The 72,089-nt window shown below is 39.2% G+C and overlaps 2 protein-coding genes across 2 annotated transcripts; both read left to right on the forward strand.

Annotated features, from left to right (window-relative positions):
- The first annotated feature begins 7,260 nt into the window (after window positions 1-7,260).
- Window positions 7,261-8,091, forward strand: LOC107799316 (uncharacterized). Its single transcript, XM_075220262.1, has one exon. It carries the CDS (start codon window positions 7,261-7,263, stop codon window positions 8,089-8,091), a length of 831 nt encoding a protein of 276 aa, XP_075076363.1.
- Window positions 8,092-11,981: 3,890 nt separating this feature from the next.
- LOC107830693 (uncharacterized) lies at window positions 11,982-15,426 on the forward strand. Its single transcript, XM_075220271.1, has 5 exons — window positions 11,982-12,028; window positions 12,119-12,432; window positions 12,491-12,599; window positions 13,689-13,964; window positions 15,106-15,426. The coding sequence occupies exons 1-5, from the start codon at window positions 11,982-11,984 to the stop codon at window positions 15,323-15,325; spliced, it is 966 nt and encodes a 321-aa protein (XP_075076372.1). The 3' UTR covers window positions 15,326-15,426.
- The last annotated feature ends 56,663 nt before the right edge of the window (window positions 15,427-72,089 follow it).

Raw genomic sequence — 72,089 nt, forward strand, 5'->3', positions numbered from 1 at the left:
CGGTTGCCTTGGTTCCCGCTATTGTTCCACCCTCCTTGATTGTTGTTGTTGGACCAATTATTGTTATTACCATTCCAATTCCCTTGGTTGCTTTGATTACCCCAATTGTTGTTTTGGTTGTTATTATTCCAATTGCCACCACCTTGTTGTTGATTGTTGTTATTCCAATTACCTCCGCCTTGTTGTTGATTACCCCAATTTCCTTGAGGACGCCGTTGTTGATTCGAAGAGTTGCCTCTATTCCCTTGGTAGTTATTGACATATTGGACCTCTTCGCTTTTATCATCATAGCACTCATTTGAATAACCACCACCATCATTGTTGTTGTCATATTGTTCACAATTACCTTGAGGATGTTTCCCTCTTTGCCTCCTTTTCAACATAGAAACACCTTCCATTGCATTGACTTGGCACGGGTTTTGGACTTGTTGCAATTGCGCCTTTGCCAATTGGTTCATAGTTGTTGTAAGCTCGGCAATAGCTTGGCCATGATCGTGCAATTCCTTGTGCAAATGGATGACCATGGGGTCACCTTGGGGCACATTTGCTCGACTTTTCCATGCCGAAGAGGTGTCGGCCATTTCATCAAGTACATCACATGCCTCTTGGTAAGAAAGTTTCATAAAGTTCCCTCCGGCCAATTGGTTCACAATACATTGATTCGTAGTGTTGATGCCCCGATAAAAGGTTTGTTGAATCATAACTTCGGTCATGTCGTTATTAGGGCACTCTTTCACCATTGTTCTATATCTTTCCCATAGCTCGTGCAAAGGTTCCATTGGCCCTTGCTTGAAGGCTAGAATTTCATCCCGAAGAGCCGTCATATGACTTGGAGAAAAGCACTTGGCAATAAATTTGTCCGCCAATTCATCCCATGTTGTAATAGAATGATTGGGGAGCCTTTCTAACCAATCCAATGCTTTACCCCGAAGATATAACGGGAAAAGCCTCAATCTCAACGCATCCTCGGACACGTTTGTCTGCTTACTACCCCTGCATGTATCCATGAACCCCTTCAAGTGCTTGTAGGCATTTTGATCGGAGGCGCCTATGAAATACCCTCTTTGCTCGAGCAAGGTCAACATAACATTGGTGATTTGAAAGTTCCCCGCCCAGATTCGGGGAGGAACAATAGCACTGGCGTATCCTTGATTTGGTAAAACTCTGGGAGCCACTCTCGGCGGTGCCGGAGGAGGGTCTAGAATATTGTTGTTCTCATTTACATTTACATTAGCATTTCGGCCTCTCCGTGGAACTTGAGGTAAGACCTCAGATTGTTCTAGATCCTCTATCTCCTCCCCTACTATCACATTGCCGAGAGGGTCATTTGCATTAAGAGCCATTTGTACATGATTGATCGACACAAACAAAATTAGTAAACAAGAAGGAAAGAGAAGCAAAACACAAAACTAAATAAACAGATAGTCAACGCCGTAAGCTCCCCGGCTACGGCGCCAAAAAGTGATCATGGCCAACTCGACTAAGGTAGGAAGAGCGGGTCGCAATAGCTTTTACCCGATATGAGGGTCAGGATCGATTTCCTCTGGGAGCTATTAGTGGAGTTGGATTGTCTATCTATCCTAGAGATGTATTTGTACTCCTAATGTCACTTCAAACATTTTTGGGTTTTCAAATTATTACTATTTTTGTAAAACTATTGATTAACACTGAATTATGCTACGAGAATATTGCTAAGTTGTATCTAATAGGAAGACGAGCACTAGGGTCGTGACACTACCTAGGTGGCTAATTGACGGGTAGATGTTACTAAGGTTCGATTGACATAATTGGGGCTTATGTTGTAACTGTTGCACAATTTTACCCACTCTCACACCTCTCGGTGAGTGATTTTGCCCAATTGACTCTTTCGAGACCAAATGGGTAGGCAAATTAGACCAAGCAACTAGGGTTCAAGTAAGGTAATTACTCTCTCGAGGTTTAACCCGTTAATTGGGACTATCATTTCTCATGAGTTCATCCCAATTCCTTGTTGGGTCAATTTTTGGGGTCATAGGCTCTCTTTCTCAAGAAGAATTAAACCCACAAAGCTTGAATCAGTGTTTGCAACCACCAATCCTAGATTAAAACATAAAATCAACCCAAATAGCAAATACCCATAGTTAATCTAACACTAGATGGCAACACCCATAAATTACCCACACTAGGGTTGAGCCACAACCCTAGCTAATGGGTTTAGCTACTCATGCTAGATAAAGAAATTGAAGAAATAGATGAAGAACTAAGCATATTAATTAATTGCTAAAATTAAATTACAAGAATCTATCGTAAATGTAAAGCAAAAGTGCCAAAAATGGCTACAAAATATGTTCTCACGAGCGCAGCTCTCCACTGATGTATCTGATGACCTAAAAATGGTAAAATGTTCTATTTATACTAGGCAGGAAAAAACTGGACAAAAATACCCCTGCGAGGTCAGTGCGGGCCGCATTAAATGGACCGCGGTCGCATTGGGCTTACTTCTGCTTCTCTAAACTTGGACTCCGCGGACCGCGTAGAACGAACTGCGGTCGCGGAGGGAGATGGCACGGTCCGCGCAACCACGATCGCAGACCGTATGGCACTGGCTTTGCAAACTTCATCTCTCTGAATCTCATGATCGCGGACCGCACAAAAGAGTAGTGCGGCTGCGGAGCCTTCACCGCAGACCGCGAGATGTGTACCGAGGCCGCGCTTCTTCTAGCCTGATTCACCAACTCTCTGAACCACCTAGTGCGGCCGCATTCCACTTTATGCGGTCCGCACTAGGCCTTCTTTTCTTAAATTTCTTGGTCTTTGATACTTGAGCAGATTTCACTCCTTTTTGAGCCGATCTTTGACATTTCGTCACTTTGTCGATCAAACCTGCGATCAAGCACAACTTGTGAGCCTTTTAGGACTATTTTGTAATAATATATGATCAAAGCATAGGCAAGTAGGGGCATAAAACATGTTAAAATCCTAACTTATCATGTACCGACATCTGGAGTAGTCGTGTCCTTCTCTCTGCTGTTTTCATGGTTCTGGTTCCCATTTTGTTCACCAAGCTAGGCGCTCTGTCCTGAAATCGAAGATCTCGGACAAGAAAAAGCATGAAAGATAACTCGCGTAGTGTAACGAAACCAGCAAGAAAATAATCACTATTATTTTTAGCCCCACGGTGGGCGCCAAACTGTTTACCGTAAAAATGGTAATAACAATTAAATTTGTTAATGGGACTCTAAAAATACATGATCTATTTTTATGCAAGTTGTTAGAGCAATTGATGCTAGGCATGTGAAATTTAACGACGAAATACAAGCTAAAACGGGGCAGTAATCAAACCGAGGGGCTTGCTACCCGGGCCTCGGACTGATCGATGAAAAGCCTCGAGGTCGATGCCTAGGCTCGAGCTCGAGCTCGAGCTATCGGGAGTAGACGAGAAGGGAATAATAGTTAGGATATAATTAAAGAAGGCACTTTATGGCCAATATCAAGCAATAAATGAAGAACAAGTATGAAGGCAATAAATGAAGAACAAGTATGAAGGCAATAAATGAAAGGTAGTCTCGAGCGTGTGAGTTAAAGAGAAAAGAGAGAGAGAAATATTATTGATCTTGTGTAGAATAGTTGAAGTAACAGCCGGCCTTACAAAGGATGGAGATACCCTTTATATAGGAGAGGGATCCCGTTATAGTACAAAATGCATTAACTATAAAGGCATGGAGACGGGACGGCTGGATGTGACAACTTGAGACAGGCCCCGGATAGGTCAGCTTTGTCAGATTTAGCCGTGTGCCATGGGAATTCCCCTCTCGCATGCTATAGCCGTTAGTACGCAATGCCCTCCGGGTCTGGTACCTGACGACCCCCGAGGGTGGGTCTTGATCTTGGCTTCGAGCCTCGAGGAACATGACCGCGAGACGACCCAATGAAGGGGAAATCGGGCCCCCGGATTTACCGCATACATTTAGCTATGTTGCTTCAACTTTTTCTCCAATTCAAATTCATATTCCTTTCACAATTTTACTTCATAGTCCAAATCTAATATTTTAATTTTGTTCTAAATGAAGTTCTTATTTAAAGGAATAACGCAAAGTTTATCTGATATGAAGACATAGATACAAAGTCTCAATTGAGATGTGCCGGTGATTAGCACTCCACGAATTATACCGATATCAATTTTGTAGGGTCACATCCGAAAGGAATTCTATCCTCGGATAATATTACATTCTTAAATTATATAAATATATATATATATATATATATATATATATATATATATATAAATATTTAAGGGTATTAAAGTCTATCAATGTTACGGAAATATTTTAGTCGTTCAATATTTAACATTAAATATTCGTGTTTTTATAATAATATAGATATAGATAGAGATAAATTAAAAATAAAATTAAATTTAAGAAAGTTTTTCTCCATTACGGTTAAGTAGTTAAACCAAAATTCACCATAAATATCACAGTGAGAAAAGAAAAAGGAACCTCCTAGTGATTCCCCTTTGGTTTCCTCAAATTTGTAGGGAAAAATATGGAGAAGACCATGAATAGTGATTCGATCACTATTCATCAGCCATAACTCTTTCATCCGGCGAGGGATCACTACAAAATTGGTCTTAAAAGAACACCATTCTCATCACAAACAACCTCTCCCTGTTTTTTCACTAATTTCTTTATCAAGAAGTTACAGATCTTAAGTCTAGTTTTATTACTGTAGCAACACATCTCTCTTGGTAAATTATCTTGCAGATATTCGATCTTGATTTTGGCTACTATTAATGTAGCAGCAAGTCTCTTCAGTGTTTTAAAACTTTCTCGCAAAGTATCCAGATTTTGAAGAAATCCTTGTAGTATTAGAATCGTCCTTAGTGTTCTGGGTTGTTTTAGGGTAGACTATCACACAGTGCTGCCATGGCCAGTGGCCAGCCACCCTCTCACGTTGGGCCACCTCCACAACCACCCCCCAACATTACCCAACTTTCTAATGGCACAAAACCTATGGACTATGCAAATGTTGTAAAAGCTACGAACAACACTTCGACAATGCAAGAACGTGCAGCAGTAGTTGAGCCAATTCCTCCAAGACAAGCCCATATATTTCAAGGACAACAACTGTACGATTTTCTGAAGCAGAAGTTGAACGCATCAATTTAATGGAAGGTTTGCAACTGGCTGTTGTTTGCAAATTTTCATACGGATGGCCGGATATCAATGAAATACGTCGCATTGTTCCTTTACAGTGTGGTATCAAAGCTGAATGCAACATTGGATATCTACGTGATAGGCACATTTTGATTCGTTTTTCATTATGGAAAGATTATGTAGACTTCTCATCAAAAGGTGTGTATTATGTAAAGGATAAGCTTGGAAATGAATATCAATTAAGAACCTTGATTTATGATGCTAAATTCAAAGTTGACGAAGAGACTCCTAAGGTAATGGCGTGGATCTCTTTCCCTAATCTGCTGCCTACTTATTTTGTAAGAGAATGCTTGTTCGCACTAGCTTCTGCAGTCGGGATACCCCTCCAGTTGGACTTGGCTACTGTAAAGAAAATAAGACCTAGTTGTGCTCGAGTGAAAGTTTTGGTGGACCTGCTAACAGACATGCCTAAGAAGGTTCGATTAGACATTATTAACGAGCCTACTGGAGATATTAGAACTGAGTGGGTGACTATCAAATATGACTATCTACCCAAGTATTGTAAGGAATGTAAGCTTCAGGGCCATGATGTTTTTGAATGCTGGAAAATTAATCCTGAACTAATGCCTAGCAGATATGATGAGAAGAAGGCTTCAACTCATGCTGTAGTGCAGCCCAACAAGGACAACAAAACAAACAATGCTCCAATAATGGCACTTAAAAATGGGAAAGTTGTTGGAAATCAAGTTGCTCAATGGAAGGAGGTCAAAGATAGGAGAGTGCAAGCAAAAGAGAAACAGGCATCAGCTTTAGCAAATACTGGTCAAGAAATCGTGCCTATAAACAATCAAAAAGGAATTACACAGCAAGTTCAGACAACAAACAGTTTTGCATGTTTAGAAGTGGAAAACAGTGAAGAACTTTGTACAAATCAGTTCATTGACAGTGTTCTCCGAAAAAATCATACAGTTGCGGAGAATGAGTCAAAAGAGATGCATTTTGATTTTTCCACTAGACAAATGGTACAAAAGGTAAATTCACCTAGTTCATCTAGGAGACCAATAGCTATGTCAGAACCAAAGAAACTGAACCATGCAGCACCTACTTTCAATCCTACAACAATAAGAAATCATGCAGCAAACAGGGAATCAACAGCAGATTGTGTACAACAAGATTTGGGGAATGAGCAGCATTTTGACAATTACTCAACTGCCCAATGGGTGCAAGAAGCATTCAAAAATAATGTAGTTCAGGCCATCACCTCATGTCAAGACCTTCCTTCACAGGACACCAAAGTTGAACAACTTTTAGCAAACATTATAGAGAATGAATTAATTAAAGATACAGATTTTGAGAAATTCAGGACCAATGAAAAAGATAAATGGGTAGGAGGGAGATTATGGATCAACCAAACAGAGGAAATCTTAACAGATGGGCAGATTCCAGATACAATGCATAGTGAAAAAGAATTTGGAGGAAATGAAGTGGAAGATGAGAATCAAAGTTTTAATTGTAATGCCAATGCAATCAATATTCAAACCATAAGTGAATGCACAAATGCATCAGAAGAAAAGACAAAAGAGGGGAACATCAATATTATAGATCCAGGAGGGACTTCACATAATAATTTTCGTAATGTCTTGAAGGAAGCTGAAAATAAAGACAACAACCAACAGAAAAAGTCAGACAAGAACCAAGAGAAGACAGTGCAAGTCTATGCAAGAAGTGTTATACAATTGAGCACAGGGAAGGATGTAGCAGGAAGTGCTGTTCCATCGAACAATACACAACTGTTGAAAAATGAACTTGAAGAAAAAGATGTTGAACTTATCAATCAGGAAAATGATGCTGAATTTACCAATCAGGCATACGATGTTGTGACATCAAAAGAAGCAATAGAAGCACATGACCAAGTTGGTCACGCAGAACTTAAAGGTAGAGACATGGATGAGGAATCCACTTCACAAAATTTCCTTAATGTTGCCAAGCAGGGTGATCTGTCGCCAAGGCTTATTGATATAGTAAAATCTGCAACAAAAGGAAAAAAGAAACAGTCAAAATAGACTTCTACTGTCCCAGCCAGTGGATTACAAATAAGGAGAACACTGTCCAAACCCCAAATCATTTAATGGATGCAATTATATGGAATGTCAGGTCAGTAAATACAATGGAAGCATTTGAAAGACTGATTACAATGCACAGAAAACATCACTTTGAGTTCATAGGAATCCTTGAGCCTATGCAACAGTCACACAAAATGGAGAGGTATAGAGCAAGAATTGGGTTGGCACAGGCTGTGGTGAATGTATCAAACAAGATTTGGGCTTTTATTGATGAAATATTTGAGGTTACTATTCTGTATAACATGACTCAACAGCTGACTTTGAGATTAACGCACACTGAAACACATGTTGAGCTCATCCTTACTCTAGCTTATGCCAAATGTGATCGCATTGAAAGAATTGAACTATGGGATTCTTTGTATGTGATGACATCAGATATGACAGTACCATGGCTAGTTGGAGGCGACTTTAATGTGATATGGGATGAGGAAGAAAAATTTGGAGGCTTACCAGTTTCTCTCATTGAAGTAGATGACTTTAGGCACTGCATCAATACCTGCAACTTGACAGACTTGGGATTTAAAGGAAGCATATTTACATGGTGGAATGGAAGATCAGAGAAAGACTATATTTTTAAAAGATTGGACAGATGTTTGGGCAATCATGAATTGCAACAGACTTTTCCTGGATTGGAGGTAACTCACCTATCCAAAATTGGGTCTGATCATTGCCCAATGCTGCTGAAATGTGATATAGAAACTCCTCCAATTAAAGAGTCATTCAGATTTCTTAACTTCTGGACTAAGCATGAAACCTTCAAAGATTTAGTAAAGGAGAATTGGAATGCTGATTTTAGTGCTAACCCTTTCTGCATTTTTAACTACAAGTTAAAGTAGCTTAAGAAAGCACTATCTACCTGGAGCAGAGCTACATATGAGGATATATTCCAGAAGATTGCAAGCCTTGAGGAGGTAGTCCTGGTTCATGAAAGACATTTTGAAGTCAATCCTACACAGATGAATAGACAAAGATTACAACAGGTACAAGTTGAAATGATTAAATATCTTGCGTTAGAGGAAGAATTTTGGAGACAAAAAGCTGGCATGTTATGGTTCAAAGATGGCGATAGAAATACTAAATTCTTCCATGCTCAAGTTAATGGGAGAAGGAAGAGACTGAAATTATCAAGGATCCAGAATAGCCTTGGTAACTGGATTGAAGAAGATCACTTAATAGCAGAAGAAGCAATAAGTTTCTAGAAGGATCAATTTGCTGAGAGTGCAGTCCCAAATGATTTCAATATTCTAAATCATGTACCTTCAATGGTAGATAATGATCAGCATGAAAGATTGATGGCATTGCCTTCCAATGAAGAATTGAAGAGAGCAGTTATGGGGTTGAATGAGGACTCAGCTGGTGGACCGGATGGTTTCATTGGAGCATTTTACCAAACATGCTGGGAAATTATTGAAGAAGATGTTGTCCAAATGGTCAAGGCTTTCTTTTGCGGTCAGCGACTGCCAAAGAGTGTTACGCACACAAACCTGATTTTATTATCAAAGAAAAAAGAAGTTATGACCTTTGTAGATATGAGACCAATCAGTCTTAGTAACTTTGTTAACAAGATTTTCTCTAGGGTTATTCATGAGAGATTGGTTGAATTACTACCAAACATAATCTCAGAGGAACAGGCAGGTTTTGTGAAGGGCAGGAGCATAGTTGAGAACGTACTGTTAACTCAAGAAATCATTACGGATATCAGGTTGAGAACAAAAGCAGGTCCTAACGTTGCGATTAAGCTTGATATGGAAAAAGCTTACGACAGGCTATCATGGCTATTCCTGACCAAAATACTAAGGAAAATGGGATTTCCTGAAGCTTTTATTGGCTTGATCTTTGATTTGATTGGGAGCAATTGGTACTCTGTGCTTATAAATGGTCAGCCTAATGGTTTCTTCAAATCATCGAGGGGAGTTAAACAGGGTGACCCTTTGTCACCAACTCTATTTATTCTAGCAGCAGAAGCACTTTCTCGGGGTTTGAATTCACTACACACTAATCTGTATTTCTGTGGATTTGGAATGCCAAAATGGAGCCCAAAAATAAATCATCTATCATACGCTGATGATACAATCATTTTTTTCTCATCTGATGAAACTTCGTTGAGACTTGTCATGGAGGTTCTGCAAGCTTATGAATCATCATCTGGTCAACTGGTGAACAAAACCAAGTCAGCCACATACCTGCATCATTTAACGGATAATGAGGTGATTAACAAGGTGGAAAGGATTACAGGTATACAAAGACAAGGTTTCCCTATGACCTATCTTGGTTGTCCTATTATTTATGCAAGAAGAAGGGGAGACTATTACAAGGGATTAATCACCAAGGTTATGGACAAACTTCAGTCATGGAAAGGCAAACTTCTGTCTGTAGGAGGCAGAGCTGTTTTAATCGCAAATGTCCTGCAGAGTATCCCAATTCATATGTTGTCAGCAGTCAATCCTCCAAATTATGTGATCAACAAATTACATAGCATTTTTGCCAAGTTTTTCTGGAGCAGCAATGTCGGAGGCAGCACTAGACACTGGGCGTCTTGGACTAACCTGTGTATGACTTTTGACGAGGGAGGCATAGGCTTCAGGTCCCTGCATGACGTATCGAAGGCACTTTTCTGCAAATTGTGGTGGAATTTCAGGACTAAGCCCACTTTATGGAGTGCATTTATTTGTCAAAAGTACTGCAAGAAACTAAATGCAGTAATTGTACCTTGGAAACGTGGATCACGAGTGTGGAGAAAAATGCTAGAATGTAGGGATTTGATTGAGCATCAAATCTACTGGAAACTGAGAATGGGATCAGCTCAATTCTGGTTCGATAATTGGACTGAGATGGGAGCCTTATATTTTCAGGTGCCTGCAGAGTTTGGTACCGATGAGGATATTCATAATGTCAACAATCTGGTTGAAAATGGTATGTGGAATGTGGATAAAATTTTTGAGAGCCTACCTGAAGATTTGGCAAACCACTTTGTGCAGAATATTAGACCACCAACTGAAAGTTCACAGTTAGATACTCCTTTCTGGATACTTGAAACAAGGGGACATTTTACAGTAAAATCTGCATGGGATTACCTGAGAAGAAGAGCCAACCCAAAATTAGCTTACAAGATGATATGGGTAAAAGGTTTACCTTTCAAGATATCATTTTTCCTGTGGAAGGTGTAGAAAGCAAAACTGCCACTTGATGATTTCTTGCGTAAAATAGGATACTCCATGCCATCTAAATGTTGGTGCAGCACTGATCCTAAGGAGGAGTCTTTAGTATATTTGTTTTTCACATCCAATGCATCTAGAAGTGTTTGGAGTTACTTCCTGAGGAGAGCAGGAATTGCATTAGATGGGTTGTCATTACATCAAGCAATTACAAAGTGTTGGACAGCACCAGTAGTACCTAGATTGAAGCCAGTTTTACAAGCTTTACCTGCATGCATTTTATGAGAACTTTGGAAGAGAAGAAACAGTTTGAAATATGGAGAAGCAGTGTCAGTGAGCATAGTTATTTACCAGGTGTCATCTACTTTGCAAGCGCTGGTCCAACTGAAAAAGCCAGGACTACATGTGCCTCACAAGTGGCTGGACTTACTGACAATGATGGAGCAATACACACCTCGACTGAAATATGATAAAGTGTTATAGGAATTTCCTTCAAGAGGATGGATCAAAGTGAATACGGATGGAGCATGTAGAGGGAACCCAGGGAGGAGTTCAATTGGTTTCTGCATAAGGAATGAGGCAGGTGATTTGATATATGCAGAAGGAAGAGAGATTTCTGAAGGAACCATTAATGAATCAGAAGCGGTAGCTATTGTGGAGGCTTTGAAGATGTGCAAATTTTTTAATTATGGCTGGATATGGCTGCAGACAGATTCTTTGCTATTAAAGAACATTATAGAGGAATCATGGAAGCCTCCATGGTATATTACTGAACATGTAGAGGAGATTTTAAGATTGAAGGAACAAAGTAACATCAAGGTCACACACATTTTCAGAGAAGGGAATACATTAGCAGACCATCTTGCCAATTACGCCCTCGATGAAGGAAATACTGAGTGCCATGGTTTCTGGGATCTGGACTCAAAAGGAAGGAGGATTATTAACGAAGATAAGATGCAATGTCCTTACATAAGAGTGAAAGTTGCAAGGAATTAGGAGGAAAAGAGGATTCTTTTTGTTATCGCACTCAAATCATTCTGGAGGAGAGTTTGGATAGCAATTTTTCGAATAACTCTGTTCACTTTTTTGCAGGTATTTTATCGAAGCTAAAGCCTAATCTTATAGTAGAATCTGAAATGGTGGTAGGAATGCATTGCATTCAAACCACTGGGAGGACATTAAAGATGGGTTTACGCACTTTCACAATATATCTCACATCAAAGGGAAGTAATGCAATAGCATGGGAAATAAGCTGAGCATGTATTTTTTAAGAAGATTTTGAACATTATCAGAAGCCAAATGAATTGGAGTGTGCAACGGCATAAAAAGGATTTGAGCAAAGGACTGAAAGAAATCAATAAAACATGCGAGCTGGAAACACAAGATACATATGCTTTCATTAAAGATGGGCTTACTCACTTTCACAATATATCTCACATCAAAGGGAAGTAATGCAATAGCATGGGAAATAAGCTGAGCATGTATTTTTAAGAATTTTCTAAGGGTGCATTATGGAAACGACTGGTTCTTAAAAATCTTTTAATGTGCACACATGGTTTAATGTGGAAGGCATGGCAGACAACAAAGGCTGTCGAGCAAAGGAATCACATGGAAAGGTGTAATACACATGGAAAGTTATCTAGGATACATAAAAGAATGCAATACTCTAGGATGATGGTACTATGAGATATAATTCTTTATGCTTCAGCTGTATATGGAGCTCACATGCTTCTGGATTACCCAGCACAAAGCTGTCTCCATTGATAAGCTCAAGGAATCAAAAGGAGCACAGCAAGGATAGAAGCTGCAGATCACGCACAGAACCAGATGACATGCACGCACATGCACGCTTTCTGCTGTCCATCTTTATCGAACGGATGCTGGCAGCTGGGAGGCTCGAACAGGGAGGCATTGTGCGTTCTGTGCGTGATCGAATAGGGAGGCAGCTGGGAGGCTCGATTCCATGCTGGCAGCTTATCGAACAGGGAGGCTCGGCAGACCCAATGGAACTGCACGCCAAGAGTAAATCGAGCTCACGTGCTTCTGGATTACAAAGCACAAAGCTGTCTCCATTGATCAGCTCAAGGAATCAAAAGGAGTGCAGCAAGGACAGAAGCTGCAGATCACGCACAGAAGACATGCACGCTTTATGCTGACCATCTTGACGAACGGATGCTGGCAGCTGGGGCGTGATCGAACAGGGAGGCTCGACAGTCCCAAAATGGAATTGCACACCAAGAGTAAATTGAGGAGAGCATGCGAGGAAGCGTGTTTGAAACAAAAGAGAAAATAAGTGTCGAAAAAAGCTGGAATTGATACAAACAACTAGGAATTTTTAATAGAAGGAACGTTGCATTGTGCGCTGTAAAAGCCTTTCACATGCACATTCTTGGATGCAGACTTGTATTTCAAAGTTTAATAGCATTAATGTGATATCAATTTTGAGTGCAACACTCAATTTTGATAATAGGCTATTTGTTAAATTCAAACTTTATTTCCTTCATTTCGTAGGATATCATGACATTGTATTTTGTCTTTTATCTTGTTATAAATAAAACTAACCCCAGGCGTTTGCCTAGCGGATTGAAAAAAAAAAGAAAAAAAGAAGAAAAAGGACAGAATTATATAAATTCACCTTATCATATTTGTATAGGAGTATTTGATTTCTGAGAGATAAAGTGAATAATAATAAGAGAGAAAAAGTAAAGTTACAGATCTTCATATTTTTTTGTTTGCCACAAATCTCCGTTTCCGCCGATCTTTTCAAAGCTCAATCCCAAAAAAGCGTCACCATTTACCAGCCTTCCATCCTTCAAAGATCCGATCAGATCTCTTTCTTTCTCTCTCTACGCTTCTCGCACTGCTGTTTTCCTTCTCTCACTACCTGTACCTACATATTGTGTATCTTTTGTATTATACTACTTCATTCTTGAATAGAAGTCCATTGGATTTTCTCAACTGTGTAATCTGTGTAATTTCTTGTGTAAAAGGAGTGGTCTTGGTGTAAATAGGTTTTTTTTTTTGGGGGGGGGGGGGGGGGAATTGTTTGATCGTGAGCTAGGGTTTGTGAATTTCACAAATTGATAAAATTTGGAGTTTTATTTGTTTTTCCCGCTTTTTTGGTGTGTTGTGAGTGTGTGTATGAGGATTTGGTGTTGTTTTTGCTTCGGTGAAGAAGAAGAAGATAATAACAAGGGTTACAAGAAGAGTATCAGGGACCTGATTTTGGGAAATAACAGCGAGGAATCGCCGGATGAAACCCCGGCATTTGACTGAAGGGCGGTTTTTGACGGCGTTGATGTTGCCGGCGCCGGCGCGTCGAGGCCACGCGCGGATAATGTTGGTGTCCGGAGGAATGAGGAGATTGATTTTGATATCAACTGGTTACTCAGTGACGTGGAGGCGAGGAATGGGAATTACAGTGGTGAGAGAATGTTGAATGTTAATTTAAATTTAGGGTTGAGTGAAGAGGCTTCTTCGCCCTCAATAGTGCTGAAAGAGGATCCTGATTGTGATTCCTGTAGTAAAAGGCCCAAAGTTAACTCCTTTTCGCTGTAAGACCTGCTTCTGCGCCTTCATTTGCTGTCTTTTGTTATTATTTTTGTTTGAATTAGTCGAATTATGGAATATTGGAGTGAAATCGGCCAAAATCGAGAATGAATAACAACTAGGCGTAGTTGTTGTTATAGGGCCAGCTCGATAATTGCTGACACTCAAGAGTCCCTCAAATGCACGCTTTTGGGTTGTTATATACAGTTGTAATTAAAGTCAAGCCTGTTTCGACTTTCGAGTTCACTGAGTTATGGAGAAAGTACATTTTAGCATAGATGTTCTAGGAGAAAGAATATAACACTATACAAATTTTTTAAAAGCATTTTACTTAATATTTGGTAGAATTATTTCTAAAGCTACTTATATTATGGAATTTCAAAATGCAAAGAAAAATTTAGCTCTTTAATTTGATAATAGACTAATTGTCATTTGAAGTGAGGCCTAAATTCAGGCGTAAAGCTAAAAAAAATGAGTTTGTGATAACATGCTTTTTGGCACACTATTATTAAGTATTTTCAAAATATTCGAAGACGTGTTATCACTTCATAAAAAAAAAAAATACTCGAAGAAGTGCTTTTTCACTCAAAGCTCTTATTTCTGCTGCATTCCTTGATGATGCCAAGTGAGCTAACATGCCTTTAGGTTTAAAAAAGGTCATTTTACTATTTTATATTTTTCTGTGTTAGTGGGGTTTGTGGGAGCGATCATTTGTGGTCGTCACAGTTTTTTGTGCTAACTTAAAGAGAAGTCTAACAAGCTTCTTATATAATAGCGAGTTAAGTTACACGAGTCCTTGGTCAAAACCTCGAGTATAAACTTAATCTGAAATAAGTATTTCTAAATTTGAGGTTCTTTTGAATTTTCGTTTAGCAAGTATATCTGACGCGGACCTCCTTAATGAAGGCTAAAGATTGTTACATCCTGAAGTTGGTACCCTGTTTTTATGATTGGCTTATGTGCTCATTTTGAAATAAAGAGGTACAGAGATCTAAATTCTGCCATTAGTGATCTCCCCGTTTCTTTGTGTTTGGGGATATTTTTAATGGAAGTGGCTGAGCCAAAATACAATTTGGACTGGTTTGAACTTTAAAACAAATTCATAGCTTTGCTTGTATAAAGACTGGTTTATTGGTATTCTTGCAGGGATTGGGACAACCACTTGTTGCAGGAGACGAGTTACCTTTGTCCTATGAACGAGGGTGGTGGAGATGTGAGTTTGTCCAACTTTCTTGATGCTACAGATGATAAGGGGAAAGATATTGGCATCTCAAAAATGGAGGATTTAGATGTGCGGATGGATCTTACTGATGACTTGTTGCATGTGGTATTTACTAGTATATATATATATATATTAAAGGAATAAAGTTTGCAGTGTGGTTAAGCCAAGTGACTAGCTATTAAGAAGTCTTTTGGCAAATTTAGAATGAAGAAATGATTAATTAATGAAAGCAAAATGAAAATAAATTAATTCAAAATTTGATTTATATTCTCACACATACCTTTCTAAATAGATTTTGAAAGCTTTCCAAAAATAAAGATTTCTAATTAATTGTTATTCACTGTCTACATGATAAGTTTTAGTTTATTTCATAATTTTTATATTTTTGGAAATAATACGTAAAGAAATAAAATGACAATGAAAATATTACTACAACATTTAAATATAATGTGTTTAAATAATCTAAAAAATATTTTTCTATGATTAATATTTGAATTGAGTGCAGTTAATTTAAGTTTGAAAGCATAACATAATTTGTTTGAAAATTGCGATTCAATTTAGAAAATAGAATGATAAGAATTATTTGAATTTGAGATGAGATTCTTTTTTTGGAAATATGAGAAGAAAAATCATATTTTGGAATATAAGAGTTCGATTCACGTCGGGTCGGGTCGGTTCCTGCTTGTTGCTTGATCTCTCAGATATAATTGACACCATTTGATCCTTCACCTCCTCTTCTTGGGACTTCACGAGAATGTAACTCTCCAAGACTGAATCAATTGTAGATTGATGTTACATCATCTTCTTAATGATTGTTCCTCTTATTCTTTTGGGTCTAATATTGAGAAAATTTCATAGAAATAATGATTCTGCTCTATACGTGAAATTGTGTTCACGTTCTACTATCTTGATTCTTGATTTTGGTAACTGATAAATGCTAACCATCTAACTTATGAATCACTTAAGCTAATATATATGGTGCAGTCAAATGACTTCCAATCAGATACACTTCACATTAGATGTTCCTGATGCATCATCTATTAAAATTAAACGATGTCAAGAATTTTACATTTGGTACAGTTGCACGTTTCCAAAAAAATTACTTCTACGTTCCATAAGTTGTCAATATTGACTTACCAAAGACAATCACATCTATATAAATAATCTTGATTTCCATCTACTGGTTTAAGGAGCTATCGGAGCATCATTTGCATTTATCTTCTTTTAATTTCCTCAAGTTCAGTTTTTATGTCATTTTTTTTGTTTTTTTAATTCTCTCTTTGGTGAATAAGATAATCTTAGTGTCACCCTTTTCTATGAGTTATATTTTAAAATGCAAATAACTTTCCTATTTCCTTTTACCAGATTGGGACTTGGGACCTGTCACCTGTGGAAAGAAGATAACGCCTTAGATTTAGTTGATCGGTGGGGACTTTAGTGATACTGATATGTATACATGTAATACACATTGGTCCACTGTATCTGACAGGAAATTAATGTCGCATATACAACAACAACAATCCAGTATAATCTTATTTAGTGGGATCTGGGGAGGATAGTGTGTACGCAGACCTTACCCCTACTCTGGGGTAGAGAGGCTGTTTCCAAATAGACCCCCGGCATCCTTCCCTCCAAAAACTTCTCACCTTGCTCTTGGGGAGACTTAAACTGATAATCTCTTGGTTGGAAGTGGAGGTTGCTTACCACTAGAGCAACCCCTCTTGTCCAATGTCACATATACATTAAGAAGTATTTACGAAAGGGAAGAAGAGAATATAAAACTATAAGTATGTTGAAGGTTACAACTTACAAATATATATACCACTACTAATTTTTTAAAACTGAAGAACTCAATCACTAAAACAACATATGTTGGAATTTGGCTCTGAAGCTTATTTGACCTAATAAGAAGGGAGAACCTTCAGATTGGCTCGAGCTAGTGTGCTCAACTGAGTTATGGTAGCACGGGTAGGTGCACAAGGTATTAAACAGTAAATTCAGACAACCCCAGAGCAGTTTTTAGTACGTTCGAGGACGAACGTATGTTTAAGTGGGAGAGAATGTAACAACCCGATAGGTCATTTTGAGCTCTAGCGCGTCGTGTGACAGTTTGAGGTCATGAGTAACTTCATTTAAGGTATTATCGCTTGTAAGCGTGGTCGAAATTGGAATTTTGAAAGTTCAGAGTTGATTTGTGTTAGTTTGTATGAGTCTACCAAACAGTAGAGTACCTGGTCCTCTATGAGGTTGTACTGAGAATGCTAATAAAACAGTAAGTAAATAAGACACGAGATTTTTACGTGAAAAAATCCCACTCAAGGGGACAAAAACCACGACCTACACTTGTAGGCTTTCAACTTCACTAACTTGTAATCTCACTATTACAAGCCACTTTGTAATAACTCTATTACAAAGACTTCAACTTAACTAACTTGTGATACTCTTACCACAAGCCACTTTGTTACTCTCTAGTTACAAAGTCTTTAACTTATGGCTAACTCTAGTCACAACACAAACTTGGAGGGTTTGTGATTTTTGGGTTTTCTAAAACACAGCTTCTAAAAAAGCAAGATAGGAGTTACAATGAAGAACAAATAATAAGATTACAACTCAATTACGGATATACATAGACTCATTGTAAAACAGATCCTTTAGTGGAGTTGTCTTCTTGTTCTTGACACACTTGTGACTTCAATGCTGGGTGAACACTTTGCTGCTTGAGAGAATATCACTAAATACTCAAGTGAATGTATTGTGTCTTGCACTAGGTTGTTATACTATAAAAGACATCACAATGGTGGTGTCAATTGTTGATACACGCTTTTTCCCAATGAGAAGTGACTGCCACACTATTTGTTGCACTGTCATCTGTACAGTATATAGACAGTCACTTTCTGCATATGCGTTCCAGCTATTGTTGACTTGTACTTCTGTCAGAGAATACCAAGAGATCAGGTCCCTGTTGTGTTCCTCTTTGTAGTAGTTCATTTGCTGAAGATCAGACTAGACTTTGTTCATTTGAGATGTGTACCAAGTGAGTCAGGTTCTCTATCTGGTTCTTAACAATAAGTTTGTTAGATCATCAAAACATAAGAAGCATAAGGTAAAGACATGGAGAACCCATCAATTTCCCCCTTTTTGATGATGGCAAACTCAGACATTGATAGTATTTATTTTAGAGCAGAAATAACCAGATGAGGACCAGAAACTTCACAAGTTCCCCCTGACTTTTTGCTTTTGATTCCCCCTTAATCAGATCCCCTGTTTTTGCATCAATTTTCACAAGTTCCCCCTGACCTTTTGCTTTTGATCCCTCCGTCCGTTGACTATACATATATCTACTGCATATCACTACTATCTATCTTTTCCCCTTTTGGCATCATTAAAAATACACAAGCAGGCAAACAACATAAAAAAGTCTAAAACAACCAACTCATGCCACATATGTGCACACAACATGATAGAAAAGAGAAGCCAAAGGAAAACAGCATTGTACAGACAAAAAAAAAAGAGGAGCTGTTTCATTGATATTAACAATGGACTGAGCAAAACAGGAGCAGTAATGGTGAAGTCCAACATACCATCAGTAAAAAGAGAAGGCAAACAAATGTAGAAATAGCAGCCACAAAACATCACAACAGAAGACACTAGTCACTAGTGGGTTTCTAAGAGACACTAGAAGAGGAGGACTAGGAGAGAGAAGCAGCAAGGGTTTTGAGAACCAGGTCCAGTCGGGCATTGGCAGACAACTTTTCTTCAAGCAGTTTTACGCGAAGCTTATCATTTTCCTTTATTAGGCGAACAACTTCTTCATTAACGGAACCGGGCCCTTTAACCGCTTGACTGAGCTGAGTTTCTAGTATGGCATTCTGCGCCCTCAACCTTCGAATCTCTTCAGAAGCTGCATTTTGAACATTGATCAGCTGAGAAATGGTCGAGATGCTTCCACCAACCCTTTCTACGCACTCACATTCTTCCAAGGTGGTTTTAGAGAAGGTTTGCTTGCGTGTTCCCACTCTAGGATTACCCAAGGGAACCTTGTAAAATTTAAACACTTGAGTGAGGAGAAAGCCATATGGTAGCCCATGATTTCCACCTTTAAAGTTTGCCACCTTTTGCATATGATCTATCATGATTGCTGGCAGATTGATTGGAACAAACTCGTCAATAGCCCCCATTAATACCAGATCAAATTTTGTAGCGATATACCGCCTCTCAGAATGAGGCAAGAGCACCTTATTGACCAGTTCAAAGAGAAGCTGATACTCAGGAAGTAATACCTTCTTATGTACCTGTTCCCCCTACTAAATAGCTTGCTCTTTCATGATAACTCTCCTAAAGCTGACACCACAAACACCTTTGACTGAGGACATTCCTTCACATGGAATTTGGAGAACCTTCCCAATGCTAAAGTGTCAAGTACAATGTCTACTCCATTTACTAGCACACATATGTGATCTCCCTCAACAGTGAAGAGAGATGCGTAGAAATTTTGTACCTCATCCTCGTACACCAAAGGCATACTCCCCTGAAATAAGTGCTCCCATTGCTGAAATTCCACTATCTCCAGAATTTGCCTCATACCAGCCATCTCTGAAATTGCTGCATCAAACGTACGACCCCACAAGAGTTTCTGAGTTCTTAATCTCTCCTGCCAAAGACCACTGTCACTGGGCATGGTCTTTAGAGAACCAGGTTCCCCTACAGTTTCCCATTTTCGTTTTCTAGATCCTTCAACAGACTTCCCTTTCCAACTTACTTGCCCCACAGTATCATCTTCAGACATAGCTTGCTCATCTAGACTTTTCTTAGACTTACTGCTGCCCTTCACGGGTGCTCCACTCTGTTCTCAATAGCTTCATCGGAAGCTTCATCCACAGACTTTTGCGCTTTCATAGATTGTTTTACTAAGGAAACACATTCCTTTAGAGCATCTTTGCCAAAGTCACCTACTGGAATGCTCTTGTCAGTAACAACTTTCCCTTGATTCATCAACCTCTTCTTTCTTGTCTTGACACTCTTCCTACTTTTTTGTGATGTAGACTCAAACCCCTCTTTCTGCTGCAACCTAATAGAGGATGACTTGGGAGAGGATTCTAAGGATTTAGGATAATCAAAAGGTTCAGGAGTGAATTTATCCTGAAGAGAATCAGTTCCTCCAGCAGGTTTTTCTGGGACATTTTCATGGATTAGAGACTCGAAGAGTACCATGGTTCTTTCATTGCCTAGGAATGGAGTTTCTTCCCCTCGATACTCAGATAAGAGATAAGTTCTTTCATTCAATAGGCTTTCAGCAGCGATAGCCATGATATTATGCGATGCTTCCTTTTCTGGTGACTCTGAGGGAGCCACTAAGTCCAAAGGAGAAGAGTTCAGATACTGATCAGGATCATACTTAGAGACCTCTGACACCTGAGAGGTGACCCTTTATGAGTGTTCTTTGGTAGGATCAGAGGAGTGCGGAGACATGGGGTTCTCAACACATGGAAATGAGACAAAATTTGATAGAAAAGGAGAAACAATAGGAAATGAGGAGGAAAAAGGTGTGGGTATAGTAGTATTGGAAGGAGTGGAAGAGTGAATTTTTGAAAATGACTTTAAGGATGATAGAGAGATGAGAGTGGTGTAGATGAGGGAAGAAGGAAGCGATTGTTCGATTGCCATTGTAGGAGGATTTGATAGGGAAGTTGAGTGAAAAAGAAATGGGGAGAGAATCACAAAGATACAAAAGGGATGAAGGTTCATGACTTGCTGTGAGAGTGAGAAAGAGTTTTATGGGAAGAAGGGCTAATGATGAGAAGAGAGAGAAACGGGTTCTGAACAGTCCTGAAAACGGCGGTAGGTTTGTGAGAAAACATTATTGTGCAGAGGGGATGGAGGGATTTGAAAGACAAGACACGACATACAGATTTTGAAAAGTTGGATGATGTGGCAGTTGAATTAATTTTGTTAACCCCTTTTGAGAAAGCATGCAGAACAACACATTACTACTAACCTGTGGTATAGGAACCTGATGCCCGACCAGTTTTTGAAAAAGATTTTAGCAGCTCTTATTTCGCAATTCATAATTGCACCTTTAGCTTCTATGATCGTCATTCGTGTTCACCTGCAACGGTATTGATATGAGTTAGGCTTGGCTAGAAAACACTTTAGGTCATTTTACCTAAAGGTGATTTTCATAGCCAATTGATGGAGAATCAGGTTCTCCACTTGGCTTCAATACCCTCAGCTTCACCTTGTTTCTTTCAGAGAGTTCCCTACGCAAGGCTTTGGTGAAGATATTTGGAATTTGGTCTTCTGTGCTGCATGACATCATACAAATCAACCTTTTCTCCACATTGTCCTTCAGAAAATGATGCCTCACATAAATGTGTTTAATCCTTTTGTGTTGAACTGGATTCTTGGCCAAGTTGAGTGTACTGATGTTCACATAGAAGAGGCACCCAATCGGTTAATACTCCAAAATCATCTAGTTGTTGCTTAATCCAAACGAGTTGAGCACCATAGGATACTGCAACTACATATTCTGCTTCAGCCGTTTCAGGGACCACTGAGTTTGCTGCCTTGTGCACCAAGACATGATCATAGAAAGTGGCCATTCTAGAAGTTCTTTTCCTGTCCACAAGATGACCTATATAGTTAGCATCAGCACACCCAATGTGATTTAAAGTTGTCACCTAAGGGGTAATACAGGACCAGGTCTTGTGTTTCCTTAAGGTATCTCAAAATTCTTTTGGCAGCCTTCAAGTAAGATCCCTTGGGATTTGATTTTGGGTTCTTGTCTAGATCCAGAATGAAGGGGAGTGATTGTGTTATCAAGTAGATGGGATCTTGTTAGTTTGTATGAGTCCACCAAATAGTAGATTACCTGGTCCTCTATGAGGTTATGCTGAGAATGCTAGTAAAACTGTAAGAAAGTGAGACACATGATTTTTACGTGGAAAAATCCCAACTCAAGGGGACAAAAACCACGACCTACACCTGTAGGCTTTCAACTTCACTAACTTGTAAACACATATTACAAGCAACTTTGTAATAACTCTATTACAAAAGATTCAACCCAACTAACTTGTGGCACTCTCACCACAAGCCACTTTATGACTCTCTAGTTACAAAGACTTTGACTAACTTGTGATACTCTCACCACAAGTCACTTTGTCACTCTCTAGTGACAAAGGCTTTAACTTATGACTAAACCTAGTCACAACATAAACTCAGAGAGTTTACGAATTTTACAAGAGGATTCCTAATCAACGCTTCTGGCTATGCAGTTTAGGAGATAAAATAAGAACAATCACAAAGTTACAACTCAACTATGGACAACAAAATACTGACTTTAGGACTGGTCCGTAGTATCGTTTAACTTTGTTCTTCAAGCTCGTGAGACTTGATTTCACTATTTTGCAAAAGGCTTGAATGAGAAACAGAAATGTTCAAGTGATGTTTTGATATAAACTCATTGTTGATACACATTGATGACATCACTTGAAATGATGTAAGCACTTTAGTTGGTCAAGTAATAAGTGGGCACTGAAATAGTGCAGTACAGACAGAAACAGTGCAGGCGGTCACGTCGCTTCCAGCTGTGTCCAATTGACTTTGTACCGCTATGAGGGAACTACAAGGGTATCAGGTCCTTGTTTGGTTTCCTATCTCCTGAAACTATAGCAGTTCACATTTAGCTAGAATCCGTTAATCTTGTAGTGTAGTCCAAGTGTGTCAGGTTTTCTATCTGGTTCTTAACAATAAGTTTGTTAGATCATCAAAACATAAGGCAAGGACATTTAAGTTAGTTTTAGGAACCCAAGCAAGTTTGGGTCCCTTGTAGTAGGCAAGAGGATGAATAAGAGCTCTCTTAGTCCATGCAGGCAATGTGCACTTTTTGTGAGTGGAACCTGGTCTCTCTTTTGTAGTCACTTTTTTAGCAAACACTTTTTTTTTCTGAACAGACTGAACCATGGCCTGATAGGTTTCTTTGAAGTGCCCATTATTCCCACAGTGGGTACAAAGCTAGTTATCAGAAATAGTGACGTATTTGCTGTGAGGGTTGTAAGGAGTTTTCTCCCTTTGGAACCCTATTCCATGCTTGTTTCCACCATTATTAGTGTACATGGCAGTAATAGCTTCTGAGGACCAGGTCCACTTTAAGGAATTTTCAAGATCATTTTTTACTCTTTCCAGATCAGTTTGGAGGTGCTTGTTTTTCTCAGTTTCAACACACATCCTAGTTCTCACAGCTTTCAACTCATTTTGAAGCCTAATGTGTTCCTCACTGGCTATCTCTTTTCCTTTTCCAGGATTTTCAGGTTTTGAATTAGTCTCTGGTCTCTCTATTGTTTCCCTTAGGTCTGCAATTACTGCCAAGAGATCATTTCTTTCTTCTTTGAAGTTTTCAATGGTTTCCTTATGGTTAATAACTACAGCTACTAAGTCATCTCTAGTTTGCTCAGATTATCCTAGTTTTAAGGTCAAGAAATCCCTATCCTCCACAAGACTATGATAGGCATCAATCAATATAGCTAAAGACATGAGTTTCTTAGAAGAGTAGGATTTCAGATTTCTCTGAACATCCCTGAAGTTTACCTCCTTGTTGTCACCGTCTTCATCATCATCTGATTGGGCCATCAAAGCAAAAGTTGAGTCATATTCATTTTCCTCACCTTCAACTGCCATTATGGAACTATCACTAGCATCAGTTTCATCTTCAGATTCACCAGAGGAATTTTCTCATGCTGCAAGAGCATGTTTCATCACACTGTCAGCATATCTCTTTCTTTTGAAGTCCTTTAAAGGAACCGGGTTCCTCTTAGCTGCCTTTTCAGGTTTGTTCTTAGAGAATTCTTGCTTCAAGAGAGGACAATCTTTGATGAAGTATCCAGGCTTTCCACACTTATGACAGATATCATAGTTTTTTGGTTTGCTGGAGCTGCCCTTTTTTAGCATTTCTCCATTTCTTCTAACCATCTTCTGAAATTTTTTGGTTAAGTAAGCCATGTCACTGTCTTCCTCACTTGACTCATTGCTGTCAGCTTTGAGTACCAGGTTCTTTTCTTTCTTTGGTTCTCTTCTTTCACTGTCTATCTTTCTCTTCATCTCGTAGGTCTTCAAATTTCCAACCAGCTCTTATATGGTCAGCTCCTGCAAGTCCTTTGATTCAGTAATAGCATTCACCTTGCTTTCCCAAGGGCTAGGCAGAATATTGAGGATTTTCCTCACTAGCTTGTTTCTAGGAATGGTTTCACCAAGTGAGCATAACTCATTTATGATGGAAGTGAATCTTGTGTTCATATCTTGAATAGATTCATCGTCCTTCATCCTGAAGAGTTCATACTCGGTAGTGAGCATATCGATCTTAGACTGTTTTACTTGGGTGGTTCCCTCATGAGCTGTTTGCAAAGCTTCTCATATCTCCTTAGTAGTGTCACAAGCGGAGATTCTATTATATTCTTCAGGTCCTATTCCACATACGAGAATCTTCTTGGCATGAAAATTCTTCTCCATCGTTTTCCTATCTGTGTCGATGTATTCTTTACTGGTTTTTGACATTGAAAATGAAAGTTCTTCCAGTACCTTTGTTGGAACGTAAGGACCATCACATATGATATATCAGAATGCTCAGCCATGATAAAATCATGCATTCGTCTTTTACACCACCCATAGAATTGTCCATTGAACCTGGGTGGTCGGTATGTAGATTGACCTTCTTCAAAATTTGGTGGAGCAGCCATAAGGATCCTTCCTAGGTGTTAGCCTAATAGGAGGAACCTGCTATGATACCAATTGTTAGTTTGTATGAGTCCACCAAACAACAGAGTACCTGGTCCTCTATGAGGTTATGCTGAGAATGCTAGTAAAACTGTAAGTAAGTGAGACAGAGGATATTTACATGGAAAAATCCCAACTCAAGAGGACAAAAACCACGACCTACACCTGTAGGCTTTCAATTTCACTAACTTGTAAACACCTATTACAAGCCACTTTGTAATAACTCTATTACAAGGGATTCAACTCAACTAACTTGTGGCACTCTCACTACAAGCCACTTTTTGACTCTCTAGTTACAAAGACTTTAACTAACTTGTGATACTCTCACCACAAGACACTTTGTCACTCTCTAGTGACAAAGACTTTAACTTATGACTAAACCTAGTCACAACATAAACCCAAAGAGTTTATGGATTTTATAAGAGGATTCCTAATCAACACTTCTGGCTAAGTAGTTTAGGAGATACAATAAGAATAATCACAAAGTTACAACTCAACTAAGGACAACAAAATACTAACTTTAGGAACTGGTCCGTAGTAGCGTTTAACTTTATTCTTCATGCTCATGAGAATTGATTTCTCTTTTTTGAAAAAGGCTTGAATGAGAAACAAAAATGTTCCAGTGATGTTTTGATATAGACTCATTGTTGATACACCTTGATGACATCACTTGAAATTATGTAAGCACATTAGTTGGTCAAGGAATAAGTGGGCACTGGAAACAGTGCAGTGCAGGCAGAAACAGTGCAGGCAGTAACGTCACTTCCAACTATGTTCAATTGACTTTGTACCGCTATGAGGGAACCACAAGAGTATAAGGTCCTTATTTGGTTTCCTATCTCCTGAAGCTATAACAGTTCACATTTAGCTAGAATCCGTTAATCTTGCAGTGTAGTCCAAGTGTGTTAGGTCCTTATCTGGTTCTTAACAGTAAGTCTGTTAGATCATCAAAACATAAGGCAAAGATATTTAAAACCTATTGGAGCTTTTGTGTTTCCAAGTGGAGACTGAAGTGTGATTAGTAGAGAAACTAGGTAGGATTAGGTAGGTTTCCCTGCACTCCTTGTTCTACTACTTGTGGAATACCTTGCAAGTGCATCTCCAATAGTTTCTTCAGCTTCAATGGTAGTAAATGAAGTACCGGGTTCCTCATGCAAAGTGGAAGAGGATGTTCCACAGTCTTCACCTGCCTCCTTTATCTAACTTATCATATCAATCTTCCCAATTGAAACATCAGATATCACTGGTCCTTCCTTTGTTAGATGAGGGTGTCTCGTTGAATGTCACATGAACACTTTCTTCCACACAGTGTGCCCTTTTGTTGTAGACTTTGTGAGCTTTTCTTTGAGGGAAGTATCTCAGAAGGGTTGCTTCTTTCATTAGATTTCTCGAGCTGGTCCTTCCCGTTGTTGACAGAATGGTATTTGCATCCAAAGGTTCTCATGTGAGTTATCTTTGGTTTTCTTCCATTGAGCAACTCAACGGCGGCTTTGTTAGAGGATGGACCTGATTATACACCCATTCACCAAATAGCTAGCCTCATTTATTACTTCTACCCAAACATTGTTTTTGGCGATTCCTTTGTCAATGATCATTATCCATTCCCTGTCTTCCAGTGTTTTGATCTTACTTTCAACAACACCATTTAGCTGTGGAGTCCTTGGAGCTGAGAAGTTGTGAGTGATCTCATCTCCATTACAAGACTCATCAAATCTTGGCATTGACATATTCTATCCCGTGGTCAGATTTGATACGTGCTTCCTTCAGTTTCGTCTCCACTTGGATCTTCCTAACAAGTAATGCAAATGCTTCAAAAGTCTCTTACTATGCTATAACATGCAGTGTCCAAGTGGATCTTGAATTTTGGCAGCCCACAGACCAGGTTCTTCTGAGTCAGTTCATTCAGAAATGAGAGCCTTGAGTGTTCCAATCCCTTATGCCAAGGTTTTACATTATAGTCAATAGCCTTTAAGCATATCATATCATCAACTTGTAGGGATTTAAGATCAGCGAAGTAGATGTTCTTATTCTTTTGGCGACTAAGGCCACTTCACCAGTTACCAGATTGGTAACTGTGTGCAATTTTTATAAGAACTCTACTTTTCTCCTTTTAACACAGACTTTCCATCTTTTCAATGCTGAGAATGTACCCCCTTTCCTCTTTTTATTTTTATTTTTTATATACAGGATACATTCCCTTTTCTGCAGGGCTTTCAGTGAGAGACAGTCCATGGTGTTTTTAGCATCCACTATTTGTGAACCATTGCAGTCCACTCCTTCTCACGGTTCCCTGCACATATAACTCATAGGTTAGATTTAGGAACCCAAACTAGTTTGGGTCCCTTGTTATGAGAAAAGGGATGGATGAGGGCTTTTCTAGTCCATACATGCAATATTTGTTTCTTGCAAGCGGTACCTGGTCCCTCTTTAGTAGTCACTTTTTCAGTAAACACTTTGTTTTCTGAACCGATTGAACCCTGGCCTAGCAGTTTTCCTTGAAGTGCCCAGTGTTCCCATAGTGAGTACACAACTAGTTGTCAGGAACAATGACGTACTTGCTGTGAGGGTTGTAGGGAGTTTTCTCCTTTTGGAACCCGATTCCCTACCCGTTTCCCCTATTGTTGAAGTACATGGCAGTGACAGCATCTGAGGACCAGGTCCACTTTAGAGATTTCTCAAGATCAATTTTTACTTTCTCCAATTCAACTTGAAGTTGCCGATTTTTCTCAAGTTCACCACATAGACTAGTTTTCACATCATTTAGTTCCTTTTTAAGCTTGATATGTGTCTCAATAGCTACTTCCTTCCCTTTCCCGAAACTCGTAGTCCTATGTTCTCTATTGAGTCCCTTAATGGTTTCCTCTAGGTCAGTGATTTTCACTAAAAAGTCATCCCTTTCTTGCTCAGTAGCAACAATTTTCTCTTCTAGAGTGTGTTTCTCATTGCTAAGACCTTCTATTGTTTCCTTCAAATAAACAACCACTACCATCAGGTCATCTCTCTAATTTTCTACACTATTTGTTTTTTCATTCAAAACTTCCTTTTCCTTTTCAAGATTAGCTATGGTCTCATTTAGGTCCACTACGCAGACCACCAGATCATCTCTAGATTGTTCAGCTTCTCCTAGTTCTATGGTTAGGATCTCCTTATCATTATCAAGGCTATAATATGCATCAATTAGAACCTTAATTTCTTAGAAGAGTAGGATTTCAGATTTCACTGAACATCCCTGAAATTTACCTCATCATCTTCATCATCATCAGGCTGAGCCATCAGCGTGAACAGTGAGTCATATTTCGTTGCTTCAGTTTCCATTACCATCATGGAGCTATTTTCTGCATCTGGTTCCCTTTCTGATTCACTGGAGGAGTCTCCCCAAGCAGCACGAGCCTACGATTTTTTAAGCATCAATACCATACAAGAGGGGAAGGGGGGGTGATTTGTGTGGTACACAATTTTCGCTATAGAAGAACCTGGTTCTTCTAGGTGTTCTAACTACTACTGTTTGTGGAATAATAAGTACATAAAATAAAGAACACAGAGATTTTTAAGTGGAAAACACCCAGCTTAAAAGGTGAAAAAACCACGACCTACTACTCAGTAGGATTTTCCCCAACACTTCACCAAATCACTGAGCCAAAATAGCATTTACAAAACCCTTTGTAAACCTAAGGATTACCTATAATCCCGTTGTAGCAACCAGCCTTCAACTGTTGCGACAATTTCAAGTTAACTCTAACTTGAATACTCAAAGTATCTATTACAATTGCTTCTATGAAAGCTGAAAGGTACAACTTTAAACCACCTACTGCAATTGAACTAGAATAAGAAAAAACACAATAAAACTCTTTATGGAGCTGATTCTTCAATCTGGTTCATGTAGCTTCAGGTTTGCACACTTGAATCACACACGAACTACTTGCAAAAGCGTTGCTATTTTGCTCCCAATTCACGTTTAACTTCTGCGTTTTTGTGCAACATTTGTATTGTGAGAATATCCTGCAATTTATAGAGTTAGTAGATGAAAAAATAACTAGAGTTCTGATGCAACTCTTCCTTGGTGGACGAGTTCTAGTTGATTTCAACTTCTAACTCCTTCCCTATCTTGGATAGTATTCTCTTTGATTAAGGAGTCCTTCTCCTTATCAATTATGCAACCTTTTTGATCAGGAGATATTAAATACACCAAGTTAATCTTATCTCCTTCACATGCAACCTACATGCTCGAATCTGCCCGTTTTTGTGCACCTGAGGGATGGACCTGGTTCATCCTAAGTTTCTTTGTCAGTCTTCAAGGCTAACCTTTACTTGGGCCAACAAATTCCCCCTTTTTGATGATGACAAACTCTGTGCTTTTCATAAGCTTAGGCCCTATTTCAACTCAGCTCAACAACAACACAATGTTAGAAACATTTTTCCTTTTTATCACTTATCATTAAAGACCAGGTACATTAGGTTATAAACATCACTTGTTTAAAGCACAACCTTTTTCCCCCTTTTGGCATCATCAAAAATTTGCAAAAAAAATGTGAGATAACCGGATTTTAAAGCTTACTCATGGCCACTGAGGCTACTTCAAATACAATCATGGATTAATCTTCATAGATCAAGCTAAGAATTTTAACCATCAAAGAAATATGAACAAACAGTTAGAGAAAAAATAGTGAATTTCATTGATGATTGATAAGATTTTACCACAAAGCATAAGAAGAAATAAAAATATTGAAAACATGAGCAAAAGAAATAAAAAGTCCCGAACTAGGTCACTGGTTTATCTACATTAGGCTAGGAGGCTTAAGGCTGGGAAGAACTAGGTGCTTGGTTTTTGACTTGGAGGAGTTTCAGCATACCTTGAAGAATGCCATCATTCTTCTCTTTTTCTCTTACCAGCTCAGTTCTGAGAGCATCTCTCTTAGTCTCCACCTCAACCAACCTCTTCTTCATCCTTTCAATCTCAGCATCCTTAGCCTCACTTTCTTGCACCAAGGCTCTAGACTTGCTATTCACTGGTACCTTTTTGGATGAACTAGATTTTTTAGGAGTGACATTAACTTCATGATCGTAAGCAAGCAGAGTATTAACCCAAAATAATCCATGTTTGTACTAACCTCCCACTTTTTCATAGGTACATTGAAATGTGCAAGCACAGTTGTGAGAATGAAGCCATAGAGAATGGTATGAGTTTTGGTTCCATTGATAACTCTATCAAGAAGCTGGATTATAGCTTTCAGTCACTTTTTTCAGCAGGTCTGTGAGGGTTTCCTCTACAGATGAACCAGGTTCATCTCCCCAAACAACCATTGCACTTGCGTTTTTGGTTAAACTTACAGGAGTGGGTGAAGAATCAACCACTCTTGTCCCCTTCCCCTCACAGTACTCCTAGCACCCTTGCTCTCCTTTTTTGGTTTTTCATTTTTACCACCAATTTCTCCAGATTCTGTAGTCTAAACACCTGCTATAGATCCTACAAATCTATTTTCCAAATTTGCAGCAACTTTAGAAATTGTGTCAGGAGAAACTTTAGAATCAGAAGATACTTGTTCAGTTGCGGAAGAGCCACTTTCTTCCTCTTGAGTAGCAGATTTAAAAGAATCTAGGTAGTTTAATACGGTCAGGAGTCTTGAATGTAACTGGTTCACTTGTAACGGATAAGTTCAAAAGAACTTTGGTATTTGGTAGGACTTTTCTCATGATCCAAATATAGTTATTTCAAATTATGCAGAGTGTAGAAAACATACCGTGTTATCTTGATGAACCAGGTTCTTCACTGATAATTCTCTTGTGTAAGTCTAAATTTGCAAAAATAGAGAAATATCATTAGAGATTAATAAGTCATTTTAACACATGGCACAAGATTATACTATGGAAAATATGAGACTAAGCAAAATTTAATCTAACTATATACAATTTACAGACTTTCTAACCAAATATATTTTTTTCGGTTTTTTCTCATTTTTTTCCGTTTAACCTTGAACTGGTCCTTTTAGGTGATCTTAATCATTCCTAATTCCAACCTATTCCTCTCAAAGTGATCTCTACTTAAGTCTTTTGTGAAGATGTCAATATTTTGCTTGTCAGTAGCACAAAACTCCACAGTGATCAAGCCTTTCTCATAGTTGTCCCTCAAAATGGTGTCTAACATCTATGTGCCTAGTTCTCTTATGATGAATCAGTTTCTTAGTCATACTAATAGCACTAGTGTTATCACAAAAAATAGGGATGCAACCAACTTCAATACCAAAATCCATCAACTGTTTCTTGATCCACAACAATTGAGCATAATCATGAAGCAGCAACAACATACTCAGCTTCAGCAGTAGATAAGGCCACTAAATTTGCTTTTTAGTAGCCCATGACACAATACATGAACGAAGGAAGTGTGCCATACCTGAGGTGCTCTTCCTATCTACTAGGAAACCTGCATAATAAGCGTCAGCATATCCCACTAGGTTAAAATTACTACCTTTTGGATACCAAAGGCAAAGGTCAATGGTGCATTTCAAGTATCTCAATATTCACTTCACATTAGTCAAGTGGGACTCCTTTGGATTTGACTGAAATCGAGCACAAAGACCTACACTGCACACAATGTCAGGTCTGCTAGTAGTGAGATATAAAAGAGAATCGATCATTCCCCTATACAACTTGTGATCAACAGATGAACCAAGTTCATCTATATCCAATTTCGTGGATGTTGCAATAGGAGTGTCAATTTCTTTGGATATTCCTTTCTGGTTTTGTTACTGAGGAATAGGTTCACCTGAGGTTTGAGGATCGGTTCCTCTCTAGTCAGTTCCCCCTGTCATGTTGCCCTGGGTGGAAGGACCTGTTCCATCACCTGTTCCTTCATGTGATGCATATTCAAGATGGACTGTGTTTCACCATTTGAATTTTTATCAGCCCAATCTCTTCATTATCTTGTTCCTGCCTCTTAGAAAGAATGTTAGTTTTTCAATAAAATAACATATACATTTTTTTCTACATACATAGTTCTTTTACTGTATATCTTATAAGCTTTACTATGTGAAGAGTATCCCAAGAATACTCCCTCATCACTTTTGGGATCACACTTACCTAAGGAGTCTTTGCCATTATTGTGCACAAAGCACTTGCATCTAAATGCCCTAAGATGGGATATATTTAGCTTTCTCCCTTTAAGTGACTCATAGGGAATCTTCTTAACAAGAGGTCTAGTCATGCAACTATTTATAATGTAGCATTAAAAAATTCAGCAAACTTAGCATTTTCAAATTCAGTTCCATGATCAGACCTAATTGATGCAAGTTGATTACCTAGGTGTTTCTGAGTTTTTCTCACAAAAGAAGTAAACATGTCAAATGCTTCATCTTTAGATGTTAAAAACAATGTCCAAGTAAACCTAGAATAATTATCAACAAGCACCATCACATATCTTTTACCACCCCTGCTTAATATTCTCATTGGACCATAGAGATCCATATAGACTAGTTCCATCGTTCTGGTGGTGCTTACCATTTCTTGCTTTTGAAAGAAGATCTTACGTGCTTCCCCCTTGCACAAGCCTCACAAATTTTGTCTTCCTTCAACTTAATGTTAGGAAGTCCTATCACCCAATCCTTAGAGACTAGTTTGTTTAGTTGACTTAGACTAGCATGTCCAAGTCTCTTGTGCCAAAGGAGGGGATCATTGTCCAACACACTTAAGCAAGTGAGTTCATATTTTGAAAGTATGGACAAATCTACAATGTATGTATTGTTTACTCCTTTTCCCTGCAAAACAATCTTGTTAGTGGTAAGATTAATCACAATCATTTGGTAGAGGTGAATGCTACCAAGTTACCTCTATCACACAATAGTGATTGTCTTATTAGGCTGTATTTTAGGCCATCTATCAAGTAGACATACTCAATAGAGTGAGAATCAGTCTTACCTACCTTTCTAACCCTAATGATCTCACCTTTTTCCCATTTCCAAAGGAGACATTACCTCCTTTGAGGTCCTTAAGTTAAAGGAACTGGTTCTTGCTTCCTGTCATATGCTTTGAGCAGCCACTATCCATGTACCATATTTGGCTGCTCCCCTTCACTTGGACCCACAAAAGGAAATTAGGGGTTAGTCTTTGGAACCGAAACTAGTTTGGTCCCTGTCTATAGGCAAAAGGGTGAATCAGATTCTTTTTAGCCCAACCTGGTAGCCTATTTTTCCCTTGAACAAATTCTTTATTCTTTTGACTAGCCTTTTCTTTTGCAATACATTTAGATTTATATTGAGCAGTTTTACCACAGTGTGTGCAAATTATGTTCTCAGGAAGTGTGAGGTACTTGCTTTTGGGATCCCACTTAGGTGTAGGGGTCCCGTAGCCAAGTCCTCTCTTATTGCTACTATGGTGTTCATGTAGACATGAAAGTGCATCAGAGGACCTATTCCATTTATATGTTCTGTCTAGCTCGTGCTTAACCTTGTTTAAATCCTCCTTAAGGACTCTTATCTGCTCATCTTTTTTGTACAACTCATCTTTCATTTTTCCTACATTTTCTTCTAAAGTGAGTTGTGTGTGATCAGCTTTCTTTTTACCAGTTCCTAATTTCAATTTTAGATTTTCAGATCTAAGCTCTAGGATAGTGGTGTCAAGTTCATAAACCTGATTCTTTAACTCAGCATTTTTACTTTCACTTTCACTAGCCCTAAGTTATAGATTTTTGTACTTAGCTTTCAAAATCACACACTCCTTAGACAGCTGATCCTTTTCATTATTTAGATCCTCAGATTCATCAATGAAATCCAGGAGTAACTCAGATAGCCTTTCTTTAGACAAAAATTTAATCTTGTCTTTGAGATGAATTATACTTACCTCAGATTCCTCATCAGATTCTCCAATTGCCATAAATGTTTGTTCATCTCCATCTTCACCCTTTGAGTCCTCATCTAAGCTTTCTCCCCAAGCAGCAACCATAGCCTTTGTTGATCCTTTGTTCTTCTTGGGTTGAACCTATTCCTTCTTCATGTTCCTTCGTTTAGCTCTTTCCTTCTTCCATTCAATTTCCCATTGAGGGCAGTTTTTGATGTGGTGATCAGTCTTCCCACACTTGTACCATCCCTAATTGGTTTGTTTTTCAGGAACCCTTGGTTTGCTGTAGCTTCCACTTCTTGAAGGCCCATTTCCTTTCATTAGGTACTTCTTGAAGTCTTTTGTGATCATGGTCATTTCATCCTCCTCTAGATCAGCACCTTCAGTGATTCTGAATGCCAGGCTCCTTTCCTTTTTGGGTGCATCCATCTTCATGGTTTGCCTTCTAAGTTCATAGGCAATGAGATTTCCAATTAGCTCATCCAACTTAAGAGTGGCAATATTATTTGATTCCTGAATAACAGTGATTTTGCTTTCCCAAGTAACAGGCAAAACCCTTGTCAGAATTTTTTCAACCTTGCCTTCTTCAATAATAACCCTTCCAAGAGACTTAAGTTCATTTGTTAGTGTAGTGAACCTTGTATACATCTCCAGGATGGTTTCCCCTTCCTTCATGGTGAAATTCTCATATTGAGAATACAACAGTGTTCCTCTAGACCTCTTCACTTGAGGTATTCCTTCATGAGCCACTTGCAATATGTCCCAAATTTCCTTAGTAGTGGTACGACTTTGAATTCTACTATACTAATCTGGACCAAGTCAACACACAAGCCATTTTTTCGCTTTAGCATTCTTTTCCCATTTCCTCAAGTCCTCAGCATTGCAATCAGCTCTTGTTTTTGGCACATCTACTCCTTCAGCATTCTTCTTCATGGCAGCTAGAGGACCGTCCCATAGCTGATAGTCTTCTCCGATAATGTGATCTCTCATCCTATTTTTCCACCAAGAGTAGTAGTGGCCATTAAAGAGTAGAGGCTTATCAGTGGATTGCCCTTCCTAGTTCCCAGGTGGTGCACTCATGTTGATCTTTTTCTAAGGTGTTAGCCTCTTCAAGGATAACCTGCTCTGATACCAATTGATGTTTTAAGCGTCAATACCACACAAGAGGGGGTGATTTGTGTGGTACCCAATTTTCGCTATAGAAGAACCTGGTTCTTCTAGGTATTCTAACTACTACTGTTTGCGGAATAATAAGTACATAAAATAAAGAACATAGAGATTTTTACATGGAAAACACCCAGCTCAAAAGGTGAAAAAATCACAACCTACTACTCAGTAGGATTTTCCCCAACACTTCACTAAATCACTGAGCCAAAACAGTATTTACAAAACTCTTTGTAAACCTAAGGATTACCTCTAATCCAGTTGTAGCAACTAGCCTCTAACTGTTGCGACAACTTCAAGTTAACTCTAACTTGAATACTCAAAGTACCTATTATAATTGCTTCTATGAAAGCTGAAAGGTACAACTTTAAACCACCTACTACAATTGAACTAGAATAAGAAAAAACACAATAAAATTCTTTATGGAGCTGGTTCTTCAATCTGGTTCATGTAGCTTCAGGTTTGTATGCTTGAATCACACACGAACTACTTGCAAAAGCCTTGCTATTTTGCTCCCAATTCACGTTTAACTTATGCGTTTTCGTGCAACACTTGTAATGTGAGAACATCCTGCAATTTATAGAGTTGTAGATGAAGAAATAATTAGAGTTCTGATGCAACTCTTCCTCGGTGGATGAGTTCTAGTTGATTTCAATTTCTAACTCCTTCCCTATCTTGGATAGTGTTCTCTTTGATTAAGGAGTCCTTCTCCTTATCAATTATGCAACCTTTTCGATTAAGAGATATTAAATACACCAAGTTAAGCTTGTCTCCTTCACGTGCAACCCACATGCTCGAATCGGCCCGTTTTTGTGCACCTGAGAGATGGACCTGGTTCATCCCGAGTTCCTTTGTCAGTCTTCATAACTAACCTTTACTTGGGCCAACAACCTACTTCACAATATTGTCAGCTGCACTTTTTTGACTGAATCGTTTCTCTGAACCGGTTTCCTTTTTGCTGCTTTTTTAGGGTTTTGTTTGTATTGCTCTTACTTCAGTAGTTGACAATTTTTGATGAAATGCCTTGGTTTTCCGCACATATGACAGAGATAATTGTTCCTTGCCTAACTTGAGCTGCCCCTCTTTGGTATACCACTATTCCTTCGAACCATCTTTTGAAACCTTTTAGTAAGATAGGCCATATCACTATCTTCTTCACTTGAGTCACTACTTTCAGCCTTGAGTACCAGGTTCTTTTCCTTCTTTGGCTCTCTTCTTTCACTGTCTTTCTTTCTTTTCATCTCGTATGTCTTCAGATTACCAATCAGCTCATCCAAGGTTAGAGTTTGTAGATCTTTAGCTTTAGTGATGGCATTTACCTTACTTTCCCAAGAACCAGGTAGAACACTGAGAATTTTCCTTACAAGCTTATTTCTGGGAATAACATCTCCAAGTAAATGAAGCTCATTTATGATGGATGTGAATCTAGTGTGCATATCCTGTATAGACTCATCATCCTTCATACTGAAGAGCTCATACTCAGTGGTGAGCATATCAATCTTGGACTATTTAACCTGAGTAGTTCCTTCGTGTGCGGTTTGCAATGCTTCCCATATTTCTTTGGCAAAATCACAAGCTGAGACTCTATTGTACTCATCAGGTCCTATACAACATACCAAGATTTTCTTGGTGCGATATTTCTTTTCTACGGCTTTTCTATCAATATCACTGTACTCCTTTCTGTCTTTAGGCACCATTTGTACAGCTTCTTCAAGCTTCTTCATAGGAACATGTGGACCATCACATATGATATCCCATAGTTCTGAAACTTCAGCCATTATAAAATCATGCATACGAGTTTTCCACCATCCGTAGTACTGACCATTGAATCTAGGAGGTCTGTAGGTTGATTGTCCTTCCTCAAAGTTGGGTGGAGCAGCCATTGAGATCCTTTCTAGGTGTTAACCTTTTAGAAAGAACCTGCTCTGATACCAATTGTTAGTTTGTATGAGTCCACCAAACAGTAGAGTACCTGGTCATCTATGAGGTTGTACTGAGAATTCTAATAAAACAGTAAGTAAATAAGACATGGGATTTTTACGTGGAAAAATCCCACTCAAGGGGACAAAAACCACGACCTACACTTGTAGGCTTTCAAATTCACTAACTTGTAATCTCACTATTACAAGCCACTTTGTAATGACGCTATTACAAAGACTTCAACTTAACTAACTTGTGATACTCTCACCCCAAGCCACTTTGTTACTCTCCAGTTACAAAGACTTTAACTTATGACTAGCTCTAGTCACAATACAAACTTGGAGGTTTTTTGATTTTTGGGTTTCCTAAAACACAGCTTCTAAGAAAGCAAGATAGGAGTTACAATGAAGAACAAATAACAAGATTACAACTCAACTACGGATATACATAGACTCATTGTAAAACAGATCCCTTAGTGGAGTTGTCTTCTTATTCTTGACACACTTGTGACTTCAATGCTGGATGAACACTTTACAGTTTGAGAGAATATCACTAAATGTTCAAGTTAATATATTGTGCCTTGCACCAGGTTGTTATACTACAAAAGACATCACAATGGTGATGTCAATTCTTGATACACGCTTCTTCCCAATGAGAAGTGACTGACGCACTATCTGCTGCAATGTTGCGTGTACAGTATGCAGACAATAACTTTCTGCATCTTCGTTCTAGCTGTTGTTGACATGTACTTCTGTTAGAGAACACCAAGGGATCAGGTCCCTATTGTGTTCCTCTTTGTAGTAGTTCATTTGCTGAAGATCAGACTGGACTTTGTTCATTTGAGATGTGTACCAAGTGAGTCAGGTTCTCTATATGGTTCTTAAAAATAAGTTTGTTAGATCATCAAAACATAAGATGCATAAGGTAAAGACATTGAGAACCCATCAATTTGGAAGGAAAATTCTCATTTTGGAAGCTTTATGTTGGAAGAATTGACTAAGGTTGGATTTTTGAGTAAATGACCTTGGAATCGGGATTTGAAGGTTCCAATAGGTTTGTATGATGATTTTAGACTTGGGCGTATATCCGTATTGGGTTTTGGATGACATAGGAGCATTTCGGCGCCTATTGTGGAAGTTGGCATTTTTGAAGAATTTAATAAATTTGGATTGAAGTGAATTTCAATGTTATCGATGTCCGTTTTGGATTTCGAGTCTGGGTATAGCTCCGTATGGTGATTCTGGTATTGCGAGCGCGTCCAAAAGTGGATTCGGAGGTCCGTAGGTCATTTTGGGGTCATTTGGCGAAAGTTAGAAATTTGAAGGTTTTTGAGAGGTTTGACCGGAAGTGGACTCTCTGATATTGGGGTCGGCTTCCAATTCTGGAAGTTGGATTAGGTCAGTAATATCGAATATGACTTGTGTGCAAAATTTGAGGTCAATCGGACGTGATTTGATAGGTTTCGACATTGAATATGGAAGTTTTAAGTTCTAAAGTTCATTAAGCTTGAACTGGGGTGCAATTCATGAATTCAACGTTGTTTGATGTGATTTAAGGCCTCGAGCAAGTTTGTGTTATGTTTTTAGACTTGTGTGGGTGTTTCATTTAGAGCCCTGGGGGCTCGGGTGAGTTTCGGAGTAGCTTCGGAGTGTTTTGTGAAGAAGTTGGATTGCTGGTTTTGGTGTGATCGCATTTGCAATGTATTGGTCACAAATGCGACCATCGCATTTGCGAGGTAGTGTTCGCATTTCTGAACCTGGACTGTTGAGGGAAAGGATCGCATTTGCGAAGAGTTGATCGGTTTTGTGAAGCCTGAAGAGTTCATATTTGCGAACTCTGTATAGCATTTGTGATGAAGGCCAAGTCTGTCATGGGTCGCATTTGCGATGCTTTCTCCTCATTTGTGAAGGTCACATTTGCGAACCCCCTATCGCAAATGTGACATCTGTGACTGGATCCAAGGGCTTTTTATTCCGAGACTTAGCTCATATCCCTCATTTCCCACTTGGACTTAGGCGACTTTTGAGAGCATTTTGAAAGGGGGTTCTATCATCATCAAGAGGTAAGTGATTTCTGTTAGTTGTGAGTTAAATACAAGGTTTATATATGGATTTAGACATGAAAATTTGTAGAAATTTGTGATTTTGAATAAAAACCTAAAAATTGGTATTTTTGGATTTTCACCACGAATTTGGACATGGAATTGGAAATAAATTATATATTTAAGTTCGTGGGATTATGGATAAAGTTTATCTTCGAAAATTTTCGGAATCCGGGCACGTTGGCCAGAGGGTAATTCTTATCGATTTTTCGAATGGAGTTGCAAATTGTTGTAAATAGGATTATAATGAGTATTAGAGTATATATTTATGGAATTGCTCATTTATTAACTAGTTTTGGAGCGTTGAGCATCGATTTGAGTTGTTTGAAAGGCTTGGGAGCCGGCTATGGAACTCGGAGCAAGGTTAATCTCCTTTCTAACCTTGTACGAGGAAACCAACCTCATAGGTGAATTAAATTAATACGTGCTTCTATTTGTGGGGGCTATGTATGCATGAGGTGACGAGAGTCCATACGTAGCTACTAGCTATGTCTATGTCCTGGTAGTTTTAGGTTTACATCATGCCTTGTTGATATTGTTTTTTTGATTTATGGTTATTGTTTGCCTTGAGAAGAAGCGAGATTGAGGTTGCTTATTAATTGTCTTGAAAAGAGTTGAAATTGAGGAATTTGAGATTGTTTTAAAGTTTTTATTGAACTTCGTATTTTTGAAAAGAATTGAGAAATATTATAATAACTTAAGAAATCTATGTGTAACCGTGTCGCAATTATATTCCGCGAGCAGGGTAAATTTCCACTACTCTCATGGGAGCGGGCCGTTCGCCTCGACAGGTTAATAGATGCATCTATGGTCATGTCGTTCGACCCTCGGCAATGCATAGTTATATTTATATGTTGGTTCATGCCGTTCGACCCTCGACAATGCACAGTTTATATTTATATGTTGGATCTGACCGTATGACCTCGGCATGACTTGCGCATGATTGAATTGGTTTCTTTGGAATTTATAATAATTGATATTGCCTCATTGGCCTAAGATATAAATTGTTAAATTATGCAAAAATAAATTTGGAAATTTCTCATTTATAAAAGAACCGTTACTTACTTCATGATATTGAGCTTACAGTCGTCCTATATAATTCATGTTTAATTTCATTATTGGTATTTTATTTATAGCCCATAGCAAGTGTCGAAGTCGATCCCTCGTCACTACTTCTTCGAGGTTAGACTGGATACTTACTTGGTACGCGTTGATTTACGTACTAATACTACACTTGCTACACTTTTTGTTGTGCAGGCACATATATGGGCACAGAGGCGTGGTTAACGCGAGGACTTAGGTGAGCTGCATTCTACATTACGACCCACAACCAGCAGAGTCCCCTTTAGAGTATTTATATTTTCTTTCCTGTCCAAATTAGTATTTCGGACAGATGCTGTATTTTATTTTATTTCCTAGTTGATGCACACGCACTTGTGACACCAGTTTCTAGGGGTACTTATGAGATGTTCAATATTGTATTTGGGAAAAATATTATCATTCACTCTATGATTTTATCTCTTATTATTTAATTGAAGGAAAAATTATGACTTCAAAATACAAAAATGATTAAACAAGTTAATTATTTATTGTTGGCTTATCTGACAGTGGTGTCCGGTGCCATCACGACCTTTAATGGATTTTGGGCTGTGGCAGTTCTCTTTCAAGTATTTGAAATCTTTTGATACAGGTATGTTGGTGTTGTGATACACCAACAACTTTATCATGATAATAATAGTTTTCTTGCTCCTTGATACATTGCTTCACCAATAATTTTTCTCTCTTTCTTCTTTCCCTAGTTACGCAGTAAATCTAGAATAGATTACAATGCTTTTTTTGGAGTAGAACAAAAAGATTGATAGTGGTTCGATCAAAGTACGTCCTTCCTTTGAATCTCTCGTGGTATATATGTCATTTGAATGCCAATCTTCTAGGCGTGGCAGATCCATAGATGGTGGGCAACCCAAGAGAATTGAGCCTTAGAATCAATCAAGATTGATTTCTTCCAAAAATAAGATAGTAACTTTCTATACTTAGTCCACTTTCGTGATTGACTTTCCTACGCAAGACGTTTCTTTCTTGATAGATGTGATTGATTATTATTCGTAAATCTTCCATATATATTGATTGATATGCCTTCTGTAGCTGGAGTCAAATATTTATTTTTCATGAAGCTCACAATCACAACATGATTGATTCTTTGATTCTTGATTCTAGATCTTCAGTAGAATTTTGACTTCTTCTTTATTGGTACTCTTCCATTTTGCCTTCTGACTTCCTTTTTTGAAATTATTTTCCTGCAAGTAGAAGTAAGTTATTTTCCATCATTAAAAGATATATCTGTTTGAAAGTACCCAAACCGGCAATAACAAAAGCATACATTTTTCCTCCTATACTGATAGTTCTAGTAGGTCCAAACAAATGCATATGCAATAGGTGAAGAGGTTTGATTGTGGAAACAATATCCTTGGGTTTGAAAGGAGTTCTAGTTTGCTTACCAAGTTAACATGCATCACATACATGATTTCTAGAGTAGTTGAGCTTAGGAAGGCCAATGACTTATACATGGTTGGATAGTTTTTTAATCAAATGCATGCTGGCATGACCAAGCTTTTTGTGCCAAAGTGAAGGATCATCAGTGATGCATGCTAAACAGATATGACTGTCCATATTATCAATGCAATCTAAAATGTAGACATTTCCATACCTTTTTCCCGGAAAGATGATTTTACCTAATATGTCTTCAATAGTACACCTAGTCTTCTTGAATTTTACTTCATATCCAGAATTGTATAGTTGACTGACGCTTAGTAGATTGTAGTTTAGCTCAGATATATGATAAGCTTCAGTAATATCATAGTTATTTTTAAAAGGAACAGTTCCGGTACCGACAATTTTGCCTTTTGAGTTATCACCAAACTTAACGTTTCCCCCATTGATTTTGGTAACTTCGTTGAAGAGATTTTTCTCGCCCGTCATATGACTGGAACATGCACTGTCGAGATACCACTTTCCTTTTTGACTTTTCCTGTGGTCTTCCTGCAAAGAAAGATTATTATTACCTTTTTTAGGTACCCAAGCTTGCTTGGGTCCTTTTTGGTTAGTTCTATTAATATTAGTGCCATTTTTAGGCCTCCAAATCCATCCGACATCATTTGAATTATGAAATCTACAAAAGGAGTACTTGTGACCAGTTCTATTGCAATAATGACAAACAATAGCGGATCTTTCACTAGATCCACTAGTGGTGTATTTGCGAGTGGCCTTGTTTCCTGCATGTCATTTACCAGTTGACTTACAAGTCACATGGTTAGACCTTATAGAGTTGTGACTGGTGGTTTTGCGCATGCCATTTAGTTGCAATTGCAATTCCTGACTTCCTCTTGAAGAACATCTCTTTCAATTCACATACTTCAACGTTAGGTTCCCAGTCTTTCTTTTCTCTATTAAGTCTCTTTCATTCATTCAACATTTTTTGATACTATTTTCAAGGTAAGGTCAAGAATATCTTGTAATTCATTACATCTTTCAAAATCATAGGGTCTTATCTCACTTGTTTCACCGCGTGTTGTGAAGCAATTTTCAGTTTCTTCTTTGTAGTCATCGTCTGATACATCTTCATCAATCCAGTAGCCAGAATATTTGTTCATATCATTTTCCAATATGGTCATAAAGCATAAATTTGCTATTTCTTTGTGTTCTGAGCTGTCTTCATCACTCCAGCATCCAGAGTATTTGTTCTTGGTAAAGCCCATAGAGACTTTCTTTTTTAGCTCTGGGCATTCAGCTTGAATATGGCCATATCTTCCACATTCAAAGCATTTTCTATAATTTTTGTCCTGTTCATTGAATTATCTGGTTCTTCTAGATGACATTCTTCCCTTTTTCGTATTTCTATATCTTCTCATCAGCCCATTCATATTTCTTGAAACCATGGAAATTTCTTCTTCCAGTGCCTCTGCATCATCATCGTTGTCATTTTCGGATCCTTTAGTTGTGGTTTTGAAAGAAACAATTTTCTTCTTTTTTTCCTGACCACGTTTGTTGAGATGTGTCTTTTCAAAAGCTATAAGGTCTCCACGTAGTTCATCATATGATTGTTTGTCTAGATCTTGAGATTCAAGTGAAACTACCTTTGTCTGCCATGTAGTGGGCAAGCTTCTTAGGATTTTCCAAACTTGTTCACCACTGGAACGTGGTCTACCAAAAGCTTTTAGACCTCTAATGATTTTACTGAATCATGCGAACATCTCTTCAATGGACTCACCTTCTTTCACCTGAAAGAGCTCATATTCATGAACAAGCAAATTTATCCTTGTTTCTTTTACTTTGCTCATTCCTTCAAAGGTATCATAGGTAACTTCCAATTGTCCCACATTTCCTTAACCATATCACAACTCGAAATATTTTTTTATTCTTCTCCACTGATGGCATTATATAGTAGATTTCGTGCCTTAGCATTGACTTGAATTACAACCATTATTTCATCAGAATAATCATCTATATCTTCTGGATCAATGGATGTTTGTCCTTTAGCTTTCTTGTCATACTTTGCTGCCGAAAGGATATTGTTTCCCTTCTTGATCATGCGCCACTCTTTGATATCGTAGGAATTTGCATATATTTCCGTACGCACTTTCCAGTGGGAGCAGTGCTGTCCATTGAAATATGGTGGCCTTACTTGAGATGTCCCTTCTTGAAATAGTGCACCATTAGTTACTTGAGTTGACATGATCTTTTTTCACTTGCTGTTGAGAAAATATGTCAGACCTGCTCTGATACTGATTGAAAGTGCAAGACGGGGGGAGGGGGGTGAATTAAAATTTTTCTTTTCTTTTTACAAGGTAGTTGACTAATTTTCTTTCTAATCGACTAGATTCTTGATGCGAGAGATATAAACAAAATATAGAATGATAAATAATAAAAAGTAAATGACACTAGATGTTTTATAATGGTTAGAATTCAAAGTAAATCCTATGTCCAGTCCCCTTGGGTTGCAAGGATGTCTCTTTCAAGTATTTAAAATCTTTTGATACAGGTATGTTGGTATTGTGATACACCAATAGCTTTGTCGTAATAGTAGTACTTTTCTTGCTTCTTGATATAATGCCTCACCAACGATTCTTCTCTCTTTCTTCTCTCCCTAGTTACACAGTAAATCTAGAATATACTATAATACTTGTTTGGAGTAAAACAAAAAGAATGATAGTGATTCGATCAAAGTATATCCTTCCTTTGCATCTCTCGTAATGTATATGTGATTTGAACACCTTCTAGGCATGACATATCCATAGATGGTGGTCAACCAAAGGGAATTGATCCTTAGAATCAATCAAGATTGATTTCTTCCAAGAATACGATAGTAATTTTATATACTTGGTCCGTTGCTTTCGTGATTGACTTTCCTCCGCAAGCCATTTCTTCCTTGATAGATGTGATTGATTATTCTCCGAAAATTTTCCATACATATTAATTGATAAGCCTTTTGTAAATAACCGGAATCAAATATTTGTTTTCTATGAAGCTCACAATTATGACGTGATTGATTCCTTGATTCTTGCTTCTTGATCTTCAGTAGAATGTTGACTTATTCTTTATTCGTACTCTTCCATTTTGCCTTCTGACTTCCTTCTTTGGGATTATTTTCCTGCAAGTAGAAGTAAGTTATTTTCCATCATTAAAACATATATCCAATAGGAGTCCCCCTTCCCTACTTACTTATTTCTGTCTTTATATATATATATATATTCATTCCGGATAGATGTTTGTTCAGTTGATATTAGTTGCTCTTTTTAGATGCTAGTGATGTAGTGATACGAGGTTTTGGGGGCTGTATAGGTAGTTGTAGTCGAGTTTAGACCCCGCCTCAGATGGTTTTATCTTTGTTATCAATTTGAGATTATTCTTGTTTCTTATCATATTATGAACTTTGTTAATATTTGGTTAATCTTATTAGAATTATGATTGTTATTGTGTTGGCTTGCCTAGAGAGCGGGTTAGGTGCCTTCATGACAAGTCATAATCAAACTCAGACTTCAGATTCAGCATCGTTACATCAGAATTAGAAGATTTAAACAACACCTATTTGATTTCGAATTTAGAATTTCAACGAGTCTTCGAGCAACCCAAAAACTTTGAAAAATTGACAATGAGAGTTTTCGAGATTTTCTATTGTCCTTTCTTAGATTTAAATCCAGAAGCAGCAAATCAAAACCTTAAGATTCAATCTCATCTCAACAAACAATTTTATTTTACAGATTTTCATAATAAAAACACTCACTATGTCTGATTATTTCTGAGTTTGGACTCGAATGGTAACGAACAAACTTATTTCTTCCTTTTCAATTATTTTATGACGAGAATAATGATGTGAATCCTAATTGATATGATAGATCTTTTTCAAGGCGATAAGCTCACCATTCTTGATCATTGATAGTCTGCTTTTGGCTTGAACCTAACTTTGGTAAACAGTAAATCAGTGGTTTGTGATCTCATGCACACAGTGACAATTTCTATTTTTTGGAATTTTTGAAAACTTTCTTTTAATATTTTGATTTGAATAATAATCATAACATAATCCAATGATTGATAGAATGAATTCTTGAATAATAACCATTGTTTATACATGGTGTCGCGCCCCATTTTCTCGCGAAAGCGGGTTTCGACGTGTACAACTCTTTTAAATGGGTGCTAAAAGAGAACAGTCGCCACCTAACGATTTTGGGGTGCGTTAGGGAACCTATTTGCAAATAACTCTGTTTTAACTAGTCTATATCCCCAAATATCGGGTAAGGGGTCAAATTACCTCAAAGAAAAGGTGTTAGTCACTCTTCGAGGTCCACAACTGAGGGTCCTGGATGAACTCTAAACTATGTGGATTATGTAATTAGGCTAGGTGATCAAATAACCAAAAGAAAATGTAGAAGTTGAAGAGTCTTATCATAACACATGGGAATTGGTACAAATCTTAATGATTGCAAGGATACAAGTACATTAGTCTATGTTAAATGACTAAATGTAAATAACAAGTATATGTAAGGAAAAAATGGGGGATCCTAAGTTTTTTAGTTTAAAGGATCACCCCGTGCAACATAAATAATACTTCACAACTTCCTTTAGCTATGAGTTGCTCATATTATTCAGCGAGCACATACTATCATCTCCTGCTACCCGATTACTATGTTGAAGTTGTTTACCTAAAAGCGTTCCAATTCAATTCTAAGTCATGCCCTATGCGTGCGCTACCCGTCCCATGTCTATGCAAGAGGCTTTGGACCTCTATTTGGGTGGTTCTAGACTCAACTTAGGATGCTCAAAAATGACAAAACTAAGCGACATTCAAAATAGATAGGATTTCATGTAAGACAATAAGGCCCAAGTTAGCCTCTACACATAACAATAAATGCACGCGGGTAGTTCTGGCAGGGCATAATTTCAAAATCAAAACTTAAAGTCCTATAGGAATGTTTTCTATGTAATTCTGGATTCTAGCATTGTATAAGCAGCGTATAGGCAGGTTAAAACATCGTAAGTCCAATATGCATGATTTATAACAGTTGCAATGATTAGGTAGTGAGAAAGCTTTGAGAGTATAGTACTAACAATGTTGACATCTTAAATAGTTTTTATGTGCACAACAACATCCTATAGGTAGGATTTCTAACAATTGACAATTAAGTTGATTTTATAACACTTTATTCCTATAATCATGTCATCTAAGCGGGGCAGTGTAACAAAAGCCACGGTAGTAGTAGATTAAAAGATTAGAATCCTATAGTCATGATATCTAGATGGGAGATGTACTAAAGTAATAGAAGCAATTTGACCAATTAATTATTTAAAGTCCTATAAACATGGTATCTAGATTAGTGAGGCATGTGCTATTGCATCCTATAGGCATGTTGTCTAAGTGTGCACAGTAGTAGACATGGAAACACATATAGCAAATACTTGAACTAACATGTTTGGATATGTTAGGTGAAGTGTGTGCGTGATTCCTATAGGCATAATTTTCTATGTGTGCAGTAATAAAGCATGCTAAAAAATAACAAATAGAGCACATAGATCCTATAGACATGTTCTCTACCCTTTTATGTGAGAACTAAAGTACCTTATCCCCTTTTACTAATTTCCCCATCTGATTATTTACAAATTATTACAGAACCGGATAATGAATACAATTACAAACATTACATAAGGAATAACTACATGCCTAGAAACATACCTGAACAAAGTAACCCAACACTTGGCCGGGTCTTCAATAACCTCAATCTTTACATGACCAGCAGGCCCAACCCCAGGCTTAGCAGAACAATAGAAGATGCCTGAATTCAGCACCAAAGTCCAACAACGTATGGCTAATACTAGGCCTAAAATGCATGACTTACCTACTGATGCCACACTTAACCATGCAAATGACAGCTACTCAGGGAATTAATTAAACACCTTTTCACACTTAATTCTTAAAGCTGTAAGTAATAATAGTTCTAACCAATACATATAAACAGGATCACATGAGACTTCGGAAAACATAGAAGGCATACACAAAATAGTCCCATTGTAAGTTTTAAAGGACATGATTGAACATCATAAGCTAGCAAACTACTCCAAATAGAATTTAAAAACAAAACATAATCTAGAATTAGCCTAAAAGATTTTAGACAACTAGCAAATTCATAGGCAGGAACAAGTGAGGCAGTTTTTGCAGAGAGGTTTTTTAACATGAGAACCTAATGAGAATATGGTCATCGACAACATAACAACATGCTAATGGACATAGTTAAAGACAAATGGAAAACATGTCGCTATGAGACTTAACATATTGGGTATCAATCGTAGTACAAAGTTTCAAAAATAGTACCATGGGTCATAATAAGTGAAAATACATTGACTCCAAATTATTAAGATATGCAGGTACTAGGTCTGAACCACTTATAGGAGGAAGAGGCTAAATATTGAATCTCATTCTAGAAGTCTTAAGCCATATTAAGGAGCACAAAATTGGACAAGTTAGGGAGCACACGTTAACTAACAAGAAATCACGTTTTGCTAACACAATGATCAAGAATTAACTTTAAGAAAGCATGAAGCCATACATGAATGATTCAACAAGAATTAGAACACATTCTGCTTGTGAATTGGTTTATTACAAGAATCCAGAACAAGGTAGAAGACAAGCTCAGGACAGATACAAGCATTCAAACACACACAAACACACCAGGATAGACATGCTTAAGAAAGCCAGAATCAGGGCTAGAAATTAGGCTAGTTGAGATGATGGAACAAGCATAAAGCCATGAAGACAACTTTGGAGCAAATAGAGCTGCAAACAGCGAAGACGTAGTAGCATGTTGATTCACAAAGGTTTTAGTGACATAGATATACACATCATGAACACAAAAAAATAGGGAATGAAACTACAAGGGCCAAGGCACTTACCACTTACAAATTAACGGACAAGTAAGTAAGAAGAACAATTTCCAGCAGCACATTAATCATCAACAATAAAACCCCAAAATCCCAGTGCGTCAGAGTTCCCAAGGATTTCAAGTGAACCCCAGGCAGTGCTTGCACTGAGACAGATGTATACGGTAAAAATCAGTGGTCTGATTTTATGATCATTAAGGAACCTCGAAAAGACCACCCCAGAAGGCTCAAAACTTAGTTTGGGGCTTTGAACCCGTGTGTCCTCGGTGATCGATCTCAAGGAAGTATAAATGATAATCGTCCTGAGGCAATATGAAACCAACGACTACAGTGGATTGGTGTGAGGTTCCCAAGGTGCGTTACTAGAGCTGACAAAGTCTAGTAGGCTAGTTCAAACCCGTATCATATTATTAAATGGCTGTACCAACCCTATGTCTCTGTAATAAATGCATTAGTACTATATTGGCATTCCCCCTCATATATAAAGGGTATCCTTGTCATTTTGTAGGGCATCTGATACACAATATTGAATATTCAAGAACATTCTCTCTGCTTTCTCACTTAACAAATTCTCTTGATTCCACTACTTACATTTATTGTCTTCTATTTTGTTCTTCATTTATTGTTCATTATTGGCCATAAAGAGTTGCCATCAAATTTATCATAACTGTTAATCCTTCATCGACTGACCCTGGTCAGGCATTCAACTCGACCTCGAGGCCCCGTATACACAAGCTTGAGGCTCCGATTTCTAGCCATTCGGTTTGATTATTATACTATCTGCAAGCTATTATCTCATTGTTTCTAATTTTTCGCTTAGCATCTATTGCCTAACAACTAGAATAAAAATAGATCACATATTTTTAGAACCACAAAATCAAATCTAATTGTTATTACCATTTTTCCGGTAAACAGTTTGGCGCCCACTGTGGGGCTAAAAATAATATTGATTATTTTCTTGCTGGTTCACTCCATAACGCTAGTTACCTTTCACACTTTTTCTTGTCCAAGATCTTTGATTTCAGGTCAAAATGTCTAACTCAGTAAACGCACATGAAAACAACAAGCTTGAGGACCATGGAGAAAATGGTATGGCTTCTCCAGGTGTTGGTGTACCGCCATGAAACCCTGAGGATGCACCAGAACCGATTCCCGTGGATGTGGTCTCGCGCAATGCCCAACACATCGAAATAAGCTCCCACACCAACATGATCATACACCAAGGAGATCAACAAGAAGATCAAAAAACCCCGGCTCAGGAAGAAAAAGGGGTTAGCCTTCACGTTATTTATGAAATGTTACAGGCATAATAGCTGGCAATTGCTCAGTTACAAAACCACCAAAAAACTCCCAGCACGGTAGCACCGAAAACGGCTCCCCAAGCCGAGCAAGTACCAAAAAGATCAAGCAACAACGGGTCAGCAGCCGACCCTGACATCATAAATATGCTCAAGGACCTCATTAAGAGGATTGAGTCGGGCGAGAAGAAGATAGAGGCCAACGACAAAAAGGTAGAGACCTACAATTCCAGGGTCGACCAAATTCTGAGCGCACCCCCGATCCTGAAGGGTGTGGATTTGAAGAAGTTCGTAAGCCGTTCCCACAGGAAACAACTCCAAAGCCCATTCCAAAGAAGTTCACAATGCCCGACCTTCCGAAGTACAATGGAACTTCGGACCCCAACGAGCATGTCACTACTTCCACTTGTGCAGTAAAGGGACGACCTAAAGGACGACAAGATCGAGTCCGTCCTACTAAAAATGTTCGGAGAAACACTCTCGAAAGGGGCCATGATGTGGTATCACAACCTAGCTCCTAATTCTATAGACTCATTTGCCACGCTGGCAGATTCTTTCATAAAGGCATATGCCGGTGCCATCAAGGTAGCTACAAGGAAATCCGATGTCTTCAAAATCAAGCAAAGGGAGAACGAGATGCTGCGAGAGTTTGTATCTCGCTTTCAAATGGAACGAATGGAACTACCACCGATTTTTGACGACTAGGCAGTGCAGGCATTCATTCAAGGGTTGAACGAGCGAAGCTTGATAACTTTGAAATAGCTAAAGCAGAACTTACTTGAGTATCCCGCCGTGACTTGGTCGGATGTCCACAACCGATATAAATAAAAGATCAAGGTCGAAGATGACCAACTAAGAGTCCCCTTGGGCTCCGTATATCCTAGCAGGCTTTTGGCAAAGGAGTCAAAGCCAAATAAAGAGAGATACCAACCATACACTAAAGATAGAAGAAACGCCCCGAGGTGAAACATACCCCGCAATGACCGAAGGATGGATCGAGGTCAGAATCCTTGGGGACTAGTTAGCAGAGCTAGATTCTATGGCACACGGGGACGACGGAGGCACCCCGCTAGTTGGAATAAAATTTCAACATCGACGTTTCAGACATCGTATTCACCATCGGTAAAATTAGAGACATCAGGTGGCCAAGGTCTGTGCAATCAGACCCTTCACAAAGGAACCATAACGTAGTGTGTGAATTTCACAACACACGCGGTCACAAGACCGAGGATTGCCGACAACTCTGGGAAGAGGTAGCCCGACTGCTCAGTAAAGGTCACCTCCATGAATTACTTAGCGACCGAGCCAAAAATCAGTTCCGGGAAAGAGAGGCAACCAAGAAGAATGAAACACATGTGCCACAACACGTCATCCACATGATCTTAGGAGGCATCGATGCTCCACAAGAACCCATGGTCAGAAGAACAAAAATATACACCACCAGGGAAAAGCGAACTCGAGGTTACATACCCGAGGACGCTCTCACATTCTGCAACAAGGACATCGAGACCTTGTCTCAGCCTTACGACGACGCACTGGTAATCTCTTTTCTTGTAAATACATTTCAAATTAAACGTGTACTTGTGGATCCATGTAGCTCAGCCAATATTATCAGGTCAAGGGTGGTGGAGCAGCTCGGACTGCTTGACCAGATCGTGTATGCCTCTCGAGTCCTCAATGGGTTCAACATGGCGAGCGAAACAACGAAATGGGAAATCACCCTCCCGGTCAACGTGGCTGGCACTATCCAAAGTGCCAAATTCCATGTCATTGAAGGAGACATGAGGTAGAATGCATTTCTCAGAAGGCCGTGGTAAACTGCATGAGAGTACTACCGTCCACCTTCCATCATATGATGAAATTTTCGACAAAGGAAAGGATAAAAATCATCTACGGGGAACAACATGCAGCAAAAGAGATGTTTGCGGTGCATGATGTGGCACCAGTGCCAATACCTCCACCATCGAGGGAGCCAAAGGATAAACAAACAACGAAATAGAGACCGTGAGATACATCCTCATCTAAGTCCGACTAAACAAAACAAAGGACCGTATCGTGTCCTCATAACAAACGATTGAACCATATCAAGGCCCGAAGCGCCGTCGGCACTAAGGTACGATCATCTCCTCTTTTAGTTACATTTTACACTAACCTGTGTGCATGTATCCGATCAAAATAGCAGAAGTGCTTTCCGACTTGAAGGCCTTAGGTTCCAAAAGCATGTATTGCACTCTTTTCCTTCAACCAAGTTTTTATCCCAAGAAGGGTTTTACCGGCAAAGTTTTTAACGAGACAACATCCATATGCTACCTAAGGAAGACTCAACAAGTATCCAAGGCTTTTCTTCAATCAGCCTCAAATACTGAGGGGCATATCCCCGGAAGGTCACCACCTCGGAGAAGCCAAGACATGCTAAATAGGGTCTCGATAGGAAAACGATGTACCAGGCCAAACGGTCAAACGAACCGTGCCCGTATAGAATAACCGAGTCCTTGATAGCAAAAACGTGTATACTGTTGGTACATAATTTTTTCTATAATATTTTTTAAAGTGCATATATACCTTCAAAACTATGCATTAGCATCAATTGATAATTTTCAATAATTTCTATATTTTTAAATTAATTTATTCTAGTATTTTATTTATATAAATAGTTACAAAATTGCATCACAAATGGCTCTATGATATTTCATTGGTTTAATTTTGCTATTTATAGCCATATTAAGTTCAAATTATTTTACAACTGGCCAGATTTACACATTTTGGTTACAATTGCAATAATTTTGTAATTATAGCCCATGCATACATCACTGCATTATTTTACCTGAAATTGGTCCATTATATTTTTAAAGTATTGAATAATTATTTTAAAGCACTTGTATGCATGAAAATTATTTTTTCTCATTGTTAATTATTTTATAAAATTATTTTTATTCAATTACTTGAGTATTTAATAAATAGGCCTCTTATTTTCGGATCTAACCTAATTGAACAACCCAATTTCAACCCCAGGCCCCTAATCCAATAAGATCAGGCCCAAATCAAATTAAACCCGACCCCAAACATATTAAATCCTAGTCGTTGATCACAGAGATCACCGACCGTTATCACTCACCATTTTTAACCCAACGACCCCCCTAACCTAATTCATTTGATACAAACAACCGCCCTAAAACACCTCTCCTCTCCGTCTCTCTGAGACCCCAACCTTAACCCTAGTTGCCGCCACCCAAACCAGCTCCAACCCCTCCGATTCCCACTCGATCCATGGATTCCCATGGTTGTTTAAGACTTCTACTTGTCTCCTACATTTCTTGGTTGCTCGTTTTTGTGATTTCATGGAAAGATCTCGAAGAGATCTAGTCCAAATCTTATTCAAGACCCTTTGAGAGTCCTTCGATGGTGTGTGAGTGCTTTTTCTATCGATGTTCTATGGTTCAAATCTCTGGTTCAAGACCATATTTCCCTTTACCCTTTCCTTTTTTCTTCAAAAACCAAATGTTTGGACTTGAATTGGTTCAGATCTTTGAAGATCTAGAGCGATTCTGAGTTCATCACTGATTTTTTTTAAGGTTCTCTTACTTCCTTACTGTTAATCGATTTTCAGCACTATAGTTTTTGGTTTCTTTATTATTTGTTGTCCGAATCCCGGCCTATTTGAACTGTTTCAAGTTTCCATGGCTGCTTTCTTTAAGGATCCTTTGATTTCTATACTGTCAATGAACCTTAAGTGTTTTCAAATTAGGGTTTTTCTACTTCTTCTGTTTTTGCAAAAGGTTTTCTGAGATCCTCATGTTTTGTTTAATCTTTCTCGCATGATTATGTTTCTGGTTCAATTAACTGACTATTCATTGTTTGATTAACTGATTAGCCTAATTACCTAGGGTTTCATTTGTTTACTGAAGTAATTTACTGATTTCTATTTGTTTCCCTTAATCATGAGGCTCTTAATTTACATCTCTTGCCTATTTATGGGTTAACTGACCTTTGATTGGTCTTTAATTACCTATGATTGCCTTATTTGTGTGATTGATTGCTTCATTTATGGGCTCTAACCCTAACTGACTGTTAAACCCACTCCTTGCCTTATTTGAAACTCAATCCGAGTCATTTATGGGAATAATTCCTTGATTTTCTGTCCCTTGTAAAGATTGATTATTTGATTACTTCCTTTACCTTATTTGTAATATTTACATGCCTCGCCTTAATAAGCTATCCGCATGGTTTTGTGGATTCTTACTGATTCTTTAAATGGTATGATTGGGATTCTTTCCTTAATTAGACCCCTGTTATTACCGTTTGATCAATTACCCCTAATTAAGGAGTCTATTCTGAACTCCTTTATGTGATTGGATTCTGTGATCCTATGATTTCCTTAATTGACTGAATGCTGATTCCTTTACCTTATTTTGGATCTATTCTTGAACTACTATATAAGCACTCTCATTCTACTCCATTCAAAACACGAACAATAGTTCGAAATACACACACATACATTCAAACTCTCTCTTCTTTCTTTGCTACTTGTGCTATTGTGGGTCTAGCCGACCGAAAGCCAAGGTTAGATAGTGGAATTGCACTTGTTTTTTATATTCTGCATTTTCTTCTTTAACTGGTATGTCTCTAGTTAGATTTTGAAACTCAACTCTATGTGTTCCATGTCTATACACCTATGCTTGTTCATGTACTAGTTATTCAATTTGTTTCTCTGTTTGCTGTTATTAAGCATGTCTAAATTCTGCCTTATGTGTAATCAACATGTCTAACTTCATTTAGTTCTTTGATATTTGTCCAGCATGTTTACTTCGTTCCCTTGCCCCCTCTCTTTAACTGGTATGACCATGTAGTCTGCTGCATTCTTCCCCTATGTTTTAGTTGTTTGTCATCATGACTGATTTGTTCAGTAGATTTCTAGCTGTTCTATACATTTGTTGTATCAAATATTTCCCTGTTTATGTCACCCCTTGTTTGTAAGTCTGCTTGTCAAGTAAATCTAGGTATTCTACGACTAATTGGTTTGTCTGCTGAGTATGCTTTCCTCAAAAAATGATTTCAAAACTGCTGCTCCTACTCTTAGCCTTCTTCTCAAAACTGGTCACTCCTAGTATCTTTAAAAGCTGTTTCTGATTCTTTTCACTTCTAAACTCTTTTACTAACTCTTTCAACACTATGTCAAGCACTCTCACCCTACTCTTAGGCTATTAAGTTTTGCCCCTCTAGTGTGTGTATTACTTAGGGATACTTGAGATCTCTTTGAACTCTGGCATACTAGGGATGGCCCTTCCACACTACATGTAACCAATCCCTATTTGATGAAAGGTCAAGTGAGCACTGCCCGGGATCCTTGAGGTCTTTAGGGAACTCTGACACACCAAGACATACATTATTGGCTGTGTGATCTTTGGCTTCTGAGACTCCATTGAAGGCCTGACATTCCCAGGTTTACTTTGGGCCTGATTCAGGCTCCTTATAGTATAACTTCATTTATTCATGTAATTCATTTGATTTTGGTCTGTAATAATTTTATTTGTAAACAGTTGTTGGGGTGATTAGTAAAAGGGGAGGATTCCTATATGATGTTCGTGGGAAACTGGGTAGATATCATGCTTTAGGTTGATATATAGTAGAAATCATACTCTTAGTTTATATATATATATATATTTGCAATTGAAATCCGGCTTTGAGTTTATGTTATGATAGAAATCATGTTTTAGGCCCATATGCTATGTTACTTGCATCAAAACATGTCATAAGTCTATATTATTTGCATTAGAAAACCCGCCCTAGGATACTCACGTTTATATTTTGCATATTAGAAACATGTTATAAGTTCATCACTTCTTTTTCTGACTCTGCAGTATTATTACCTAGAAATCATGTCATTAAAATACTGTTGTAATCATGCTTAATAAAAAGTATCATCTCTCTATGCATTAGAAATTCTGATTTAGGACTCTGTTTACATTGGCTATAAATCATGTCTATATCGCTTAAATGAATAACTGTCTATAAAAAGGTTTAAGAATAGTCCAACACATAGATATCATGTTCTAGTGTAAACCTGCATGAAATCAGTTCTATAAATCACCTACTTCAGTATGCCTATAGGATTGAATGATCTAAAGTTGTCTTGACCAATTCCCAGAATTATGACTGCATACAGACCTACACCCAAGCAAGCCTTAGCTAATTAATGGTCTTATAACTGTGAATTCAGGTTCTGTTTATGTGTGAAATTGTCCAGGTTTAACAGGCTATAAAATCAATAAGCAAGCTAATTAGAGTTCTGCCACTTCGCTTTTAAACAAATGCTACATATTCCATATCTGTGATGTTCATCTAGATATCATGTTCTAAGGCTTTCTGAATTTCTTTAAAATCAGTTGTTTGAGACATGCTATGTATCTGTTTATGTGTGGAGGCAAACATGAGCCCCTAATTGCTTCCCTATTTGACAGTCCTACGTGTTCTTTGTTGTCGCTTAGATTTTACCCTTTAAATACCTTAGGAGTGTCTAGAACTGCCTAAGTATAGAGGTCCCAAATGCCTCCGAGACCACAAGGAAAGGACGGGTAAAGCATGCTTAGAGTTCGTTAATTAAATTCGCTTATATAACCACTAAAGGGAGGGTAATGGTAGTAAAAGGATATGATGACCTATGCGCTAATGTCACGTGTAGCCCCTTTAGTTGAGGAGGATTACCGGGCATTGCATAGATTGATCCTATAGGCTAACCAACTTAGGACTTCCCTTCCTTAATTTATATACGTATACTTAGACTGTCCAAACTTCTTTAATTTACGTATGTGTTCTTAGACTGTCTAAAATCTACATATGTGTGCTTGGACCATCTAAACTTGATTATTTATGTGTGCTTAGACTGTATAAACTTCCCTTATTTGCAAATGGGTGCTTAGACTATTTACCTATTAATGACTAATTCACATAACTAAGCTCGGTCGGGACCCACCATTGTAGACCACTAGGGGTGCCTAACACCTTTCCCTCAAGGTTATTTTGAGCCCTTACCCTAATCTCTAGTAATGCAAACTAGTCACATGAGTTAATTGCTCTAGGTGCCCTAACGCACCATAATCCGTTAGGTGGTGACTCTTCAAATACCCGATTCCCAAAAGGAAACGAGTTGTTCCAATAATTGTCAAAACTTAGATTTTGAGAGAAAAGGGGGCCTGACAGCATGGCGACTCTGCTGGGGACATTTTAGGCTCTTACCATAATGAACTTATTTTATGAATTAGTCTTAAGCATGCCTTATCCCGTGCACCCTCCCCCTTATTTGGATTTAACTGCCTATTTTCAAGCATTTACAATTTCCTTTATTTCCTGAAACTGACTTGTCTCTTTGTTTTTTTTCGTAACTGTCTTTCAATTATTTAAATACTGCATTTATTATTTTTTTAACGTGCAAATACTTGACAACATGATATTTATTGTTGCATAAATCATGCTCAACATCCTATTCCACTCGTGCTTAATCAATCCCATAGCAACATTTGATGAGTGTTTGCGCACTTCCTATATATCACCCTTTAAATTCGGAAAGGGGTATTTGCAGTAAAACTAGTCGATCAGCGGTGCGTTCAATGATTCTGTGTATTTCCCCCTCAAGTTGTCCGCTTGAGGGTCCTAGTCTAGATTTTTATAGCAATTTTACTCTGATTAATTGTGCATGCATCATGGTCAAACCTAGCCAGGTTAATATGTTGTCCGCATAATAACCCTTTAAGACAAGCCTCGTCCAAAAGTCCATCGGGTTTTCCATAATTCCAATGGATGCAACCATGATTGTGTGCATTAATTTTGGAGAAATAAGTGCCAATATGCTAATCATTATTTTATAAATAGACGAATCTGGAGTGGGAAAGGTCCTAACCATCTTTTGTTTTGCAGAAAATGAGGCACGAAGTCCCTAGATTCGATATGGTCGGTAACATACCTCCACTTTTGCTAGATTGGTGGAGGGATCTTCCCTCAAGTGACCAAAATCATATGAAACAAGTCTTAGGAAATTTGCCTTCACTGTTGGATCTTCAACCAAACAAAATGTTGATCGAGGCTGCCAATATGTTTTGGGAGGAAAGGGCCGTGTTCCGCTTTGGGGACATAGAAATGAATCCTCTTCTAGAAGAAATACGGGGATTTACTGGGTTGCCTTGGGATAGCTTTGGTCTGTTGGCACCTGAAAATTGCACCACTAAAGGATTCCTTAAAATGATGGGGCTGAAGAAATATGATGATTTGGAGTGCCTGAAGAACCCCTACATACCTTTTGACTTCCTCTATGAAAGATACAGTCATAGTAACTCTTACCGTATTTTTGATGATGAGTTCTCAATCATCTCTTTGGGCTGGGTTCATCGTAGGGTATTTGTGTTCATTGTATGTTTCTTGGGCATGCTTGTATTCCCAATCCAAGGGGATAGAATCCATACTAGGCCGGCCATGGTGGCCAAAACTTTGATAGACGGGATCGAGGAGCAGACATATACTATTGTCCCTCTGATCATTGCAGATATGTACCGGGACTTGGAACGCTGTCAAAAGGGGTCCAGATTCTTTGAGGGTTGCAATTTGCTGCTACAGGTTTAGTTGTTAGAGCATCTCCAAAGGGGTCAATACCGACAGGAGGTTCTACGAAGGCTGTGAAATGACCACATAACTTTCCATCACCCTAAGAGAATGACTTACATTCCGGACATGTTTGCTCAACCTAAGGATGCTGTAGGATGAGTGAAATTCTTCAACAAGTTGACTGAGCACAAGGTTTAGTAGATGTTCGAGTGGTTCCCCACCGACGAGTTCATCATCAGATCCAGAGATGTCCCGCACTTGGTGTTTATTGGGTTAGGTGGGATATATCATTATGCTCCCCTCAAAAGTTATAAGACAGACAGATAGGAGACATGTCATACCACGGGTCGCTAAAATGAGTCACTTCATAGCTGATTCCAGGGTGACTCCATCCCATATAAGAATGAAGCACAACATATGTGGACTTTGATGATTATCGTAGAGAAGGATACCATCGAGCCGGACCAATATCATGTGGACCTCTCATACTTTTATTCCTCATGGTTGGATGATAATATATCAAGAATCTTCGAGCCAAGGGTTGGTCCAGGAAACATGGCCATAGATGAGTTTGCCGAAGCAGAGGTGAAGTATAACAAGCTGCACAAAAGAGTTCGAGAGTCTGAAGCTGAGCATAAGGTTGATATGGAAATCATTAATGAGTGGAAAGAAAGAGATGTTAAATCCACCGAAAGGCTGGAATATCTGGAGTACAGTTTAATGGAATTGTAAGGGAAGATAAGAAAGAGAGTCACCGACTGCCAGAACGCTGAGGGAAATGAAAGAGGGCATTTCGCAAGGGCATTTTTACTGCTGAACCTACACGAGCTGGGAGAGCTGATCGACAATAGCATCCGGTCTGGAGAGGGTCCTTTTGGGACCAAGTAGATTAGATTTATTTGCCTTTATTTTAAATGTAATAAGTCCAAGTGCCATTAGTAACATTATTTAGTGTCATTGTGGGTCGTTTATTTTTACATTAATGAAATGAGGCAATTATTGGCACTGAATTTCTTCAAATCTATTTGTCGCTAGGCCTACCTATGGCACAACGAGGCTCCCAAATTAGGACATAAATTTACATTCCCGCAATATGTGTTTAAATACTGCAAATATTTCAGAACCATTACTGACTTGTTTACCTTTTGTTTTTCTTTATTCTTTATTCCCATCCCCTAAGGTTGATTCGCACATACTAGCATCATCAGCATATCACACCAGATCTAGAGGCCCTCCACCTCCTCCTCCTGCAAGTAATACAAAGAACAAAGGGAAAGCTAAAATGGATGACTTAAGTGGTATTTGAAAGGAAAATGCAGAAACTTCAGATGGTCGGAGTACTCCGGCACTAAATGATTTGGTTTTATTGGAACAAAAGATAGTGGAGCTACAGGGAGAACTTGAGCAGGTCCACAACTTAGCAAACCTATCCCTCACCTTGAATGTCCCTGATATCAACAAACGAAACACCAAAAACCCAGCACGTCCCCAAAACACACCAAACCATCATCCACCAAACCCTCCCGCACGACATCAGTATGCAACTCCACCTCAAAATTTCAATCCCTTACTGATACCAACTCCACCACAACACCATCATCAACCAATCCAATTCCCACCAATCACTACTTATCACACTCCTCTGAACACACCACTACCCATTCCCGATCCTCAAAATTCAACCAATGACCACCACTACACCCAGATTCCTGTCACTCACCAAAACAATCCTATATATGTGGAAACCATACCTCACTTTACTCAACCAATCTCCTATACACTAGAATCCGCTGAGAAGGACCTACTCATCAAGAACATGACTGAGGAACTCAAGAAATTGATAAGTCGAGTTCAGGGTGTCAAAGGAGGCAAAGGGATAGAGGGTTTGAATTATGAAGACTTATACATACAGCTGGATGTAAAACTGCCAGAGGGTTACAAACCTCCCAAGTTCGAGATGTTTGATGGTACAGGTGATCCTACGGTCCATCTAAGGACCTACTATGAAAAACTTGTCAGGGTTGGAAAAAATGAAAAGATCCGGATGAAACTTTTTATGAGGAGTCTTATGGGAGATGCTTTGTCCTGGTACATCAGCCATGATCCTAAAAATGGTCTAACTGGGTGAGTATGGCGTCTGATTTCATGGACCGATTCAGGTTCAACACAGAAAATGTACCAAATGTTTTCTACATTCAGAACCTCAAGAAAAATCCCACCGAGACTTTCTGTGAGTATGCTACTCAATGGAGGTCGGAAGCGGCCAAGGTCAGGCCAGCATTGGACGAGGAACAGATGAACAAGTTCTTCGTTAGAGCACAAGATCCACAATACTATGAAAGGTTGATGGTTATTGAAAACCATAAGATCTCTGACATCATCAAACTTAGGGAAAGGATCGAAGAAGGCATCAAGAGCGGGATGGTAACAAACTTTGAGGCAATACATGTCACAAACAAAGCACTACAATCATGTGGCATATCAAAGAAGAAAGTCGTCGGGGCAGTAATGGTGGCTCAAGGCCCAAAATCTCCACTCACATACCAAACACCTCCACCCACATACCAAACACCCCCACCCATATAACAAGCAACTCCACCTACATATCTACCCTCATCTCCTAGATATTCCCAACCGGCCACTATCTATCACACCTATAATTCCCAACCATCTCATTTCCAATCAGCTCCAACTAGTCAAAATTACCCAAGACCACGACCTAATTTCGACCGCAAACCACCCAGACAATACACTGCTATTGCCAAACCCATCGACCAACTGTATGAAAGGTTGAAGGCCTCTGGTTACATCACTCATATTCCCGTTGTGGCAGTGGAGAACCCATCCCAATGGGTCAACCCAACAAAACCTATGCATATCACTCCACTATGAAGGGGCACACCATTGACAAGTGCCGAACATTGAAAGATAAAATGTAGACACTAATTGACAACAAGGTCATACATGAAAAAAAGCTGCACCCAATGTTCGCAACAATCCTCTCCCAGATCATAGTGGTGATGGAATACATGTGATAGAGATAGACAAAGAATGGGATCTTGAGGGGTCAATCAGGCTTATTCAAGAGGGTGATGACTTTAAACCTGCAGTCACACCCACTCCTATTTTAGTATAGACGCAGTCGCCAGTCGAGGTTGAGGTAGCCGCATCGGTTCCATTTGAGGTAGAGGTAGCTCCACCTACAGCCACACCTGTTCCATTTGAAGTAGAAGTGGCCACACCTTTCACAGTGACAGTATCAACCACACCTCCTTTAAATTCAAAAGCAATACCCTGGGATTACGTTACCGAAGCTAGGCGAAAAGGAAAGGCAAAGATGGAAGAATCTGATATTGCACAAGGAATGACCAGGACCAAAAGAATCTATACACCTGAACACTTGGGAGGACCAAGTAAGGATGCCACTACCAAGCAACCTGCCATTGAAACAGGACCAGATGACCTTTGGAGGAAAGTACATGCGAGGGAATACTCCGTCATTGATCATTTGAACAAAACCTATCTCAGATATCCATCCTATCACTGTTACAAAATTCAGAGGTGCACAAGAATGCTTTGATGAAGGTGTTAAGTGAAGCTTACGTACCCAACAATATCACCTGTGGAGAGATGGACAACATGGTAGGGCAGGTGCTGGAAAGTCAAAAGATAATCTTCCACGAGGATGAACTACTGCCTGAGGGGTTGAATCATAACCGAGCATTGCATATCACGGTATAATTTGAAGACAAATTCATTTCTAGAGTTCTGATAGATGGAGGTTCAAGCCTCAACATTTTCCCATTGGATACTCTAAAAAGATTGGGCAAAGGTTTCCATGAAATACATACAAGAAACGTAAATGTGGAAGCCTTTGATAGGTCTCAAAGGGCCACGATTGGGGAGATTAATCTTTGTCTGTAGATGGGGCCAACTTGGTTTGACGTTGAATTCCAAAAGCTTAACATATCAGCTTCATACAATCTTCTGTTGGGTCGACCTTGGATACATGCCGCTAGGGATGTGCTTCCACACTACACCAGGCCGTGAAGTTCGAATGGAACCATCAGGAGGTGATCATTCACGAGGACGGGCGTAACCCCATTTACACCCGTCAAACCATTCCGGTTATTGGGAATAGAAGAAGGCTAGGAGGGGAAACCTATCATTACATCGAACGTGTCAATGCCGTTGAGAAAGAAAAATAGTGGAGTATCAAAATAGAAAGCATACTAGCATGCTCTGGGTATGACCCAACAAAGGGCTTGGGTAGAATCTCTAAGGCATCACCAAACCAATATAGCTGAAACGTCATGGTACTACCTTTGGGCTCGGAAACCAGTATACATGGAAAGATTATGATGATTGGTTGCATCCATGGCGTGGACCTTATTACCCTCTCGAGCAACCAGTGCTATATCTGGGTCAGACTTTTCACCAAGCTGATACAATATGGGGAACTACGGAAGAAGAAGCATTAGTTGAGTTAAGGAATCTGTTCCTAGAGGAAGAGGTTATGGATTGCAGTGCAATAATTGAGGAGGAGGAAGAGGAAGGCCTCACCATTCAAACTGTGGAGAAGGGAGCTGTTCTGAGGAACTGGACTGCCACACCATCCCGGGCCTGCCGAGTCTCTAGCGTTATTATTACTTTTCCTGATGAACCTGTAACTGTGACATGTAATGAGACAATGCAATATAAGGATAGTGACTCGGAGGAAGAAGATGAAATACCTAAGGAGGTCGCCAGAGAGGTTGAGAACTTTGAGAATAAGCCTAAGTCCAACCTGGCCGAAACTGAAGCAGTAAATTTGGGAGACACCGAAACCATCAAGGAGACTCGCATAAGCATTCACCTATCACCGATAGAGAAGGAGGAGTACATTCTTTTCTTGAAGGAGTATGAGGATATATTTGCATGGTCATATGATGACATGACCAGTTTGAGCACATCCACAGTTGCTTACAAGTTGCCTACCAATCCAATGGGTCCGCCAATAAAGCAGAAACTCAGAAAGTTCAAACCAGATATGAGCTTGAAAATCAAGGAGGAAGTTACTAAGCAAATCAAAGCAAAAGTTCTAAGGGTGGTCGAGTAACCAACCTGGTTAGCCAATATCGTGCCAGTTCCGAAGAAAGATGGGAAAATCAGGGTATGTGTTGACTATCGAGACATACACAAAGCAAGTCCCAAGAATGACGTCCCACTGCCAAACATACACATCCTAATCGAAAATTGCGCCAAACATGAGCTCCAATCCTTAGTAGATTGCTTCGCGGGTTATCACCAGATCTGGATAGATGAAGAAGATGCAGAGAAAACAAGTTTCATTGTACCATGGGGGGTGTACTGCTATAAGATGATGCCATTTGGTCTAAAGAATGCTGGGGCTACTTACATGAGAGCCATGACAATCATCTTCCATGATATGATACACAAACAAATATTGGTGTATGTTGACGACGTCATTATCAAATCCAAGAAGGTCGCAGATCACATAGCGGATTTGAGAAAGTTCTTTGATAGGATAAGGAGGTACAACCTAAAACTGAACCCGGTAAAATGTGCATTCGGGAGGAAAGCTGTTGGGATTCATCGTCAGCCACCGAGGGATCGAGTTGGACCCGTCCAAAGTTAAGGCTATTCAAGAGTTACCACCACCAAAGAGCAAGAAGGACGTGATGAGCTTCCTGGGCCGTCTCAACTATATCAATCGATTCATAGCACAGTCTACAGTTATATGTGAACCCATCTTCAAGATGTTGAGAAAATATGCTAAAACAAGCTGGACCGAGGATTGTCAGAAAGCTTTCGACAAAATCAAGGAGTACTTGTCCACACCACCGGTCTTGGTCCTGCCAGAACTGGGGTGGCCTTTGCTACTCTATCTCGGTATTAGATGGAGCCTTCGGATGTGTTCTGGGACAACATGACGAGACAGGGAGAAAGGAGCAAGCCATATACTACCTGAGTAAGAAATTCACACCTTACGAGGCATGATACTCTCTGTTAGAACGCACTTGTTGTGATTTGACCTGGACGGCCCAGAAATTGAGTCATTACTTATGTGCCTATACCACGTATCTCATATCCAGGATGGACCCTCTGAAGTACATATTTTAGAAACCCATTCCGACTGGGAAGTTACCCAATGGAGGGTACTGTTAAGTGAGTTTGATATTGTCTATATAACTCAAAAGGCGGTCAAAGGACAAGTATTGGTAGACCATCTTGATGAAAATCTCATGGGAGGAGAATATGAACCCTTGAAAACGTATTTTCCTGATGAAGAAGTGTCGTTCATTGGAGAAGACATTACTGAAACATATGACGGTTGGAGGATGTTCTTTGATGGAGCTGCAAATTTCAAAGGAGTGGGCACTGGAGCCATCTTGGTATCAGAGACTAGCCAACATTATCCGGTGTCTGATAAACACAGATCTCCCTACACTAACAACATGGCAGAGTATGAATCCTGAATACTAGGGCTCAATATGGCAATCAACATGAATATTCAAGAGCTGCTAGTAATCGATGATTCAGATCTGTTTGTGCACCAGGTATAAGGAGAACGGGCAGCCAAGAATTCCAAGATATTGTCGTATCTACACCATGTACAGGAATTGAGAAAGAGGTTCATGAAGATAGAGTTTCGGCATGTGCCCAGAATTCAGAATAAGTTTGTGGATGCATTGGCCACCCTGTCATCCATGATATAACATCTCGACAAGAAACTTCATCAATCCCATCCCAGTAAGGATCCATAGTTAGCTAGCGTATTGTGCCCATGTTGAAGAAGAAATAGACGGGAAGCCTTGGTTTCATGATATCAAATAATATCTGGAAAAAGGAGAATATCCGGAGCATGCAAACCATACTCAGAAATGCACACTTCGAAGGCTATCCAATCACTTCTTCCAAAGCGGAGGAAACTTGTATAGAAGAACTCCTGATTTGGGATTGCTAAGATGTGTCGATGCAAAAGAGGCTTCTAAGCTACTTGAGGAGATACATTCTAGGACTTCTGGCCCGCATATGAATGGTTTTGTCTTGGACAAGAAGATGATTATCACGCCAAAACTATGATGCTAGCAATGCCAGGTATACCGCGTGTTGAGTGGTGGGGTGTTTTAGATCACACTCCCAGTAGAGTTATTTCTTTCCCTAAGGCTCAGCAAATGGTTGAGAAAGGGTGTGACGCGTATGTATCTTATGTGAGAGATGTTAGTATTGATACCCCTTCTATTGATTCAGTCCCTGTAGTACGGGATTTTTCTGATGTGTTTCCAGCTGACCTTCCGGGCATGCTGCTCGACAGAGATATTGATTTTGGCATTGATCTGTTGCCGGGCACTCAGCCCATTTCTATTCCTCCGTATCGTATGGCTCCTCCTGAGTTGAAGGAGTTGAAGGATCAGTTACATGAATTGCTTGATAATGGTTTTATTAGGCCCGATGTATCACCTTGGGGTGCTCCTATCTTGTTTGTGAAGAATAAGGATGGTTCTATGCATATGTACATTGATTATCGCCAGTTAAACAAAGTTACAGTGAAGAACCATTATCCTTTGCCTCATATTGAGGATTTGTTTGACCAACTATAGGATGCACGAGTGTTTTCTAAGATTGACTTGCGTTCAAGGTACCATCAGTTGAATATTCGGGAGCCAAATACTCGAAGACTACTTTCAAGACTCGGTATGGTCATTACGAGTTCCTTGTTATGTAATTTGCGCTGACCAATGCCCCAACAGCCTTTATGCATTTGATGCACAGTGTGTTCCGGCCATATCTTGACTTATTCGTCATTGTCTTTATTAATGATATTCTGGTGTATTCCCTGATCCGGGAAGATCATGAGTAGCACTTGAGAAATGTGCTTCAGACTTTGAGAGAGAAGAAATTATATGCTAAGTTCTCGAAATGTGAGTTTTGGTTGGATTCCGTGTCATTCTTGGGTCACGTGGTTTCTAGTGAGGGGATAAAGGTGGATCCGAAAAAAGTGGAAGTAGTGCAGAGTTGGCCCAGACTATCCTCAGCTATATAGATCCGTAGTTTTCTTGGCTTGGCGGGGTATTACCATCAATTTATTGAGGGTTTTTCATCTATTGCAGCACCTATGACCAGACTGACCAAGAAGGGTGCTCCGTTCCAGTAGACGGAATAATGTGAGACAAGCTTTCAGAAGCTCAAAACAGCTTTGACTACAGCCCCAGTTTTGATATTGCCTATAGGTTTGGGGTCTTATACTGTCTATTGTGATGCCTCGAGGATTGGCCTTGGAGCGGTTTTGATGCAGGACGATAGGGTGATTGCCTACGCATCTAGACAATTGAAGGTTTACAAGAAGAATTATCCTGTCCACGACTTTGAGTTAGCTACCATTGTTCACGCCCTGAAAATCTGGTGTCATTATTTGTACGGGGTTCCTTGTGAGATTTATACTGATCATCGGAGCTTGCAACACCTGTTCAAGCAAAAGGATCTAAATTTGCGCCAGAGGAGGTGGTTAGAGTTGCTGAAGGACTATGATATCACTATTTTGTATCACCTGGGCAAGGACAATGTGGTGGCCAATGCTTTGAGTCGTCAGGTAGAGAGTTTGGGGAGTTTGGCTTATTTACCAGCATCGGAGAGGCCTATGGCGATGGATGTTTAGGCCTTAGCCAGCCAATTTGTGAGATTGGATCTTTCGGAGCCCAGTTGGGTTCTAGCTTGCGTGGTTTCTCGGTCTTCTTTATTTGATTGTATCAGGGAGCGTCAGTTTGATGACTCTCATTTGATTGTCCTCAAGGACAATGTTCAGCATGGTGATGCCAAAGATGTGACTATTGGTGATGACGAGGTATTGAGGATAGGGCCGATTGGATGACCATGGAGACAAATTGCGTCCAGTATGTCCGAAAATGCTACCAATGTCAAGTACATGCCGATAGGATAAAAGTGCCGCCAAATGAGCTCAATGCAACAAGCTCACCTTGGCCATTCACCACTTGTGGAATGGATGTCATCGGTCCGATCGAGCCCACTGCTTCTAATAGGCATAGGTTTATTCTAGTGGCCATTGACTACTTCAAAAAATGGGTAGAGGTTGCATCCCACAAAGCTTTAACCAAGAAAGTCGTTGCGGACTTTGTCAAGGACCATATTGTTTGCCGATTCGGAGTTCCCAAGTCCTTTATCACTAATAATGCCGCCAATCTCAACAGTGATCTGATGAAAGCCATGTGTGAAACTTTTAAAATCAAGCACAAGAACTCCACAACATACAAGACCTCTGATGAATAGAGCCGTAGAGGCTGCCAAAAAAAACCCTCAAGAAGATACTAAGGAAGATGGTATAAAACCACAAACAATGGCACGAGAAGTTATCCTTTGCCTTATTAGGGTACCGCACTACATCCCGCACATTAACTGGGGCAACTCCCTACTTATTGGTTTATGGTACCGAGGTTGTCATTCCTGCCGAGGTAGAAATTCCTTTTTTAAGGATCATACAAGAAGCCGAACTCAGCGATGCAGAATGGATAAGGAGTCGCTATGAGAAGCTAGCCCTCATAGATGGAAAAGAATGAATGCAGTATGTCACAGCCAGCTTTATCAGAACAGAATTTCTAGAGCTTTCAACAAAAGGATCAAACCAAGACAGTTTGCGCCAGGACAGCTGGTGCTGAAGAAGATCTTCCCGCATCAAGATAAAGCCAAAGGGAAATTCTTTCCCAATTGGCAAGGCCCTTACATGGTTCACCGGGTGTTAACAGGAGGATCACTCATACTTGCAGAAATGGACGGAGATGTCTGGCCAAAACCAATCAATTCAGACGCAGTCAAGAGATACTATGTGTAGACTGTTTACATTTCTTCATCTAATGTAATTGAACTACGCTCGACCTGATTCCCATTTAAGAGGGGATACGTAGGTAGCCCTGTGGGTTTGGTCATATCATAATAAAATTTTCATTTCTCCCAGAACCAGAAACTAGGGCAGAATTTTGAGGAGGACTCTTAAAATTCCGGAGCAAGTCCAGCCGACACCAGCATATGCCAGACAGTTAGAAATTGGTTAAGAAACTGGGGCAACTCCCTACATGCTGGTTTATAGTACCGAAGCTGTCATCCCAGCCGAGGTAGAGGTTCCTTCTTTAAGGATCATATAGGAAGTCGAACTTAGCGATACAGAATGGATAAGGAGCTGTTATAAGCAATTGGCACTTATAGATGGAAAAAGAATGAACACAGTATGTCACGGTCAGCTTTATCAGAACAGAATGTCCAGAGCTTTCAACAAAAGGGTCAAACCAAGGCAGTTTGCACCAGGACAGTTGGTACTAAAGAAGATCTTCCCACATCAAGATAAAGGCAAATGGAAATTCTCTCCCAACAAGCAAGGTCCCAACATGGACCACAGTGTGCTAACATGACGGGCACTCATACTTGCAGAAATGGATGGAGCAGTCTGGCCAAAACCAATCAATTCAGACGCAGTCAAGAGATATTATGTTTAGACTATTTACATTTCTTCATCAGATGTAATTGAACTATGCTTGACCTGATTTCCATTTAAGAGGGGATACGTAAACAACCTTGTGGGTTCGGTCATATCATAATAAAATTTCCATTTCCCCCCAGAACCAGAAACTGGGGCAAAATTTTGAGGAGGACCCTCAAAATTCCAAAGCAAGTCTAGCTGATGCCATCGCATGCCAGAAAGTCAGAAATTGGTTAAGAAACTGGGGCAGAATTTTGAGAAGGATTCTCAAAATTCCGAAGAAGGTTCAACAAGTTTCGTCACTCGCAAACGGCTAAAAGATCATCTACCAAACTGGGGCATTCTAACTCAAGTAAGCTGCAATGTCTCTTAAATGTGTTACAGTCACTAGTTCATCTAAAAATACGTGATATTTCACTATGTTTTCTAAAATGACTCTATTTTCACCAATAATTGCATATTTTCAAAAACTCTATAACAGCCAGGTGATACCTAGGGAAACTCAAACAAGGCCTCCAGAACAGAGGAGCAGAGCCAGCAGATGAAAGGCACGAACCAACTTCCCCTTACAAAACTTATAATTTTTCTTTGAGCGTAGGCACATATGACATAATAGTAGCATTTGAAAATATATTCATGCAGCGAAATCACTATCAATCGGGCCACCTAACACCAAACATATCTACAGCTAAGAAACATTCTACTCTTATTTGCTATTCGTTCTTTGCATGGGACTAAGACCCGTCCCGAACCTTGCATGAGGTAAAACCCTACCTCCATATTTGCATAAGGCTAAGCTCTGCCTTCCATTTGCATGGGAACAAGCCATGTACCGCATCCTATATAAGACTAAGCTTTGTCTCCATCTTGCATGAGACTAAGCCCTGCCTCCATATTTGCATAAGGCTAAGCTCTGCCTTTCACTTGCATGGGACTAAGCCCTGTCCCGAATCTTGCATGAGGCTAAGCCCTGCCTCCATATTTGCATAAGGCTAAGCTCTGCCTTCCATTTGCATGGGACCAAGCCTTGTCCCGCATCCTGCATGAGACTAAGCTCTATCTCCATCTTGCATGAGGCTAAAGCCTTCCTCCATATTTGCATAAAGCTAAGCTCTGCCTTTCACTTGCATGGGACTAAGCCCTGTCCCGCACCTTACATGAAGCTAAGGCCTGCCTCCATATTTTCATAAGGCTAAGCTCTTCCTTTCATTTGCATGGGACTAAGCCCTGTCCCGCATCCTGCATGAGACTAAGCTCTGTCGCCACCTTGCATGAGGCTACGCCCTGCCTCCACCTTTTCATAAGGCTAAGCTCTACCTTCCATTTGCATGGGACTAAGCCCTGTTACGAACCTTGCATGAGGCTAAACCCTGCCTTCATATTTGCATAAGGCTAAACTCTGCCTTCCATTTGCATGAGACTAAGCCCTGTCCCGTATCCTGCATGAAGCTAAGCCCTGCCTACATATTTGCATGAGGCTAAGCTCTGCCTTCCATTTGCATGGGACTAAGCCTTGTCCCGCATCTTGCATGAGACTAAGCTTTGTCTCCATTTTGCATAAGGCTAAGCACTGTCTTCTCATGGGACTAAGCATTGTCCCTCCTTGCATAAATGTTGCTTTATTCTAGCACTATATATTTGCTCCTCTTTCGGGCTAAGCTCCGCCCTCAACCTCACAAGACTAAGCCTTGTCTTGTTAATTTTAGCATCATATTATTACATCTCATGGGCTGAAATATCGCCAGCTTGTCTAAAGGCGTCATTGTCTAAATGCATCATCCTCACAGTCGGAAGACACCATGCCATGGCCTAAGGATCTCTCAAATTTGCATATCATTATTTAAAGGCGTCATGGTTCGGAGCCACCATTTTCATGGCCCAAGAACATCATTTCATGGCCTGCGAATCTCCTATCTCACAATCCATGGCCCGGGACATCATAGTCTAAGGACATCATCCGCACCGTCCAAGGGCAATCTTTCATAGTCCAAAGGGAATTTGCATCACGTTTAAATTTTCGTAGTAACCTACATACTTGCATGCATCGTATTTTGAGTTTGCAGGTGGTCCCGGAGGTAACCATTTTTCAAACAGGAACAACCTTCGCTTCAGTTTCCGCTCATACCATTTTCACTACCGTTTCTCATCAGTTACCCATCATACCTCATGATATCCAACTATCTACCCTATAATGCATCCAATACACTCCAAACCCAAAATCATAACTCTATCTGACATTACCCTTCATAAAAGAACCTTTGCCGAAATTGGCTACCATTCCTATAACAACTCCATCGGCTTCATTCACCGGTGGATCCGGAACTATACATGACATGGTTCTTGTAAAACTAGGGATATGTAGGCAGCTCAAAGACCAGAGTTCGGCTTCTATTTTTCTAAAAACATCCTATTCGGTCAAAATTAGCCATCATTTCTTTACCCGAAAACTCTTTCATCCTTCTCGGGTATAGAGGGGCAGTTGTTGGTACCCAATTTTTCCTATAATATTTGTTAAAGTGTATATATACCTTCAAAACTATGCATTAGCATCAATTGATATTTTTCCATAATTTTTATATTTTTAAATTAATTTATTCTAGTATTTTATTTATATAAATAATTACAAAATTGCATCACAAATGGCTCTATAACATTTCATTGATTTAATTTTGCTATTTATAGCCGTATTAAGTTCAAATTATTTCACAAATGGTCAGATTTATACATTTTGGTTACAATTGCAATAATTTTGCAATTATAGACCATGCATACATCACTGCATTATTTTATCAGAAATTGGTCCATTATATTTTTAAAGTATTGAATAATTATTTTAAAGCACTTGTATGCATGAAAATTATTTTTTCTCATTGTTAATTATTTTATAAAATAATTTTTATTCAATTACTTGGGTATTTAATAAATAACCCTCTTATTCTCAGATCTAACCTAATTGAACAACCTAATTCAAACCCCCGTGTCCCTAATCCATTAAGACTAGGCCCAAATCAAATTAAACCCAGCCCCGAACCCTCTAAATCCTAGCCGTTGATCATAGAGATCAACGACCATTATCACTCCTTACCATTTTTAACCCAACGATCCCCCTAACCTAATTCATTTAATACAAATAGCCGCCCTAAAACTCCTCTCCTCTCCGTCTCTCTGAAACCCTAACCCTAACCCTAGGTGCCGCCACCCAAAACAGCCCCAACCCCTCCGATTCCCACTCGATCCATGGATTCCCACGGCCGTTTGAGACTTCTACTTTTCTCTAACATCTCCTGGTTGCTCGTTCTTTGTGATTTCATAGAAAGATCTCGAAGA

This window comes from Nicotiana tabacum, chromosome 1 (genome assembly GCF_000715075.1).
Source record: "Nicotiana tabacum cultivar K326 chromosome 1, ASM71507v2, whole genome shotgun sequence".
Taxonomy (NCBI): Eukaryota; Viridiplantae; Streptophyta; class Magnoliopsida; order Solanales; family Solanaceae; genus Nicotiana; species Nicotiana tabacum.

What these genes read in the sequence shown, in the direction of transcription:
- LOC107799316 (XM_075220262.1), top strand. Translation starts at nt 7,261, where the DNA reads ATGGATGCAATTATATGGAATGTCAGGTCAGTAAATACAATGGAAGCA.
- LOC107830693 (XM_075220271.1), top strand. Translation starts at nt 11,982, where the DNA reads ATGGCAGACAACAAAGGCTGTCGAGCAAAGGAATCACATGGAAAGGT. An exon ending in AAGGAATCACATGGAAAGGT is followed by an intron (nt 12,029 to 12,118) that starts GTAATACACATG and finishes TTTATGCTTCAG; the next exon opens with CTGTATATGGAGCTCACATG. An exon ending in AATGGAACTGCACGCCAAGA is followed by an intron (nt 12,433 to 12,490) that starts GTAAATCGAGCT and finishes TCCATTGATCAG; the next exon opens with CTCAAGGAATCAAAAGGAGT.